The following is a 66,569-nucleotide window of genomic DNA, read 5'->3' as shown; positions in this document are numbered from 1 at the left end:
AAAGGGCCGGCTCCTCCAGGGTCAGAGGGCAGGTAGGACGGGGCTCAGGCTGGACTACGTCCACAGTGCTGGTGGTGATGCTCACAGGACAGGTAGGCCGGGACTCAAGAATAACGGGACACACAGGATTACTGGGCTTCACTTTTCTCCTAGTGGTCCGTCGAGTGTTGCTAGGCCTCCCCTCAGGTCTGGAAGGCTGTATCTCATGCTGGACCAGGCCAACGGGGCTAACAGGCCGTCTAGTGTGTTGCTGAGGGTTGCTAGGCCTCCCCTCAGGTCTGGATGGCTGTACATCAGGTTGGACCAGGCCAACTGGGCTAACAGGCCGTCTATTGGTGGGCCGAGGGTTGCTAGGCCTCCCCTCAGGTCTAGTGATGCTGACAGGGATTCTAGGTATCATTGTCTCAGGCTGGTACAGGCTCTCTGGGCTGCTGGGCCGGGAATCGGGTAGAAGCTTGTAGTTCTTCAGAACCTCAGTGAAGGACAGCTCCTTGTTGCGCCTGCGTCTGTTGGTTTTGGCAGGTAGCTGGGAGTTGCTGCTGTTAAACCAACCCGGAGACTCACGACATCCATCCTGGACAGGGACTGGAGGTCTCTCCTCTTTCTGTGGGCAGCTGTGGGCCTCTTGGGACAGATTTCATTTGGAGGGGGAGCACGAGGTACAACATGCAGGGAGGGGAACGCTGAGGGCCTGAAAGAGGAGGCCATCACTGGGGCCTGGCTGACCTCTTCTCTCTCCAGCAGCACTCTGTTAGGACAGAGCAGCGGAACATAATGGGGAACGCAGCCTCCTGCCCATCAGGAGCTCGGCAGGCGATAGCCCATGATGCAGTGGTGTAATGTGGTTGAGCTGCTGATGTGGTTTTGGGTGTCTTTGCTATTTCAATGTGTCTTGAGTAGTAATCTACCACTAGCAGATAAGTGTCATTTTTCCAATAGAACATATCCGCCCCTACCTTTTGCCATGGCCGTTTTGGCAGCTCCGTTGCCATCATTGGCTCCCGATGACCAGGTTGACATTTTGTACAGACGTCACACTTGGCCACCAGCTTGGCAATCTGAGTACTCAGACCAAGCCCCTGTTGAGGCCTCAGTCTGCATTTGGTTATCCCCATGTGTCCATCATGCACTCTGTCTAGCATTTCTGGTTGTAGAGTCTCTGGGATAACTATCCGTTGTCCTTTCATGAGAAGGTCTCCATTGCAGTGGAAGTCATGTTGGGGCACCCAATAGGGCTTCAGCAGCTGAGGCAGTTCCTCCTGCCCGGGCCATCCCATTGTTGCTCCTCTGCAATCTGCTGCAGTTTGGCCTGAGATGCAGGTAGGCTGTACCTCACCCTCTAGACATGGCTCCTCCTCTGATAATGGACGTTTTAATTGGGGCCCTGGAGAGTGCATCTGCTGTGATCAGTGCCTTCCCTGGCACATACACCATCTTGTAGGTGAACCTCGGTAATCTGAGGCGGAGAAGCGCAGAACTCTGGGAGGCAAGTCGTCCATTGCTTTTGTCCCTAACAGAGCCAACAGTGGTTTGTGGTCAGTCTCTGCTGTAAACTGCAGACCAATAAGGTATTGGCTGAGCCTTTCACTCTCTATTTTAGACACCGCCCCAATTTCTTCCATCCTCCCCAACTCTTCCTTTACTCTGGCCAATAAAGGGATAGGCACCTGGCGGGGGGGTGGTAAGGGCACAGGGGACAGCATCCTCTTTCAGGCAGATTTTCTAGTCACCTTCTATCCTTCCTAGACCAGACAACACTTTTAGGAATTTATTTTTGAAAACCTCACCTGGGTCCTCCAGTTCGCTCACTCTCTCAATGAGTTGCAATACTTCAGCCCCAGCAACGGTCTGGCCAGAGAGTCAATGACGAAGATGGGCTGGACGGCACCAACTGCCCTTCCACTGCTAATATCTTATTACTGGGCCCGTACAGTTGTTTGTTTGTAGAGAGCAAAGGGCCATCGCTACTATAGCTATACAGTCTAGTGGGGATAGCTGTCACTGCTGCCCCAGTGTCTAGTTTAAATGACACAACCTCCCCATTGAGTTTAATGTCTGAATGCCGGCCTCATTGTTTTCCTTTACTTCTCCCAGAAAGATGCTGTCCTGCTGTACCTCCTCTGAGACCTCATGCATTTGCTTTAATTGACAGACCGCTGAAAGGTGTCCTCTCCTGTGACATTTCCTGCATGCCCAGCAAAGGATGGGGAAATCTTTCCATCTGTGGAAAGGGGGTTTCCCACATTTGCGACAAACACTTGAACTAGCTACGGGTGCTGTCTGTGATTGTTTTCTCCACGTCTGTCTCTGTTCTGTGTTCCCCTCCCATTTTTTTTAGCTTGGTATGATAATGCATTTATTTCCTATTTCCAGCAGCTCCGTCTTGCAGCATCATCTGCTGTTGTCACGTCCTGACCTTAGTGAGCCTTTTTATGTCTCAATTTTGGTTTGTTCAGGGTGTGATATGGGTGGGAATTCTGTTCTTTATTTCTAGGTTTTGTGTTTCTTTTTTTCTGGCCAACTTTAGTTCCCAATCAAAGGCAGCTGTCTATTGTTGTCTCTGATTGGGAATCATACTTAGGCAGCCCTTTTCCCTCCTTCTGTGTGGGATCTTGTTCTTTGTTTGTGTGCAGGTAGTTTGCACGACGAAGTTGTTCGGTCGTTGTATTCTTTATTGTTTTGTTTGTTCTAAAGTTTAACTTCGTTAATAAAATATGTGGAACTCAAAGAACTCTGCTCCTTGGTCTCATCCTTCCGACGACACGGCTGTCTTTTTACTGTCTCACTCTGCCTAACCTGGTTTACAGCTTTGGACAAGGTAAGCTGGGAATCCAACTGTCACTTTTCAGAAAGTGATATTTATTATTCCCACTACAATCTGATCTCGGATCAGCTCTTCCCTGAGCTTACCAAACTGACAATGTTCTGCTAGTTTGTGAACAGCTGTGATAAAACTGTTGGTGGTTTCACCCTGCTCCTGTTTGCGCATATTAAACCTAGCTTTCTCAAATATAATGGTGTCTCCCTGCAAAATACGTTTCAAAACAGTCTTCAACAGCACTGTAGTTATCCTCTGGTATCATTGGGACGCTAGTGTCCCACCTCGACAACAGCCAGTGAAATCGCAGGGCGCCAAATTCAAAGAACAGAAATCCCATAATTAAAATTCCTCAAACAAACAAGTATTACACACCATTTTAAAGAAACCTCATGTTAATCCAACCACAGTGTCCGATTTCAAAAAGGCTTTACGGCGAAAGCACTTCATGCGATTATGTTAGGTCAGCACCTAGCCACAAGAAACCATACAGACATTTTCCAGCCATGGAGAGGACTCACAAGTCAGACATAGCGATTAAATTAATCACTAACCTTTGATCTTCATCTGGTGGCACTCCCAAGACTCCCATGTTACACAATAAATGTTTGTTTTGTTCGATAATGTCCCTCTTTATGTCCAAAAACCTCCGTTTTGTTGGTGTGTTTAGTTCAGTAATCCAAAGGCACAAAGCGTGCTCTCAACATCCAGACAAAAAGTCAAAAAAGTACAATAAAAGTTTGTAGAAACATGTCAAACGATGTTTAAAATCAATCCTCAGGTTGTTTGTCATAAATAATAATATTTCAACCGGACAAAAGCTTCGCCAATAGAAAAGGAGAAACAAGAAAGGCGCGTTGCCGATCACGCGCTGGACTCATGTCTGGAAATTTCCACTGTTTCAGAGTAAAAGCCTGAAACAATGCCTAAAGACTGGCCACATGTAGAAGAAGCCATAGAGATTGTGAACTGGGTCCTAAGTCTTTGTATGGTGGATAGGCTTTCAATGGGAAAAAAGCCTTTCAAAATAATAGTACTCCCTGGATGGATTTTCCGCAGGTTTTTGCCTGCCATATCAGTTCTGTTATACTCAGACATTATTTTAACAGTTTTGGAAACTTTTTAGTGTTTCCTATCCAAATCTACCAATTATGTGCATATCCTAGCTTCTGGGCCTGAGTAGCAGGCAGTTTAATTTGGGCACGCTTTTCATCCAAAATTCCGAATGCTGCCCCTTACCCTAGTGAAGTAAAGTTTATCTTCCTCAGTCAACGTTGAAGCATTTTAATATATCCTCTGCTTCATCGCCCATAGAGTAGATCTGTGTATTAACTTGAAATGCCTAATTTGTCATGTTTAAGCCTGATGCTACCCTCTATGGAAATGTCCATAGAGCTCCGAAACAGGATTGTGTCAAGGCACAGAGCTGGGTAAGGGTACCAATTTTTATTTGCAGCATTGAAGTTCCCAAAGAACACAGTGGCCTCCATCATTTTTAAATGGAAGAATTTTAGAACCACCAAGACTCTTCCCAGAGCTGTCTGCCAGGACAAACTGAGCAATCGGGGTAGAAAGGCCTTGGTCAGTGAGGTGACCAAGAACCGATGGTCACTCTGACGGCGCTCCAGAGTTCCTCTGTGGAGATGGTAGAACCTTCCAGAAAGAGAACCATCTCTGCAGCCCTCCACTAATCAGGCTTTTATGGTAAAGTGGGCAGACAGAAGCTAATCCTTTGTGAAAGGCACGACAGCCTGCTTGGAGTTTGCCAAAAGGCACCTAAAGACTCTCAGACCATGAGAAACAAGATTCTCTGGTCTGATGAAACCAAGATTGAACATGGTGGTGGCAGCATCATGCTGTAGGGATGTTTTTCAGCGGCAGGGACTGTGAAACTAGTTAGAATCGAGGGAAAGATAAACAGAGCAAAGTACAGAGAGATACTTGATGAAAACCTGCTCCAGATCGCTCAGGACCTCAGACTGGGTCGAAGGAAAACCTTCCAATAGGACAATGAACCTAATCACACAGCCAAGACAGTGGATTCGGGACTTGTCTCTGAATGTCCTTGTGTCCTTTGCCTTGATGACAGCTCTGCACACTCTTGGCATTCTCTCAACCAGCTTCATCAGGTAGTCAACTGGAATGCATTTCAATTAAGAGGTGTGCCTTGATAAAAGTACATTTTATGGAATTTCTTTCCTTAATGCGTTTGAGCCAATTGGTTGTGTTGTGACAAGGTAGGGATGGTATACAGACGATAGCCCTATTTGGTAAAAGAACAAAGAAGTCCATATTATGTCAAGAACAGCTCAAAAAAGCAAAGAGAAATGACAGTCCATCATTACTTTAAGACATGAAGGTCAGTCAATACGGAACATTTCAAGAACTTTGAAAGTTTCTTCAAGTGCAGTGGCAAAAACCATCAAGCGCTATGATGAAACTGTCTCTCATGAGGACCGCCACAGGAAAGGAAGACCCTGAGTTACCTCTGGTGCAGAGGTTCATTTCATTAGAGTTACCAGCCTCAGAAATCGGCAATCAACTGCACCTCAGATTGCAGCACGAATAAATGCTTCACAGGGTTCAAGTAACACACATCTCAACATCAACTCTTCAGAGGAGACTGCATGAATCAGGCCTTCATGGTCAAATTGCTGCATAGAAACCACTACTAAAGGACACCAATAAGAAGGGACTTGCTTGGACCAAGAAACACGAGCAATGGACATTAGACCGGTCTCTCACTTCCTCACCTGTCTCACTGCCTCCTTCGCCTGTCTCAAGACCTTGTCGCTGGTCTTCCGATGACAGACAGCTACCTAGCCTACACCACGCCCCCCTCTGAGTCGGAATCTCCCTGGAATGTTCCAGAATGCCTGAACTTAGCATATTTGCTGCTGTTTGCCTTATCTTTATCAATCAAAATGACTACATGACTTAAGTTATGATATTGATCATTTGTGGAAAAGGAATAAGCTGTTGACTGACTCCATGTTTGATGACTTTACAATCACAGAGAGCTGTTGACTGACTCCATGTTTGATGACTTTACAATCACAGAGAGCTGTTGACTGACTCCATGCTTGATGACTTTACAATCACAGAGAGCTGTTGACTGACTCCATGTTTGATGACTTTACAATCACAGAGAGCTGTTGACTGACTCCATGTTTGATGACTTTACAATCACAGAGAGCTGTTGACTGACTCCATGTTTGATGACTTTACAATCACAGAGAGCTGTTGACTGACTCCATGCTTGGTGACTTTACAATCACAGAGAGCTGTTGACTGACTCCATGTTTGATGTCTTTACAATCACAGAGAGCTGTTGACTGACTCCATGTTTGATGTCTTTACAATCACAGAGAGCTGTTGACTGACTCCATGTTTGATGACTTTACAATCACAGAGAGCTGTTGACTGACTCCATGTTTGATGACTTTACAATCACAGAGAGCTGTTGACTGACTCCATGTTTGATGTCTTTACAATCACAGAGAGCTGTTGACTGACTCCATGTTTGATGACTTTACAATCACAGAGAGCTGTTGACTGACTCCATGTTTGATGTCTTTACAATCACAGAGAGCTGTTGACTGACTCCATGTTTGATGTCTTTACAATCACAGAGAGCTGTTGACTGACTCCATGTTTGATGTCTTTACAATCACAGAGAGCTGTTGACTGACTCCATGTTTAATGACTACAATCACAGAGAGCTGTTGACTGACTTCATGTTTAATGACTACAATCACAGAGAGCTGTTGACTGACTTCATGTTTAATGACTACAATCACAGAGAGCTGTTGACTGACTCCATGTTTGATGACTTTACAAACACAGAGAGCTGTTGACTGACTCCATGTTTAATGACTACAATCACAGAGAGCTGTTGACTGACTCCATGTTTAATGACTACAATCACAGAGAGCTGTTGACTGACTCCATGTTTGATGACTACAATCACAGAGAGCTGTTGACTGACTCCATGTTTGATGACTTTACAACCACAGAGAGCTGTTGACTGACTCCATGTTTGATGTCTTTACAATCACAGAGAGCTGTTGACTGACTCCATGTTTGATGACTTTACAATCACAGAGAGCTGTTGACTTCAGATGTTTGATGTCTTTACAATCACAGAGAGCTGTTGACTGACTCCATGTTTAATGACTTTACAATCACAGAGAGCTGTTGACTGACTCCATGTTTGATGACTTTACAATCACAGAGAGCTGTTGACTGACTCCATGCTTGGTGACTTTACAATCACAGAGAGCTGTTGACTGACTCCATGTTTGATGTCTTTACAATCACAGAGAGCTGTTGACTGACTCCATGTTTAATGACTACAATCACAGAGAGCTGTTGACTGACTCCATGTTTGATGACTACAATCACAGAGAGCTGTTGACTGACTCCATGTTTGATGACTTTACAAACACAGAGAGCTGTTGACTGACTCCATGTTTAATGACTACAATCACAGAGAGCTGTTGACTGACTCCATGTTTAATGACTACAATCACAGAGAGCTGTTGACTGACTCCATGTTTGATGACTACAATCACAGAGAGCTGTTGACTGACTCCATGTTTGATGACTTTACAAACACAGAGAGCTGTTGACTGACTCCATGTTTAATGACTACAATCACAGAGAGCTGTTGACTGACTCCATGTTTAATGACTACAATCACAGAGAGCTGTTGACTGACTCCATGTTTGATGACTACAATCACAGAGAGCTGTTGACTGACTCCATGTTTGATGACTTTACAACCACAGAGAGCTGTTGACTGACTCCATGTTTGATGTCTTTACAATCACAGAGAGCTGTTGACTGACTCCATGTTTGATGACTTTACAATCACAGAGAGCTGTTGACTTCAGATGTTTGATGTCTTTACAATCACAGAGAGCTGTTGACTGACTCCATGTTTAATGTCTTTACAATCACAGAGAGCTGTTGACTGACTCCATGTTTAATGACTACAATCACAGAGAGCTGTTGACTGACTCCATGTTTAATGTCTTTACAATCACAGAGAGCTGTTGACTGACTCCATGTTTGATGACTACAATCACAGAGAGCTGTTGACTGACTCCATGTTTGATTTCTTTACAATCACAGAGAGCTGTTGACTGACTCCATGTTTGATGACTTTACAATCACAGAGAGCTGTTGACTGACTCCTTGTTTGATGTCTTTACAATCACAGAGAGCTGTTGACTGACTCCATGTTTGATGACTACAATCACAGAGAGCTGTTGACTGACTCCCTGTTTGATGACTACAATCACAGAGAGCTGTTGACTGACTCCATGTTTGATGACTACAATCACAGAGAGCTGTTGACTGACTCCATGTTTGATGACTACAATCACAGAGAGCTGTTGACTGACTCCATGTTTGATGACTACAATCACAGAGAGCTGTTGACTGACTCCATGTTTGATGACTACAATCACAGAGAGCTGTTGACTGACTCCATGTTTGATGACTACAATCACAGAGAGCTGTTGACTTCAGATGCTTGATGTCTTTCAAACACCAAAGTTGTTCTTCTTTGGACAACCGTTCTAAAACCATGAAAGGGCTTTTTGGTTTCTTCTTCTTCAGTGTCTGATAAGAGAACATTGGTTGAAGGAACAACGTTACAATGTGATGGACTACTAGGTGGAACAGTCATTCTGTTAGAAGGAACAACGTTACAATGTGATGGACTACTAGGTGGAACAGCCATTCTGTTAGAAGGAACAACGTTACAATGTGATGGACTACTAGGTGGAACAGTCCTTCTGTTAGAAGGAACAACGTTACAATGTGTTGGACTACTAGGTGGAACAGTCATTCTGTTAGAAGGAACAACGTTACAATGTGATGGACTACTAGGTGGAACAGCCATTCTGTTAGAAGGAACAACGTTACAATGTGTTGGACTACTAGGTGGAACAACCATTCTGTTAGAAGGAACAACGTTACAATGTGATGGACTACTAGGTGGAACAGCCATTCTGTTAGAAGGAACAACGTTACAATGTGATGGACTACTAGGTGGAACAGTCATTCTGTTAGAAGGAACAACGTTACAATGTGATGGACTACTAGGTGGAACAGCCATTCTGTTAGAAGGAACAACGTTACAATGTGATGGATTACTAGGTGGAACAGTCATTCTGTTAGAAGGAACAACGTTACAATGTGATGGACTACTAGGTGGAACAACGTTACAATGTGATGGACTACTAGGTGGAACAACGTTACAATGTGATGGACTACTAGGTGGAACAACGTTACAATGTGATGGACTACTAGGTGGAACAGCCATTCTGTTAGAAGGAACAACGTTACAATGTGATGGACTACTAGGTGGAACAGCCATTCTGTTAGAAGGAACAACGTTACAATGTGATGGACTACTAGGTGAAACAGTCATTCTGTTAGAAGGAACAACGTTACAATGTGATGGACTACTAGGTGGAACAGCCATTCTGTTAGAAGGAACAACGTTACAATGTGATGGACTACTAGGTGAAACAGTCATTCTGTTAGAAGGAACAACGTTACAATGTGATGGACTACTAGGTGGAACAGCCATTCTGTTAGAAGGAACAACGTTACAATGTGATGGACTACTAGGTGGAACAGTCATTCTGTTAGAAGGAACAACGTTACAATGTGATGGACTACTAGGTGAAACAGTCATTCTGTTAGAAGGAACAACGTTACAATGTGATGGACTACTAGGTGGAACAGTCATTCTGTTATTTTATTTATTTATTTTACCTTTATTTAACCAGGTAGGCAAGTTGAGAACAAGTTCTCATTTACAATTGCGACCTGGCCAAGATAAAGCAAAGCAGTTCGACACATACAACGACACAGAGTTACACATGGAGTAAAACAAACATACAGTCAATAATACAGTATAAACAAGTCTATATACGATGTGAGCAAATGAGGTGAGATAAGGGAGGTAAAGGCAAAAAAGGCCATGGTGGCAAAGTAAATACAATATAGCAAGTAAAACACTGGAATGGTAGATTTGCAATGGGAGAATGTGCAAAGTAGAAATAAAAATAATGAGGTGCAAAGGAGCAAAATAAATAAATTAAATACAGTAGGGAAAGAGGTAGTTGTTTGGGCTAAATTATAGGTGGGCTATGTACAGGTGCACTAATCTGTGAGCTGCTCTGACAGTTGGTGCTTAAAGCTAGTGAGGGAGGTAAGTGTTTCCAGTTTCAGAGATTTTTGTAGTTCGTTCCAGTCATTGGCAGCAGAGAACTGGAAGGAGAGGCGGCCAAAGAAAGAATTGGTTTTGGGGGTGACTAGAGAGATATACCTGCTAGAGCGTGTGCTACAGGTGGGAGATGCTATGGTGACCAGCGAGCTGAGATAAGGGGGGACTTTACCTAGCATGGTCTTGTAGATGACATGGAGCCAGTGGGTTTGGCGACGAGTATGAAGCGAGGGCCAGCCAACGAAAGCGTACAGGTCGCAATGGTGGGTAGTATATGGGGCTTTGGTGACAAAACGGATTGCACTGTGATAGACTGCATCCAATTTGTTGAGTAGGGTATTGGAGGCTATTTTGTAAATGACATCGCCGAAGTTGAGGATTGGTAGGATGGTCAGTTTTACAAGGGTATGTTTGGCAGCATGAGTGAAGGATGCTTTGTTGCGAAATAGGAAGCCAATTCTAGATTTAACTTTGGATTGGAGATGTTTGATATGAGTCTGGAAGGAGAGTTTACAGTCTAACCAGACACCTAAGTATTTGTAGTTGTCCACGTATTCTAAGTCAGAGCCGTCCAGAGTAGTGATGTTGGACAGGCGGGTAGGTGCAGGTAGCAATCGGTTGAAGAGCATGCATTTAGTTTTACTTGTATTTAAGAGCAATTGGAGGCCACGGAAGGAGAGTTGTATGGCATTGAAGCTTGCCTGGAGGGTTGTTAACACAGTGTCCAAAGAAGGGCCAGAAGTATACAGAATGGTGTCGTCTGCGTAGAGGTGGATCAGAGACTCACCAGCAGCAAGAGCGACCTCATTGATGTATACAGAGAAGAGAGTCGGTCCAAGAATTGAACCCTGTGGCACCCCCATAGAGACTGCCAGAGGTCCGGACAGCAGACCCTCCGATTTGACACACTGAACTCTATCAGAGAAGTAGTTGGTGAACCAGGCGAGGCAATCATTTGAGAAACCAAGGCTGTCAAGTCTGCCGATGAGGATGTGGTGATTGACAGAGTCAAAAGCCTTGGCCAGATCAATGAATACGGCTGCACAGTAATGTTTCTTATCGATGGCGGTTAAGATATCGTTTAGGACCTTGAGCGTGGCTGAGGTGCACCCATGACCAGCTCTGAAACCAGATTGCATAGCAGAGAAGGTATGGTGAGATTCGAAATGGTCGGTAATCTGTTTGTTGACTTGGCTTTCGAAGACCTTAGAAAGGCATGGTAGGATAGATATAGGTCTGTAGCAGTTTGGGTCAAGAGTGTCCCCCCCTTTGAAGAGGGGGATGACCGCAGCTGCTTTCCAATCTTTGGGAATATCAGACGACACGAGAGGTTGAACAGGCTAGCTAGTAATAGGGGAGGAAACAATTTCGGCAGATAATTTTAGAAAGAAAGGGTCCAGATTGTCTAGCCCGGCTGATTTGTAGGGGTCCAGATTTTGCAGCTCATTCAGAACATCAGCTGAACGGATTTGGGAGAAGGAGAAATGGGGAAGGCTTGGGCGAGTTGCTGTGGGGGGTGCAGTGCTGTTGACCGGGGTAGGAGTAGCCAGGTGGAAAGTATGGCCAGCCGTAGAAAAATGCTTATTGAAATTCTCAATTATGGTGGATTTATCAGTGGTGACAGTGTTTCCTATCTTCAGTTTAGTGGGCAGCTGGGAGGAGGTGGTGTTATTCTCCATGGACTTTACAGTGTCCCAGAACATTTTTGAGTTAGTGTTGCAGGAAGGAATGTGATGGACTACTAGGTGAAACAGCCATTCTGTTAGAAGGAACAACGTTACAATGTGATGGACTACTAGGTGGAACAGTCATTCTGTTAGAAGGAACAACGTTACAATGTGATGGACTACTAGGTGGAACAACGTTACAATGTGATGGACTACTAGGTGGAACAGCCATTCTGTTAGAAGGAACAACGTTACAATGTGTTGGACTACTAGGTGGAACAGTCATTCTGTTAGAAGGAACAACGTTACAATGTGATGGACTACTAGGTGGAACAGCCATTCTGTTAGAAGGAACAACGTTACAATGTGATGGACTACTAGGTGGAACAACCATTCTGTTAGAAGGAACAACGTTACAATGTGATGGACTACTAGGTGGAACAGCCATTCTGTTAGAAGGAACAACGTTACAATGTGATGGACTACTAGGTGGAACAGCCATTCTGTTAGAAGGAACAACGTTACAATGTGATGGACTACTAGGTGGAACAGCCATTCTGTTAGAAGGAACAACGTTACAATGTGATGGACTACTAGGTGGAACAGCCATTCTGTTAGAAGGAACAACGTTACAATGTGATGGACTACTAGGTGGAACAGCCATTCTGTTAGAAGGAACAACGTTACAATGTGATGGACTACTAGGTGGAACAGCCATTCTGTTAGAAGGAACAACGTTACAATGTGATGGACTACTAGGTGGAACAGCCATTCTGTTAGAAGGAACAACGTTACAATGTGATGGACTACTAGGTGGAACAGCCATTCTGTTAGAAGGAACAACGTTACAATGTGATGGACTACTAGGTGGAACAGCCATTCTGTTAGAAGGAACAACGTTACAATGTGATGGACTACTAGGTGAAACAGCCATTCTGTTAGAAGGAACAACGTTACAATGTGATGGACTACTAGGTGGAACAGCCATTCTGTTAGAAGGAACAACGTTACAATGTGATGGACTACTAGGTGAAACAGTCATTCTGTTAGAAGGAACAACGTTACAATGTGATGGACTACTAGGTGGAACAGCCATTCTGTTAGAAGGAACAACGTTACAATGTGATGGACTACTAGGTGAAACAGCCTCTCAAAACTCCAAAGATTGTATTTTCTTCAACACTTTGTTTTTATTCCTGTAATGATTCAGGGAAATGTAAAGACAAGGTCCTGGACAGTAACAGGATTGTTGTCTTTCTGTCTGAGACTCTGTCAGGGTTGGGGTCAATTTCTTTACATTTCAGGAAGTAAACTGAAAGTCCAATTCCAATTTTCCTCAATGCCACTATGAGAAAATGTCAGTTTACTTCCTGAATTGACTGTATTGACATTGAACTGACCCCAACACTGATCTAGAGATAAGAGACTGTAGTTCTCGAGGGGGAGAAGAGGTGAGGGGAGGCAGGGTGAAGGGGTCCTCTTGGGTGAGTAGTGGTGAGGGGAGGGGAGATAGAGGACAGTCCAGTCTGGTGTATCAGAGATGAGGGGAGACAGAGGACAGTCCAGCCTGATGTATCAGAGATGAGGGGAGACAGAGGACAGTCCAGCCTGGTGTATCAGAGATGAGGGGAGACAGAGGACAGTCCAGTCTGATCACTGGAGGTTCTCTTGCTACAGAGATGGTCTATAGAAGTCTTTTAGTAGCTGACATTCCTAACCTCAACTGAGAGGGTCTCAGTCCCTCTGATGGCCCTGTTGTTGTCCACTCTGTCTCTCTGTGTGTGTCCTGTTCTTTGCTGTCAGGGACAAAGGGGGGATGTTGTGGATATTGAGGGGGGTGGAGTTAGTAGTCTTTTGGCAGCATGACCCTGCGGCCCCCCATGAAATAACACAAGGTGATCTTCCTTCTGAAAGGAATGTTGTCCAGGTCCTCCACTGACACCCTCTTGTTGCCCCTGACGCTGCTCTCCTCCTGGTCGTACATGGGGCACATGTAGGCGGTTCGCCTCAGGGCGTAGATGTCCACCTCGTCCTCGTCGTCCCACGGCTGGTAGGGCTGCTGGGAGGGAACGGCCGACTTGGCCAGACGGGGTCTCATCATGGCCAGCTCTAGGTCACGGGGGATATGCCTCAGACCCAGGCTAGACCTCTGGACTCTGACTCCTTTAAATTACATTACATTAGGTTACATTCATTTATTAGTAATTCATTTATGAATGTTTAAAAACATTAAAATCATCTTCCTGGTTGTACATCAGCAAACAACATACATTATACAATATTGACAAAATGTGTCATTGCACAAAGAGAAGTGCTGACCTTTCTTTCTCTTCTTCTTGGGCTTTTCATCCCAGGCGTTGGCACTGACAAGGGACACGTTGCCCTGGCCCAGGGAGGGCAGCAGTTTGGGCCGGGGGGCCACCGGGGGTTTGGGGACCTTCTTTGGAGGAGGAGCATCCCTCTGGGCTCTCCTGGCCAGCAGGGGTCCTGTCTGGACGAAGGCCTCGGGCCTGATGATGTCCCTGGGTGGGCTGCTGCTCCCTCTGGCAGCCTCCTCTGGCTGGGCAGCTTTCGGCATGGAGAGAACAAACACATTGTTGCTGAATCTGCATGACTCTGAAAGGGCCGGCTCCTCCAGGGTCAGAGGGCAGGTAGGACGGGACTCAGGCTGGACCAGACTCACTGCTGGACAGGTTGGACGGGACTCAAACTGGACTACGTCCACAGGACTGGTAGGCCGGGACTCAAGAATAACGGGACAAACGCGATTACTGGGCCTCACTTTTCTCCTAGTGGTGTTCCGAGGGTTGCTAGGCCTCCCCTCAGGTCTGGAAGGCTTTTTATCAGGCTGGACCAGGCCAATGAGGCTAACAGGCCGTCTATTGGGGCCCACAGGGTTGCTAGGCCTCCCCTCAGGTCTGGAAGGCTGTACATCAGGCTGGACCAGGCCCACTGGTCTAACAGGCCGTCTAGTGGGGCCCAGAGGGTTGCTAGGCCTCCCCTCAGGTCTGGAAGGCTGTACATCAGGCTGGACCAGGCCCACTGGTCTAACAGGCCGTCTAGTGGGGCCCAGAGGGTTGCTAGGCCTCCCCTCAGGTCTGGAAGGCTGTACATCAGGCTGGACCAGGCCCACTGGTCTAACAGGCCGTCTAGTGGGTTGCCGAGGGTTGCTAGGCCTCCCCTCAGGTCTAGTGATGCTGACAGGGATTCTAGGTATCATCATCTCATTCTGGTACAGGCTCTCTGGGCTGCTGGGCCGGGAATCAGGCAGAAGCTTGTAGTTCTTCAGAACCTCAGTGAAGGAAAGCTCCTTGTTGCGCCTGCGTCTGTTGGTTTTGGCAGGTAGCTGGGAGCTGCTGCTGTTAAACCAACCGGGAGACTCACGACATCCAGCCTGGACAGGAACCAGGGACTGGAGGTCTCTCCTCTTTCTGTGGGCAGCTGTGGGCCTCTTGGGCCTGATTTCGTCAGGAGGGGGAGCACGAGGTACAACATGCAGGGAGGGGAACGCTGAGGGCCTGAAAGAGGATGCCATCACTGGGGCCTGGCTGACCTCTTCTCTCTCCAGCAGCATAGAAGGACAGAGTAGCGGAACACCGATGGACCTTGGTCCTCCAGACCCATTCAGGTTGGGCCTCCTATTCATCATTCACTGGTCTGCAGGATTCTAATCAGAATGCTCCTTCTAGTCTTGAATACTTGGAATAGGAAGTGGCTTTCAGCACCATTAAACTCTATAAAGAGAGAGTCACAGAAACAACTTTGTTTAGTATTTGGGGAAATGTTTTTCATGTTATTAAAGTCTCTTGTCTAATATCATCAAATTCAGTTCTGAGTTGAAATAATTATTTGGGACAAGATATATTCATTAAAATTTAACAACTTTGTTCAATTCATTTCTAAAAGCCTAGCTATATCTGGCGCTCAATAAATCTGTTGTCTATCCCCTCATTTATCCGATAAACAGGCGGACGGGCGTACTTACCGTTCACCTTGCAGTTCAATCAGCTAATGATCCTCATTTCACCAGTTGCAGCTTGGTGTTTGATCATTACGTCATCAGAGGCATTTTATATTGTGACGCAACAATGCCAAGCATCAACCTTCCTGTCATGGCTGCCCCTGTAGTTTAATATGTCAACGAAGTGTATTAATCAATCAGACAATCAAACCATCAATGAATGACTGAATTAGTGAAGCAATTTCTAATAAATCAGCTTAAGTGTACTGACATCATTTATGGACGAGACTAACAATTACGAAAACGCATCAAATCAATGATGCGTAAAAGTAGATTCGCTCCCACATAGTAAAGTTCGACAACGAACCACTTTAGTGGGTCAATAAACTATCCAAGACTTTGGACGAGGTATATTTGTCCCTATACTGTAGGACAGGCTACTTATATATGAGGAACCTGCGACCAGAAAGACTGTTCTGCCGTTTTATATAAAATAATCCAACAGGCCATCTTCTTCTGCATACTCGTCTTACTCTTTCCTGTGTTCATCTCCCTCGAGTAGATATATCTATTCTGTGGCCACCACACGTTTTATATGTCATGTTTGTCTTGTAGCTGACAGTGGGGTGAAGACAGGAGCGCAGTTCAGCTGACACGAAGGCGCGGACTGGAGGAATCCGACATGGAGACCTGACGCCACTTTCTGATTGGCCTACTTTAAAATGAATATAAATATTATCGTAACATACTGGAGGTTGGGCTCAGTGTTCAAGTGTTGGTTTTACACATGTTGATATAGAGAAATATAGTCTAATAGTGGATCGTCCTTCTGCAGTGTTGGTGGGGTAAATACAACTGCTGATGTGCTTTGGCCTCTATTTTTGCACGTTGTTATTTTTTAAATCTTTCGGGAATTCCTTCTCATATATTAACCAATTACTTTTTCAATAATTAGTGTGTTTATTTAGCTTATCTTGTTAACATGTAATACCCTATGGCCTGAACATAGAAATAAGAATGAATAGAACAGACATGGAAGCTCTAACCCTGGCAATTGACTGGTATTTATATTTATTTAGGATCCACATCCATTCTTGCCAAGGCAGCAGCTACTCTTCCTGGGGTCCAGCAACATTGAGGCAGATACGTGCATTTGGAAAGTATTCAGACCCCTTGACTTTTTCAACATTTTGTTACGTTACAGCCTCATTCTAAAACGGATGAAAAACGTTTTAGCAGCATTGAAGGTGCCAAAGAACACAGTGGCCTCCATCATTCTTAAATGGAAACATTTTAGAACCTTCCTAGAGCTGGCTGCCAGGACAAACTGAGCAATCGGGGGAGAAAGGACTTGGTCAGTCACCAAGATCAGATGGTTACACTGACTGCGCTCCAGAGTTCCTCTCTGCAGATGGGAAAACCTTCCAGAAAGAGAACCATATCTTCAGCACTCCACTAATCAGGCTTTTATAGTGGAGCTGGCAGACGGAAGCCACTCCTTTGTAAAAGGCACATGACAGCCCGCTTGGAGTTTGCCAAAAGGCACCTAAAGACTCTCAGATCATGACAAGATTCCCTGGTCTGATGAAACCAAGATTGAACATGGTGGTGGCAGCATCATACTGTGGGGATGTTTTCAGCAACAGGGCCTGGGAGACTAGTTAGAATCAAGGGAAAGATGAACAGAGCAAAGTACAGAGACACAATCTATTTTACAATAGTTATATTTAGTTTGTTTTTAGTTCTTCCTCTATTTCTGATGTCCATCCAGTTTGATTTCTATTTGTAACTGTGCTATTTCACAACATTTCTGAACCTTTATACATTTTACAGACCCGTATGTTTTACATTGGTTATCTTGTTATTAGTCCCACCCTTCAGCTCCATCCAACCCCTCCCAACACCTCTCAACACCATCCATTTTGGATTTCTATTTGCCATATATTTTTCACCTGTGCTCCTTTCTATTCTCATAGCTTCTACAGATTGTAAATTAAATATGTTGCTAAAATAATTATTATATTATTGATTGATTGACTATGGCTTTTCAAATCACCCAGTATTACAGTTTGTTGGTCCTTCAATTAAATTGGTAAATGTTTTTATTTATCACACTTTTCTTTAACCATTTACGTTCTTTAATACAGGGCCGACATACAAGTTCCTTACTTTCCCCCCTTCTACTTGCCTCTTCCATTTTTGTGGTAATGCTGCAATTAGTTGGTTGTAATTTTGGGTAGAGCAGACATTTCCATATGTCTGTGTTAGCTGCATGTGTGACACAACTCCACCAGTCCTATTTATGATGTCATTCACTGAAATTATACCTTTTTTAAATATTTATTCGAAAAAATGTTTTTTTAATAAATTAGTATTGTATTATATGTTCTGTCTTTTCAGGTGGATTAAACTGAAATTACAACCAATTTTCTAAGGCTTGTTTAAAAAAAGAACGATATTTTGGAGATTATTTCCTTTTCAAACAACTGAAAGTGAGCAGGTGTAATCTGAATAAAGGGGAAAAGGCCATTCTTGAACATAGGATGAGACATTCCTACCAATTTACTAGAGAACCAGTTTGGATTTAAGTATAACTTTTGTATGACTGATGCCTTTAGTGAGAGGTCCAATGCTCTAATATTGTAATGACCTGACTAGATCATAAAGGAACAATTGTCCAGACAGAGGGTTGAGTTTAAGAATTTACGGTTTATTAACCCAACTCCCCACAGGCTACTGTTTGGCCGTAGCCCACGACAAATAAATGAAGGATACCCTATAAACCAACCGTGACCTTCTCTTGTGAAAGCCAGACATAAGAGAGAGAACAACGTCTAAACCTGGTCTTAACTTCCAATGCTCCCTGCCCAACCCCCCTCCACGCCTCTCCACCAACCACCAGGAAGCCCGGCATCAGAACGTTCCAGGCATTCCTGTGATTGGCAGATAGCAGGTTGATTGGCATGTCGAACCCCGCGAACACTGGGTACTGGTAAGTACAACACAACCAACTAATAGCCTGACACATAACACACAGCTGTCTGTCTGGTTCGCTACAATATTTAATAATTTCTGTCCTCCGAATTCATATTCGTTATACACTATAAAAAATGACCCACGGGTTTAGTAAATATTGCAAAAGAAAATCAAGTGATTTTTTTACTAAAAATAATAGGTTTCTGCTTTTGAACACATTTTCGATTAGAGTCCTTAATTTATATGTGTTGAAAAAGAATCCATGGTGATATGCTGCTAAATTTTAAACGAATATTTCTAAGTAACAACCAACAACTTAAAAATATGATGTTGAAATGATCATTATTGTGTTGGACTGACATGCCAGATCTAGTTATGAACGTCAGTTGTGCTTGGAACGTTTCAACAGACGTCGTCTTGATCTTTCTCCTCTGGAAAGGCCATGTTGCAGGTAACGACCAAACTATCACTTGGAATGTAGTTTGGATTTATTTACACAAATTTTCAACGAAATGTCAAAAAATATTCCTTAAATAATATTCTTCAAGTACGAAAAGCCTTTAGTTAGTTATATTGTCAGAGTAAGTTATATATTTGCACGTTGATAAACTAGCTAATTGACTTCCATGATGTCTGTATAGTTAACTAGTGGTGGGCATGCTACTAACTAGTTGACTTCCATGATGTCTGTATAGTTAGCTAGTGGTGGGCATGCTACTAGCTAGTTGACTTCCATGATGTCTGTATAGTTAACTAGTGGTGGGCATGCTACTAACTAGTTGACTTCCATGATGTCTGTATAGTTAGCTACTGGTGGGCATGCTACTAGCTAGTTGACTTCCATGATGTCTGTATAGTTAACTAGTGGTGGGCATGCTACTAACTAGTAAGTTAGCAGTGCATTTACTTGCCTCAGTGCTGTTTATAACTTTTGTCATTTTTGTGTATGTTTTATATGAACCGAAATAGTTATGTAACATATTAGCTACCTAGCTTACAAAAAATGCATCGTCAACAACATTACAGTAGAGCTGAACACATGTGCCCCTGCAAGGTAATGTTTGCCTGCTAGGCAAGCTAATGTAAACTCACCCCATTCCGTACAAACTTGCGCAACCGCGACATTCAAACGAAGCTAGAAAGAAAACTAAGTCAAAATCGGACTAGGTTTCTATTCATGCGTTGATCAACATCGTAATGGCTCTCTAGTATTGGAGAAAAGTTGAAAAAAATGGACCCTCTGTTACATCTTGATCTGTCATGTCATAACGTACAGCATGCATAAATCAACAATTTCTGTCTTACCATCTCTCTCCACCAGGTGTAGCACTTCTATCATCCTTTAAAAACAAGAAAGTGGTGGGGGATACCTAGTCATTTTTTTCGTCATCATTGCATGCGATCTTCATTCTCAAATCCGCTGTTTACTTCTAAGATCACTTTAGCACCGCCCTAAAAATCCAATTAAAATTCGACACAAACCTTCAAATAGGTATGTAATGACACATTATATAAACTCTTTATAGTGTTTTATTTACATTTTAGAGGCGATAAGGTAATAAGTTGGACAGATCGAGTGGAGAAAAAAGCAATTTTCCCACACTTCTCCTCTTCTTCTCACGCATTAGTTTCTCTTCCCCACCCGCCATTTTGAAAAAGACCTGACGGGGCTCATTGCCTGCTTGAATTATGCAGAAACGGGCAGCGTTTAGGTCGTGTCATTTATTCTGTTGGAAAGGGGAGAAATTGTGCTTTACAATGGTATTGACATAACAGTTGATCTGGAAGTATTGCGTTTTTGGGGCGCTAAAATAAGGGCAATTGTACGAACCAAGGCGATGTACGAGTTTACGTGAGTTTACGTTAGCTATCTAAAGCTGAAGTCATTTGAGTGTTATTTTCCTGACATTGTCATAGGTTTTAATACAACTTCTCTTCTTTAGGTATAGGTGTTCAGACGTTCCTGAGTACTGGACAGACCATATTTTCCAGAATACATTGACAAGGTATGTCAATATATTGAAATGTCTGTGTGTTTTCTTTGTAACTCACATAAGGGCTTGTAGGGCCCCATGATTTCCCCAATGAGGAAAACTCAGACGGAATCCTATGGAATCCAGAAATTTAAACAGAATACAGGTTCCCCTCAGACAGGATACACAGGATATTTTTATTAGATTGGCTATGTGCAGTGATCTGTGAGCTGCTCTGACAGCTGGTGCTTAAAACTAGTAAGGGAGATATGAGTCTCCAGCTTCAGTGATTTTTGCAGTTCCTTCCAGTCATTGGCAGCAGAGAACTGGAAGGAAAGGCGGCCAAAGGATGACTTGGCTTTGGTGATGACCAGTGAAATATACCTGTTGGAGCGCGTGCTACGGGTGGATGTTGCTATGATGACCAGTGAGATATACCTGCTGGAGCGCGTGCTACGGGTGGGTGCTGCTATGGTGACCAGTGAGCTGAGATAAGGTGGGGCTTGACCTAGCAGAGACTTGTAGATGACCTGGAGCCAGTGGGTTTGGCGACGAGAGTGAAGCGAGGGACAGCCAACGAGAGCATACAGGTCGAGGTGGTGGGTAGGGTGGGGCTTTGGTGACAAAACGGATGGCACTGTGATAGACCGCCTCCAATTTGTTGAGTAGAGGGTTGGAGGCTATTTTATAAATGACATCGCCGAAGTCGAGGATCGGTTGGATGGTCAGTTTTACGAGGGTATGTTTGGCAGCATGAGTGAAGGATGCTTTGTTGCGAAATAGGAAGCCGATTCTAGATTTAATTTTGGATTGGAGATGCTTAATGTGAGTCTGGAAGGAGAGTTTACAGTCTAACCAGACACCTAGGTATTTGTAGTTATCCACATATTCTAAGTCAGAGCCGTCCAGAGTAGTGATGCTAGAGGGTTATTTTATATACTGTATTTTAAAATCAACCAAATGGATTGAACACGTTATTAACCCACTGTTCCTAACTTGCCTAGTTAAATGAAGGATAAACAACAAAACAAACTATTATAGTTTTCACAATTATTTAATGTGATGGGAGGACCAAGAAGAAGAAAGGTTAGCACTTCTCCTTGTGTAATAACACGTTTTCATTATACCACTGGCTGTAACTGTGTGATAACGATTGATTTCAGGAAAACGCCAAGGAGTGTGGAGATGCATCGCAGATCTACCTGTCTGTTTCTCTCTTCTTCACCTGTCTCACTGCCTCCTTCACCTGTCTCAAGGCCTCCACGCTGGTCTTCCGATGACAGACAGATACCTAGCCTAAACCCCGCCCCCTCTGAATCGGAATCTCCCTGGAATGTTCCAGAATGCCTGAACTTAGCATGCCTGCTGCTGTTTGTGTTAACTTAAGTCATATTGATTGATAAAGATATGATATTGATCATTTTGGCTGTTGGACTGAGAGGAATATGCTGTTGACTGACTCCATGTTTGATGACTACAATCACAGAGAGCTGTTGACTGACTCCATGTTTGATGACTTTACAATCACAGAGAGCTGTTGACTGACTCCATGTTTGATGACTACAATCACAGAGAGCTGTTGACTGACTCCATGTTTGATGACTTTACAATCACAGAGAGCTGTTGACTGACTCCATGTTTGATGACTACAATCACAGAGAGCTGTTGACTGACTCCATGTTTGATGACTACAATCACAGAGAGCTGTTGACTGACTCCATGTTTGATGACTACAATCACAGAGAGCTGTTGACTGACTCCATGTTTGATGACTACAATCACAGAGAGCTGTTGACTGACTCCATGTTTGATGACTACAATCACAGAGAGCTGTTGACTGACTCCATGTTTGATGACTACAATCACAGAGAGCTGTTGACTGACTCCATGTTTGATGACTACAATCACAGAGAGCTGTTGACTGACTCCATGTTTGATGACTACAATCACAGAGAGCTGTTGACTGACTCCATGTTTGATGACTACAATCACAGAGAGCTGTTGACTGACTCCATTTTGATGAATACAATCACAGAGAGCTGTTGACTGACTCCATGTTTGATGACTACAATCACAGAGAGCTGTTGACTGACTCCATGTTTGATGACTTTACAATCACAGAGAGATGTTGACTGACTCCATGTTTGATGACTACAATCACAGAGAGCTGTTGACTGACTCCATGTTTGATGACTACAATCACAGAGAGCTGTTGACTGACTCCATGTTTGATGACTACAATCACAGAGAGCTGTTGACTGACTCCATGTTTGATGACTACAATCACAGAGAGCTGTTGACTGACTCCATGTTTGATGACTACAATCAGAGAGCTGTTGACTGACTCCATGTTTGATGTCTTTACAATCACAGAGAGCTGTTGACTGACTCCATGTTTGATGACTACAATCACAGAGAGCTGTTGACTGACTCCATGTTTGATGACTACAATCACAGAGAGCTGTTGACTGACTCCATGTTTGATGACTACAATCACAGAGAGCTGTTGACTGACTCCATGTTTGATGACTTTACAATCACAGAGAGCTGTTGACTGACTTCATGTTTGATGACTTTACAATCACAGAGAGCTGTTGACTGACTCCATGTTTGATGACTACAATCACAGAGAGCTGTTGACTGACTCCATGTTTGATGACTACAATCACAGAGAGCTGTTGACTGACTCCATGTTTGATGACTTTACAATCACAGAGAGCTGTTGACTGACTCCATGTTTGATGACTACAATCACAGAGAGCTGTTGACTGACTCCATGTTTGATGACTACATTTACAGAGAGCTGTTGACTGACTCCATGTTTGATGACTTTACAATCACAGAGAGCTGTTGACTGACTCCATGTTTGATGACTACAATCACAGAGAGCTGTTGACTGACTCCATGTTTGATGACTTTACAATCACAGAGAGCTGTTGACTGACTCCATGTTTGATGACTTTACAATCACAGAGAGCTGTTGACTGACTCCATGTTTGATGACTTTACAATCACAGAGAGCTGTTGACTGACTCCATGTTTGATGTCTTTACAACCACAGAGAGCTGTTGACTGACTCCATGTTTGATGACTTTACAATCACAGAGAGCTGTTGACTGACTCCATGTTTGATGACTACAATCACAGAGAGCTGTTGACTGACTCCATGTTTGATGACTACAACCACAGAGAGCTGTTGACTGACTCCATGTTTAATGACTACAATCACAGAGAGCTGTTGACTGACTCCATGTCTGATGACTACAATCACAGAGAGCTTGACTTTGCAATAAGACCATGGAAGACTATCAGTCTGTGGATGATGTGTTTTATAAATGGTTTTGATAAAATAATACTCTGGATTCATGCATGTGTTGTCTGTTTACCTTAAGCCATGAAATGAAGGAAGAACCTTGGATAAGGCAGAGGCATCTTTGAACAGTGATACAATTCAGATAGTGGAATCAGTGACCCCTGCTGGTTGAAATATGACATTGCAGGATGGTGATGAATCAACTGGAGGCTGGCTGGCTGCTGAAGGATGGATGAACACAATGGACTCAACTTCCACATTGTTCTGTTCATAACTCATCAGTCTTTGGTCTACGCACCACAAACACATCAAGTATCTACTATTAAATGTGGGCTGGGTTTTCACTGTTGGAAACGGATGGACTGCTTCAGGAAAAACCTTCAAGTCACATATCATATATGCAATCTAAGACTTACTAAACCAGTTGACTTAGTTGGCTTACTGCAACACAAGAACCATTACTGACCACCTACTTCTGTGTTGGACTACTAGGTGGAACAGTCATCCTGTTAGAAGGAACAACGTTACAATGTGATGGACTACTAGGTGGAACAGCCATTCTGTTAGAAGGAACAACGTTACAATGTGTTGATATCAGGATCTCCAAGGTGTCTTTCATCTGAGTTTTACTGTTTGACTCCAAAGACTCTTATGATGGTTTATAGCTTTCAGCTAAATTCATACATTCAATTATTATATTTTTCACGACATAATCTGTTCTTTCAAATTCAAATGACTTGAATGAAATGATTATAAAATGCATCATTGAGAATAATAGGATGGGATACTACTAATATTGCTGCTGGACATTAAACACTACTGTCAGATGTTACTGTCTAGTGATTTTCTAAGTGGTGTTTTTTATCAGTCTGTCCCTTTCACTTTGACAGTGATGCTCTAATGATGTCATATCATCATGTGGTAACTGTCCTCATGATGCAGTATTGTTGATAAAAGATGCTGTTGCCCATGTGTATGTATGTAATGTGATGTCCTGAGTCCTGTGTGTCTTCTGTGTGTCTGGCTTGGCTCGTGTCCCACGTGGCACCCTTTAACCCTATGTAGTGCACTACTTTTGACCAGGGCCCATAGGGAATAGGGTACCATTTGGAAAACAGGCCTGAGAGTCTAGGAGGCAATATGATTCTCACAGCACAGTTTGATTGACATGTAGGATAATCTGCAATGGATCAGTAATAATACAATGAATAAACTTCCCCTTTATTTTAAAGTTGTTCTCAGTTTTGATGGTTGAATTTTATCCATGTAATTTATCCTGTCAGTTATGACATGTTGTTTATCCTGTATCATCGTCTAATTAACATATTCATCAGTGTCTCTACTCAAAACTCACTCAAAACACTCAAAGATTGTATTTTCTTCAGTGGTTTGTTTTTATTTCTGTAATGCTTCAGGGAAGGGTAAAGGTGTAACGATGTACACTGAGAGTCAGGAAGAAAGTTCTGGAAGGGAATACATTCAATAAATAAACACAACAAGACACACGAACAGCCCACCAAGATGACACGGATACAGAGGGGAGTGAGGGGAGGCAGGGGGCAGCGGTACTCTAGGGGGAGTAGTGGGGAGGGGAGGCAGGGTGCAGCGGTACTCTAGGGGGAGTAGTGGGGAGGGGAGGCAGGGTGCAGCGGTACCCTAGGGGGAGTAGTGGGGAGGGGAGACAGGGTGCAGCGGTACCCTAGGGGGAGTAGTGGGGAGGGGAGGGGAGGCAGGGTGCACCGGTACTCTAGGGGGAGTAGTGGGGAGGGGAGGCAGGGTGCAGCGGTACTCTAGGGAGAGTAGTGGGGAGGGGAGGCAGGGTGCAGCGGTACTCTAGGGAGAGTAGTGGGGAGGGGAGGCAGGGGGCAGCGGTACTCTAGGGGGAGTAGTGGGGAGGGGAGGCAGGGTGCAGCGGTACTCTAGGGGGAGTAGTGGGGAGGGGAGGCAGGGTGCAGCGGTACTCTAGGGGGAGTAGTGGGGAGGGGAGGCAGGGTGCAGCGGTACTCTAGGGGGAGTAGTGGGGAGGGGAGACAGGGTGCAGCGGTACTCTAGGGGGAGTAGTGGGGAGGGGAGGCAGGGGGCAGCGGTACTCTAGGGGGAGTAGTGGGGAGGGGAGACAGGGTGCAGCGGTACTCTAGGGGGAGTAGTGGGGAGGGGAGGCAGGGTGCAGCGGTACTCTAGGGGGAGTAGTGGGGAGGGGAGACAGGGTGCAGCGGTACTCTAGGGGGAGTAGTGGGGAGGGGAGGCAGGGTGCAGCGGTACTCTAGGGGGAGTAGTGGGGAGGGGAGGCAGGGTGCAGCGGTACTCTAGGGGGAGTAGTGGGGAGGGGAGGCAGGGTGCAGCGGTACTCTAGGGGGAGTAGAGGGGAGGGGAGGCAGGGTGCAGCGGTACTCTAGGGGGAGTAGTGGGGAGGGGAGGCAGGGTGCAGCGGTACTCTAGGGGGAGTAGTGGGGAGGGGAGGCAGGGGGCAGCGGTACTCTAGGGGGAGTAGTGGGGAGGGGAGGCAGGGTGCAGCGGTACTCTAGGGGGAGTAGTGGGGAGGGGAGGGGAGACAGGGTGCAGCGGTACTCTAGGGGGAGTAGTGGGGAGGGGAGGCAGGGTGCAGCGGTACTCTAGGGGGAGTAGTGGGGAGGGGAGGGGAGGCAGGGTGCAGCGGTACTCTAGGGGGAGTAGTGGGGAGGGGAGGCAGGGTGCAGCGGTACTCTAGGGGGAGTAGTGGGGAGGGGAGGCAGGGTGCAGTGGTACTCTAGGGGGAGTAGTGGGGAGGGGAGGCAGGGTGCAGCGGTACTCTAGGGGGAGTAGTGGGGAGGGGAGGGGAGGCAGGGTGCAGCGGTACTCTAGGGGGAGTAGTGGGGAGGGGAGGCAGGGTGCAGCGGTACTCTAGGGGGAGTAGTGGGGAGGGGAGGCAGGGTGCAGCGGTACTCTAGGGGGAGTAGTGGGGAGGGGAGGCAGGGTGCAGCGGTACTCTAGGGGGAGTAGTGAGGAGGGGAGGCAGGGTGCAGCGGTACTCTAGGGGGAGTAGTGGGGAGGGGAGACAGCGTGCAGCGGTACTCTAGGGGGAGTAGTGAGGAGGGGAGGCAGGGTGCAGCGGTACTCTAGGGGGAGTAGTGGGGAGGGGAGGCAGGGTGCAGCGGTACTCTAGGGGGAGTAGTGGGGAGGGGAGGCAGGGTGCAGCGGTACTCTAGGGGGAGTAGTGGGGAGGGGAGACAGGGTGCAGCGGTACTCTAGGGGGAGTAGTGGGGAGGGGAGGCAGGGTGCAGCGGTACTCTAGGGGGAGTAGTGGGGAGGGGAGGCAGGGTGCAGCGGTACTCTAGGGGGAGTAGTGAGGAGGGGAGGCAGGGGGCAGCGGTACTCTAGGGGGAGTAGTGGGGAGGGGAGGCAGGGTGCAGTGGTACTCTAGGGGGAGTAGTGGGGAGGGGAGACAGGGTGCAGCGGTACTCTAGGGGGAGTAGTGGGGAGGGGAGGCAGGGTGCAGCGGTACTCTAGGGGGAGTAGTGAGGAGGGGAGGCAGGGTGCAGCGGTACTCTAGGGGGAGTAGTGGGGAGGGGAGGCAGGGTGCAGCGGTACTCTAGGGGGAGTAGTGGGGAGGGGAGGCAGGGTGCAGCGGTACTCTAGGGGGAGTAGTGGGGAGGGGAGGCAGGGTGCAGCGGTACTCTAGGGGGAGTAGTGGGGAGGGGAGGGGAGGCAGGGTGCAGCGGTACTCTAGGGGGAGTAGTGGGGAGGGAAGGGGAGGCAGGGTGCAGCGGTACTCTAGGGGGAGTAGTGGGGAGGGAAGGCAGGGGGCAGCGGTACTCTAGGGGGAGTAGTGGGGAGGGAAGGCAGGGTGCAGCGGTACTCTAGGGGGAGTCCCCTGGGGAGGGGAGGTAGGGGGCAGCGGTACTCTAGGGGGAGTAGTGGGGAGGGGAGGCAGGGGGCAGCGGTACTCTAGGGGGAGTAGTGGGGAGGGAAGGCAGGGTGCAGCGGTACTCTAGGGGGAGTAGTGGGGAGGGGAGGCAGGGGGCAGCGGTACTCTAGGGGGAGTAGTGGGGAGGGGAGGCAGAGTGCAGCGGTACTCTAGGGGGAGTAGTGGGGAGGGGAGGCAGGGTGCAGCGGTACTCTAGGGGGAGTAGTGGGGAGGGGAGGGGAGGCAGGGTGCAGCGGTACTCTAGGGGGAGTAGTGGGGAGGGAAGGCAGGGGGCAGCGGTACTCTAGGGGGAGTAGTGGGGAGGGAAGGCAGGGGGCAGCGGTACTCTAGGGGGAGTAGTGGGGAGACAGGGTGCAGCGGTACTCTAGGGGGAGTAGTGAGGAGGGGAGGCAGGGTGCAGCGGTACTCTAGGGGGAGTAGTGGGGAGACAGGGTGCAGCGGTACTCTAGGGGGAGTAGTGGGGAGGGGAGGCAGGGGGCAGCGGTACTCTAGGGGGAGTAGTGGGGAGGGGAGGCAGGGTGCAGCGGTACTCTAGGGGGAGTAGTGGGGAGGGGAGGCAGGGGGCAGCGGTACTCTTGGGGGAGTAGTGGGGAGGGGAGGCAGGGTGCAGCGGTACTCTAGGGGGAGTAGTGGGGAGGGGAGGCAGGGTGCAGCGGTACTCTAGGGGGAGTAGTGGGGAGGGGAGGCAGGGTGCAGCGGTACTCTAGGGGGAGTAGTGGGGAGGGGAGGCAGGGTGCAGCGGTACTCTTGGGGGAGTAGTGGGGAGGGGAGACAGGGTGCAGCGGTACTCTAGGGGGAGTAGTGGGGAGGGGAGGCAGGGTGCAGCGGTACTCTAGGGGGAGTAGTGGGGAGGGGAGGCAGGGGGCAGCGGTACTATAGGGGGAGTAGTGGGGAGGGGAGGCAGGGTGCAGCGGTACTCTAGGGGGAGTAGTGGGGAGGGGAGGCAGGGTGCAGCGGTATTCTAGGGGGAGTAGTGGGGAGGGGAGGCAGGGTGCAGCGGTACTCTAGGGGGAGTAGTGGGGAGGGGAGGCAGGGGGCAGCGATACTCTAGGGGGAGTAGTGGGGAGGGGAGGCAGGGTGCAGCGGTACTCTAGGGGGAGTAGTGGGGAGGGGAGGCAGGGTGCAGCGGTACTCTAGGGGGAGTAGTGGGGAGGGGAGGCAGGGTGCAGCGGTACTCTAGGGGGAGTAGTGGGGAGGGGAGGCAGGGGGCAGCGGTACTCTAGGGGGAGTAGTGGGGAGGGGAGGCAGGGTGCAGCGGTACTCTAGGGGGAGTAGTGGGGAGGGGAGGCAGGGGGCAGCGGTACTCTTGGGGGAGTAGTGGGGAGGGGAGGCAGGGTGCAGCGGTACTCTAGGGGGAGTAGTGGGGAGGGGAGGCAGGGTGCAGCGGTACTCTAGGGGGAGTAGTGGGGAGGGGAGGCAGGGTGCAGCGGTACTCTAGGGGGAGTAGTGGGGAGGGGAGGCAGGGTGCAGCGGTACTCTTGGGGGAGTAGTGGGGAGGGGAGACAGGGTGCAGCGGTACTCTAGGGGGAGTAGTGGGGAGGGGAGGCAGGGTGCAGCGGTACTCTAGGGGAGTTGTGGGGAGGGGAGGCAGGGGGCAGCGGTACTCTAGGGGGAGTAGTGGGGAGGGGAGGCAGGGTGCAGCGGTACTCTAGGGGGAGTAGTGGGGAGGGGAGGCAGGGTGCAGCGGTATTCTAGGGGGAGTAGTGGGGAGGGGAGGCAGGGTGCAGCGGTACTCTAGGGGGAGTAGTGGGGAGGGGAGGCAGGGTGCAGCGGTATTCTAGGGGGAGTAGTGGGGAGGGGAGGCAGGGTGCAGCGGTACTCTAGGGGGAGTAGTGGGGAGGGGAGGCAGGGGGCAGCGATACTCTAGGGGGAGTAGTGGGGAGGGGAGGCAGGGTGCAGCGGTACTCTAGGGGGAGTAGTGGGGAGGGGAGGCAGGGTGCAGCGGTACTCTAGGGGGAGTAGTGGGGAGGGGAGGCAGGGTGCAGCGGTACTCTAGGGGGAGTAGTGAGGAGGGGAGGCAGGGTGCAGCGGTACTCTAGGCGGAGTAGTGGGGAGGGGAGGCAGGGTGCAGCGGTACTCTAGGGGGAGTAGTGGGGAGGGGAGGCAGGGTGCAGCGGTACTCTAGGGGGAGTAGTGAGGAGGGGAGGCAGGGTGCAGCGGTACTCTAGGCGGAGTAGTGGGGAGGGGAGGCAGGGTGCAGCGGTACTCTAGGGGGAGTAGTGGGGAGGGGAGGCAGGGTGCAGCGGTACTCTTGGGGGAGTAGTGAGGAGGGGAGGCAGGGTGCACCGGTACTCTAGGGGGAGTAGTGAGGAGGGGAGGCAGGGTGCAGCGGTACTCTAGGGGGAGTAGTGGGGAGGGGAGGCAGGGTGCAGCGGTACTCTAGGGGGAGTAGTGGGGAGGGGAGGCAGGGTGCAGCGGTACTCTAGGGGGAGTAGTGGGGAGGGGAGGCAGGGTGCAGCGGTACTCTAGGGGGAGTAGAGGGGAGGGGAGGCAGGGTGCAGCGGTACTCTAGGGGGAGTAGTGGGGAGGGGAGGCAGGGTGCAGCGGTACTCTAGGGGGAGTAGTGGGGAGGGGAGGCAGGGGGCAGCGGTACTCTAGGGGGAGTAGTGGGGAGGGGAGGCAGGGTGCAGCGGTACTCTAGGGGGAGTAGTGGGGAGGGGAGGGGAGACAGGGTGCAGCGGTACTCTAGGGGGAGTAGTGGGGAGGGGAGGCAGGGTGCAGCGGTACTCTAGGGGGAGTAGTGGGGAGGGGAGGGGAGGCAGGGTGCAGCGGTACTCTAGGGGGAGTAGTGGGGAGGGGAGGCAGGGTGCAGCGGTACTCTAGGGGGAGTAGTGGGGAGGGGAGGCAGGGTGCAGTGGTACTCTAGGGGGAGTAGTGGGGAGGGGAGGCAGGGTGCAGCGGTACTCTAGGGGGAGTAGTGGGGAGGGGAGGGGAGGCAGGGTGCAGCGGTACTCTAGGGGGAGTAGTGGGGAGGGGAGGCAGGGTGCAGCGGTACTCTAGGGGGAGTAGTGGGGAGGGGAGGCAGGGTGCAGCGGTACTCTAGGGGGAGTAGTGGGGAGGGGAGGCAGGGTGCAGCGGTACTCTAGGGGGAGTAGTGAGGAGGGGAGGCAGGGTGCAGCGGTACTCTAGGGGGAGTAGTGGGGAGGGGAGACAGGGTGCAGCGGTACTCTAGGGGGAGTAGTGAGGAGGGGAGGCAGGGTGCAGCGGTACTCTAGGGGGAGTAGTGGGGAGGGGAGGCAGGGTGCAGCGGTACTCTAGGGGGAGTAGTGGGGAGGGGAGGCAGGGTGCAGCGGTACTCTAGGGGGAGTAGTGGGGAGGGGAGACAGGGTGCAGCGGTACTCTAGGGGGAGTAGTGGGGAGGGGAGGCAGGGTGCAGCGGTACTCTAGGGGGAGTAGTGGGGAGGGGAGGCAGGGTGCAGCGGTACTCTAGGGGGAGTAGTGAGGAGGGGAGGCAGGGGGCAGCGGTACTCTAGGGGGAGTAGTGGGGAGGGGAGGCAGGGTGCAGCGGTACTCTAGGGGGAGTAGTGGGGAGGGGAGACAGGGTGCAGCGGTACTCTAGGGGGAGTAGTGGGGAGGGGAGGCAGGGTGCAGCGGTACTCTAGGGGGAGTAGTGAGGAGGGGAGGCAGGGTGCAGCGGTACTCTAGGGGGAGTAGTGGGGAGGGGAGGCAGGGTGCAGCGGTACTCTAGGGGGAGTAGTGGGGAGGGGAGGCAGGGTGCAGCGGTACTCTAGGGGGAGTAGTGGGGAGGGGAGGCAGGGTGCAGCGGTACTCTAGGGGGAGTAGTGGGGAGGGAAGGGGAGGCAGGGTGCAGCGGTACTCTAGGGGGAGTAGTGGGGAGGGAAGGCAGGGGGCAGCGGTACTCTAGGGGGAGTAGTGGGGAGGGAAGGCAGGGTGCAGCGGTACTCTAGGGGGAGTCCCCTGGGGAGGGGAGGTAGGGGGCAGCGGTACTCTAGGGGGAGTAGTGGGGAGGGAAGGCAGGGGGCAGCGGTACTCTAGGGGGAGTAGTGGGGAGGGAAGGCAGGGTGCAGCGGTACTCTAGGGGGAGTAGTGGGGAGGGGAGGCAGGGGGCAGCGGTACTCTAGGGGGAGTAGTGGGGAGGGGAGGCAGGGTGCAGCGGTACTCTAGGGGGAGTAGTGGGGAGGGGAGGGGAGGCAGGGTGCAGCGGTACTCTAGGGGGAGTAGTGGGGAGGGAAGGCAGGGGGCAGCGGTACTCTAGGGGGAGTAGTGGGGAGGGAAGGCAGGGGGCAGCGGTACTCTAGGGGGAGTAGTGGGGAGACAGGGTGCAGCGGTACTCTAGGGGGAGTAGTGAGGAGGGGAGGCAGGGTGCAGCGGTACTCTAGGGGGAGTAGTGGGGAGACAGGGTGCAGCGGTACTCTAGGGGGAGTAGTGGGGAGGGGAGGCAGGGGGCAGCGGTACTCTAGGGGGAGTAGTGGGGAGGGGAGGCAGGGTGCAGCGGTACTCTAGGGGGAGTAGTGGGGAGGGGAGGCAGGGTGCAGCGGTACTCTAGGGGGAGTAGTGGGGAGGGGAGGCAGGGGGCAGCGGTACTCTAGGGGGAGTAGTGGGGAGGGGAGGCAGGGTGCAGCGGTACTCTAGGGGGAGTAGTGGGGAGGGGAGGCAGGGTGCAGCGGTATTCTAGGGGGAGTAGTGGGGAGGGGAGGCAGGGTGCAGCGGTACTCTAGGGGGAGTAGTGGGGAGGGGAGGCAGGGGGCAGCGATACTCTAGGGGGAGTAGTGGGGAGGGGAGGCAGGGTGCAGCGGTACTCTAGGGGGAGTAGTGGGGAGGGGAGGCAGGGTGCAGCGGTACTCTAGGGGGAGTAGTGGGGAGGGGAGGCAGGGTGCAGCGGTACTCTAGGGGGAGTAGTGAGGAGGGGAGGCAGGGTGCAGCGGTACTCTAGGCGGAGTAGTGGGGAGGGGAGGCAGGGTGCAGCGGTACTCTAGGGGGAGTAGTGGGGAGGGGAGGCAGGGTGCAGCGGTACTCTAGGGGGAGTAGTGAGGAGGGGAGGCAGGGTGCAGCGGTACTCTAGGCGGAGTAGTGGGGAGGGGAGGCAGGGTGCAGCGGTACTCTAGGGGGAGTAGTGGGGAGGGGAGGCAGGGTGCAGCGGTACTCTTGGGGGAGTAGTGAGGAGGGGAGGCAGGGTGCACCGGTACTCTAGGGGGAGTAGTGAGGAGGGGAGGCAGGGTGCAGCGGTACTCTAGGCGGAGTAGTGGGGAGGGGAGGCAGGGTGCAGCGGTACTCTAGGGGGAGTAGTGGGGAGGGGAGGCAGGGTGCAGCGGTACTCTAGGGGGAGTAGTGGGGAGGGGAGGCAGGGTGCAGCGGTACTCTAGGGGGAGTAGTGAGGAGGGGAGGCAGGGTGCAGCGGTACTCTAGGGGGAGTAGTGGGGAGGGGAGACAGGGTGCAGCGGTACTCTAGGGGGAGTAGTGAGGAGGGGAGGCAGGGTGCAGCGGTACTCTAGGGGGAGTAGTGGGGAGGGGAGGCAGGGTGCAGCGGTACTCTAGGGGGAGTAGTGGGGAGGGGAGGCAGGGTGCAGCGGTACTCTAGGGGGAGTAGTGGGGAGGGGAGACAGGGTGCAGCGGTACTCTAGGGGGAGTAGTGGGGAGGGGAGGCAGGGTGCAGCGGTACTCTAGGGGGAGTAGTGGGGAGGGGAGGCAGGGTGCAGCGGTACTCTAGGGGGAGTAGTGAGGAGGGGAGGCAGGGGGCAGCGGTACTCTAGGGGGAGTAGTGGGGAGGGGAGGCAGGGTGCAGTGGTACTCTAGGGGGAGTAGTGGGGAGGGGAGACAGGGTGCAGCGGTACTCTAGGGGGAGTAGTGGGGAGGGGAGGCAGGGTGCAGCGGTACTCTAGGGGGAGTAGTGAGGAGGGGAGACAGGGTGCAGCGGTACTCTAGGGGGAGTAGTGGGGAGGGGAGGCAGGGTGCAGCGGTACTCTAGGGGGAGTAGTGGGGAGGGGAGGCAGGGTGCAGCGGTACTCTAGGGGGAGTAGTGAGGAGGGGAGGCAGGGGGCAGCGGTACTCTAGGGGGAGTAGTGGGGAGGGGAGGGAGGGTGCAGTGGTACTCTAGGGGGAGTAGTGGGGAGGGGAGACAGGGTGCAGCGGTACTCTAGGGGGAGTAGTGGGGAGGGGAGGCAGGGTGCAGCGGTACTCTAGGGGGAGTAGTGAGGAGGGGAGGCAGGGTGCAGCGGTACTCTAGGGGGAGTAGTGGGGAGGGGAGGCAGGGTGCAGCGGTACTCTAGGGGGAGTAGTGGGGAGGGGAGGCAGGGTGCAGCGGTACTCTAGGGGGAGTAGTGGGGAGGGGAGGCAGGGTGCAGCGGTACTCTAGGGGGAGTAGTGGGGAGGGGAGGGGAGGCAGGGTGCAGCGGTACTCTAGGGGGAGTAGTGGGGAGGGAAGGGGAGGCAGGGTGCAGCGGTACTCTAGGGGGAGTAGTGGGGAGGGAAGGCAGGGGGCAGCGGTACTCTAGGGGGAGTAGTGGGGAGGGAAGGCAGGGTGCAGCGGTACTCTAGGGGGAGTCCCCTGGGGAGGGGAGGTAGGGGGCAGCGGTACTCTAGGGGAGTAGTGGGGAGGGAAGGCAGGGGGCAGCGGTACTCTAGGGGGAGTAGTGGGGAGGGAAGGCAGGGTGCAGCGGTACTCTAGGGGGAGTAGTGGGGAGGGGAGGCAGGGGGCAGCGGTACTCTAGGGGGAGTAGTGGGGAGGGGAGGCAGGGTGCAGCGGTACTCTAGGGGGAGTAGTGGGGAGGGGAGGGGAGGCAGGGTGCAGCGGTACTCTAGGGGGAGTAGTGGGGAGGGAAGGCAGGGGGCAGCGGTACTCTAGGGGGAGTAGTGGGGAGGGAAGGCAGGGGGCAGCGGTACTCTAGGGGGAGTAGTGGGGAGACAGGGTGCAGCGGTACTCTAGGGGGAGTAGTGAGGAGGGGAGGCAGGGTGCAGCGGTACTCTAGGGGGAGTAGTGGGGAGACAGGGTGCAGCGGTACTCTAGGGGGAGTAGTGGGGAGGGGAGGCAGGGGGCAGCGGTACTCTAGGGGGAGTAGTGGGGAGGGGAGGCAGGGTGCAGCGGTACTCTAGGGGGAGTAGTGGGGAGGGGAGGCAGGGGGCAGCGGTACTCTTGGGGGAGTAGTGGGGAGGGGAGGCAGGGTGCAGCGGTACTCTAGGGGGAGTAGTGGGGAGGGGAGGCAGGGTGCAGCGGTACTCTAGGGGGAGTAGTGGGGAGGGGAGGCAGGGTGCAGCGGTACTCTAGGGGGAGTAGTGGGGAGGGGAGGCAGGGTGCAGCGGTACTCTTGGGGGAGTAGTGGGGAGGGGAGACAGGGTGCAGCGGTACTCTAGGGGGAGTAGTGGGGAGGGGAGGCAGGGTGCAGCGGTACTCTAGGGGGAGTAGTGGGGAGGGGAGGCAGGGGGCAGCGGTACTCTAGGGGGAGTAGTGGGGAGGGGAGGCAGGGTGCAGCGGTACTCTAGGGGGAGTAGTGGGGAGGGGAGGCAGGGTGCAGCGGTATTCTAGGGGGAGTAGTGGGGAGGGGAGGCAGGGTGCAGCGGTACTCTAGGGGGAGTAGTGGGGAGGGGAGGCAGGGGGCAGCGATACTCTAGGGGGAGTAGTGGGGAGGGGAGGCAGGGTGCAGCGGTACTCTAGGGGGAGTAGTGGGGAGGGGAGGCAGGGTGCAGCGGTACTCTAGGGGGAGTAGTGGGGAGGGGAGGCAGGGTGCAGCGGTACTCTAGGGGGAGTAGTGAGGAGGGGAGGCAGGGTGCAGCGGTACTCTAGGCGGAGTAGTGGGGAGGGGAGGCAGGGTGCAGCGGTACTCTAGGGGGAGTAGTGGGGAGGGGAGGCAGGGTGCAGCGGTACTCTAGGGGGAGTAGTGAGGAGGGGAGGCAGGGTGCAGCGGTACTCTAGGCGGAGTAGTGGGGAGGGGAGGCAGGGTGCAGCGGTACTCTAGGGGGAGTAGTGGGGAGGGGAGGCAGGGTGCAGCGGTACTCTTGGGGGAGTAGTGAGGAGGGGAGGCAGGGTGCACCGGTACTCTAGGGGGAGTAGTGAGGAGGGGAGGCAGGGTGCAGCGGTACTCTAGGGGGAGTAGTGGGGAGGGGAGACAGGGTGCAGCGGTACTCTAGGCGGAGTAGTGGGGAGGGGAGGCAGGGTGCAGCGGTACTCTAGGGGGAGTAGTGGGGAGGGGAGGCAGGGTGCAGCGGTACTCTAGGGGGAGTAGTGGGGAGGGGAGGCAGGGTGCAGCGGTACTCTTGGGGGAGTAGTGGGGAGGGGAGGCAGGGTGCAGCGGTACTCTTGGGGGAGTAGTGGGGAGGGGAGGCAGGGTGCAGCGGTACTCTAGGGGGAGTAGTGGGGAGGGGAGGCAGGGTGCAGCGGTACTCTTGGGGGAGTAGTGGGGAGGGGAGGCAGGGTGCAGCGGTACTCTAGGGGGAGTAGAGGGGAGGGGAGGCAGGGTGCAGCGGTACTCTAGGGGGAGTAGTGGGGAGGGGAGGCAGGGTGCAGCGGTACTCTAGGGGGAGTAGTGGGGAGGGGAGGCAGGGTGCAGCGGTACTCTAGGGGGAGTAGTGAGGAGGGGAGGCAGGGAGCAGCGGTACTCTAGGGGGAGTAGTGGGGAGACAGGGTGCAGCGGTACTCTAGGGGGAGTAGTGGGGAGGGGAGGCAGGGTGCAGCGGTACTCTAGGGGGAGTAGTGGGGAGGGGAGGCAGGGTGCAGCGGTACTCTAGGGGGAGTAGTGGGGAGGGGAAGCAGGGTGCAGCGGTACTCTAGGGGGAGTAGTGGGGAGGGGAGGCAGGGTGCAGCGGTACTCTAGGGGGAGTATTGGGGAGGGGAGGCAGGGTGCACCGGTACTCTAGGGGGAGTAGTGGGGAGGGGAGGCAGGGTGCACCGGTACTCTAGGGGGAGTAGTGGGGAGGGGAGGCAGGGGGCAGCGGTACTCTAGGGGGAGTAGTGGGGAGGGTGGCAGAGGACAGCCCAGTCTGGTGTATCAGAGATGAGGGGAGACAGAGGACAGCCCAGTCTGGTGTATCAGAGATGAGGGGAGACAGAGGACAGTCCAGCCTGGTGTATCAGAGATGAGGAGAGGCAGAGGACAGCCCAGTCTGGTGTATCAGAGATGAGGAGAGACAGAGGACAGCCCAGTCTGGTGTATCAGAGATGAGGGGAGACAGAGGACATTCCAGTCTGGTGTATCAGAGATGAGGGGAGACAGAGGACAGTCCAGCCTGGTGTATCAGAGATGAGGGGAGACAGAGGACAGCCCAGTCTGGTGTATCAGAGATGAGGGGAGACAGAGGACAGTCCAGCCTGGTGTATCAGAGATGAGGGGAGACAGAGGACAGTCCAGTCTGGTGTATCAGAGATGAGGGGAGACAGAGGACAGTCCAGCCTGGTGTATCAGAGATGAGGGGAGACAGAGGACAGCCCAGTCTGGTGTATAAGGGGTGAGGGGAGACAGAGGACAGTCCAGTCTGGTGTATAAGGGGTGAGGGGAGACAGAGGACAGCCCAGTCTGGTCACTGGAGGTTCTCTTGCTACAGAGATGGTCTATAGAAGTCTTTTAGTAGCTGACATTCCTAACCTCAACTGTGAAGGTCTCAGTCCCTCTGATGGCCCTGTTGGTGTCCACTCTGTCTCTGTGTGTGTCCTGTTCTTCGCTGTCAGGGACAAAGGGGGGTTGTTGTGGAAATTGAGGGGGGTGGAGTTAGTAGTCTTTTGGCAGCATGACCCTGCGACCCCCCATGAAATAACACAAGGTGATCTTCCTTCTGAAAGGAATGTTGTCCAGGTCCTCCACTGACACCCTCTTGTTGCCCCTGACGCTGCTCTCCTCCTGGTCGTACATGGGGCACATGTAGGCGGTTCGCCTCAGGGCGTAGATGTCCACCTCGTCCTCGTCGTCCCACGGCTGGTAGGGCTGCTGGGAGGGAACGGCTGACTTGACCAGACGGGGTCTCATCATGGCCAGCTCTAGGTCACGGGGGATATGCCTCAGACCCAGGCTAGACCTCTGGACTCTGACTCCTTTAAATTACATTACATTAGGTTACATTCATTTATTAATAATTCATTTATGAATGTTTAAAAACATTAAAATCACCTTCCTGGTCGTACATCAGCAAACAACATATACAATATTGACAATATAATCAATAGACAGAATGTGTCATTGCACAAAGAGAAGTGCTGACCTTTCTTTCTCTTCTTCTTGGTCCTTTCATCCCAGGCGTTGGCACTGACAAGGGACACGTTGCCCTGGCCCAGGGAGGGTAGTAGTTTGGGCCGGGGGGCCACCGGGGGTTGGGGAACCTTTGGAGGAGGAGCATCCCTCTGGGCTCTCCTGGCCAGCAGGGGTCCTGTCTGGATGAAGGTCTCAGGCCTGATGATGTCCCTGGGTGGGCTGCTGCTCCCTCTGGCAGCCTCCTCTGGCTGGGCAGCTTTCGGCATGGAGAGAACAAACACATTGTTGCTGAATCTGCATGACTCTGAAAGGGCCGGCTCCTCCAGGGTCAGAGGGCAGGTAGGACGGGGCTCAAGCTGGACCAAGTCCACAGTGCTGGTAGTGATGCTCACAGGACAGGTAGGACGGGACTCAAGAATAACGGGACACACAGGATTACTGGGCTTCACTTTTCTCCTAGTGGTCCGTCGAGTGTTGCTAGGCCTTCCCTCAGGTCTGGAAGGCTGAACATCATGCTGGACCAGGCCAGTTGGTCTAACAGGAGGCCGTCTAGTGGGGCCCAGAGGGTTGCTAGGCCTCCCCTCAGGTTTGGAAGGCTGTACATCATGCTGGACCAGGCCAGTTGGTCTAACAAGCCGTCTATTGGGGCGTTGAGGGTTGCTAGGCCTCCCCTCAGGTCTGGATGGCTGTACATCAGGTTGGACCAGGCCAACTGGGCTAACAGGCCGTCTATTGGTGGGCCGAGGGTTGCTAGGCCTCCCCTCAGGTCTGGATGGCTGTACATCAGGTTGGACCAGGCCAACTGGGCTAACAGGCCGTCTAGTGGGGCGTCGAGGGTTGCTAGGCTTCACATCAGGTCTAGTGATGCTGACAGGGATTCTAGGTATCATTGTCTCAGGCTGGTACAGGCTCTCTGGGCTGTTGGGCCGGGAATCAGGCAGAAGCTTGTAGTTCTTCAGAACCTCAGTGAAGGAGAGCTCCTTGTTGCGCCTGCGTCTGTTGGTTTTGGCAGGTAGCTGGGAGTTGCTGCTGTTAAACCAACCGGGAGACTCATGACATCCATCCTGGACAGGTACCAGGGACTGGAGGTCTCTCCTCTTTCTGTGGGCAGCTGTGGGCCTCTTGGGCCTGATTTCGTCAGGAGGGGGAGCACGAGGTACAACATGCAGGGAGGGGAACGCTGAGGGCCTGAAAGAGGAGGCCATCACTGGGGCCTGGCTGACCTCTTCTCTCTCCAGCAGCACTCTGTTAGAAGGACAGAGTAGCGGAACACCGATGGACCTTGGTCCTCCAGACCCATTCAGGTTGGGCCTCCTATTCATCATTCACTGGTCTGCAGGATTCTAATCAGAATGCTCCTTCTAGTCTTGAATACTTGGAATAGGAAGTGGCTTTCAGCACCATTAAACTCTATAAAAAGAGAGTCAAAGAAACATCTTTGTTTAGTATTTGGGGAAATTTTTAAAAAGATTTTAATGTCTCATCTAATTTCATCACTTTCAGTTCTGAGTTGAAATAATTATTTGGGACAAGATATATTCATTAAAATGTAACAAGTTTGTTCAATTCATTTCTAATAGCCTAGATATAACTGGTGCTCAATAAAACTATCCCCTCATTTATCTGATAAACAGACAGACGGGCGTACTTACCGTTCACCTTGCAGTTCAATCAGCTAATGATCCTCATTTCACCAGTGGCAGCTTGGTGTTTGAACATTACGTCATCAGAGGCATGTTATATTGTGACGCAACAATGCCAAGCATCAACCTTTCCTGTCATGGCTGCCCCTGTAGTTTAATATGTCAACGAAGTGTATTAATCAATCAGACAATCAAACCATCAATGAATGACTGAATTAGTGAAGCAATTTCTAATAAATCAGCTTAAGTGTACTGACATCATTTATGGACGAGACTAACAATTACGAAAACGCATCAAATCAATGATGCGTAAAAGTTCGTAAACAAACCATTTTAGTGAGTCAATAAACTATCCAAGACTTTGGACGAGGTATATTTGTCCCAATACTGTAGAGCAGGTTACTTCTATATGAGGAACCTGCGACCAGAAAGACTGTTCTGCCGTTTTATAGAAAATAATCCAACAGCCATCTTCTGCATAAGCGTTTTACTCTTTCCTGTGTTCATCTCCCTCGACTAGATATATCTATTCTGTGGCCACCACACGTTTTATATGTCATGTTTGTCTTGTAGCTGACAGTGGGGTGAAGACAGGAGCGCAGTTCAGCTGACACGAAGGCGCGGACTGGAGGAATCCGACATGGAGACCTGACGCCACTTTCTGATTGGCCTACTTTAAAATGAACATAAATATTATCGTAACATACTGGAGGTTGGGCTCAGTGTTCAAGTGTTGGTTTTACACATGTTGATATAGAGAAATATAGTCTAATAGTGGATCGTCCTTCTGCAGTGTTGGTTTTACACATGTTGATATCGAGAAATATAGTCTAATAGTGGATCGGCCTTCTGCAGTGTTGGTTTTACACATGTTGATATCGAGAAATATAGTCTAATAGTGGATCGGCCTTCTGCAGTGTTGGTGGTGTAAATACAACTGCTGATGTGTTTTGGCCTGTATTATTTTTATTTTTTTAAATATTTCGGGAATTCCTTCTCATTTATTAACCAATGACTTATTCAATAATTCGTATATTTATTTAGCTTATCTTGTTTACCTATGGCCTGACCATAGAAATAAGAATGAATAGAACAGACATGGAAGCTCTAACCCTGGCAATTGACTGGTATTTATATTTATTTAGGATCCACATCCATTCTTGCCAAGGCTGCAGCTACTCTTCCTGGAGTCCAGCAACATTAAGGCAGTTACGGTGCATTCGGAAAGTTTTCAGATCCCTTGACTTTTCTACATTTTGTTACGTTACAGCCTTAATCTAAAATAGATATTTTTTAACCTCGTTGTTTCCCTAATCAATATACACACAATACTCCATAATGACAACGTAAAAACACGTTAGACATTTTTTCACATTCATAAACTTTATTTAATAAAAGTATTTAGACTCTTTACTATGAGACTCGAAACTGAGCTCAGGTGGATCGTGTTTCCATTGATCATCCTAGAGATGTTTCTACAACTTGATTGGAGTCCACCTGTGTTAATTCAATTGATTGGACATGATTTTGGAAAGGCACACACCTGTCTTTATAAGCTCCCACAGTTATCAGTGCATGTCAGAGAAAAAACCAAGCCATGAGGTTGAAGGAATAGTCCATAGAGCTCCGAGACAGGATTATATGGGCAGACGGAAACCACTCCTCAGTAAAAGACACATGACAGCCCGCTTGGAATTTGCCAAAAGGCACCTAAAGAGTCTCAGACCATGAGAAACAAGACTGGGGCGAAGGTACACTTTCCAACGGGACAATGAACCTAATCACACAGCCAAGACAACACAGGAGTGGCATCGGGACTTGAATCTGAATGTCCTCGAGTGTCCTTTGCCTTGATGACAGCTTGCACACTTAAAAAAAAACGTGGATCAGCTTAATATTGCGATAAGATTGTTGCTTCCATCATTGTCATTGTCTGCATCATTTCCAATCCCCCATATATTTTTGGGGGGTAAAAATATATATCCATATACACATATTCATACCTATATAGATATACTTTTGAAAATAATATACCTTATTTATTCCCCCCAAACCCTACCACCCTTCCCCCCAATTGGAGTAAACTAATAAACTATAACACTTAGGCTTCTACCTTCAGTTTATACATCTTATACACATTTTACAGACACAATCTATTTTACAATAGTTATATTTAGTTTGTTTTTAGTTCTATTTCTGATGTCCATCCAGTTTGATTTCTATTTGTAACTGTGCTATTTCACAACATTTCTGAACCTTTCTACATTTTAATGACCCGTATATTTTACATTGGTTATCTTGTTATTAGTCCCACCCTTCAGCTCCATCCAACCCCTCCCATCGATCTCTCAACACCATCCATTTTGGATTTCTATTTGCCATATCACACATCACATATCAACTGTGATGTGATGCTTCACAAAAGTTCTGAAACCTTTCTATTCTCATAGCTTCTACAGATTATAAAAATAAAATAAAAACATTTTTGCTAAATTAATTATATTATTGATTGATTATGGCTTTTGAAATCACCCAGTATTGCTCTCTGCAGCGTTAGTTCAAGGCAAATGTTGCAATTATTCAGCCTTCCTGGACCTGGATCAAAATAAATGATCTAATGACTGCCTCCTCACAGTAAAATCTGCAGAGCTGGGAAGACTGTATCCCCCCATATATATATATATATAACATTTGATCGGTTGCGAGAATTTTGTATAGTAATTTAAACTGAAAAATTCGAAGTTTTGAATCCGCGGTTGTTTTGCATATCAATTCATAAACCATGTGCCATGGAATGGGTTCATCGAAAATCTCTTCCCAACTATTTTGCCATTTATATGGCACAGCTGTCAGTTTTTTGGTCCTTCAATTAAATTGGTAAATGTTTTTATTTATCACACTTTTCTTTAACCATTTACGTTCTTTAATACAGGGCCGACATACAAGTTCCTTACTTTCCCCCCTTCTACTTGCCTCTTCCATTTTTGTGGTAATGCTGCAATTAGTTGGTTGTAATTTTGGGTAGAGCAGACATTTCCATATGTCTGTGTTAGATGCATGTGTGACACAACTCCACCAGTCCTATTTATGATATCATTCACTGAAATTATACCTTTTTTAAATATTTATTCGAAAAAATGTTTTTTTAATCAATTAGTATTGTATTATTTGTTCTGTCTTTTCAAGTGGATTAAACTGAAATTACAACCAATTTTCTAAGGCTTGTTTAAAAAAAGAACGATATTTAGGAGATTATTTCCTTTTCAAACAACCGAAAGTGAGCAGGTGTAATCTGAATAAAGGGGAAAAGGCCATTCTCGAACATAGGATGAGACATTCCTACCAATTTACTAGAGAACCAGTTTGGATTTAAGTATAACTTTTGTATGAGTGATGCCTTTAGTGAGAGGTCTAATGCTCTAATATTGTAATGACCTGACTAGATCATAAAGGAACAATTGTCCAGACAGAGGGTTGAGTTTAAGAATTTACGGTTTATTAACCCAACTTCACACAGGCTACTGTTTGGCCGCAGCCCACGACAAATAAATGAAGGATACCCTATAAACCAACCGTGACCTTCTCTTGTGAAAGACAGACATAAGAGAGAGAGAACAACGTCTAAACCTGGTCTTAACTTCCAATGCTCCCTGCCCAACCCCCCTCCACGCCTCTCCACCAACCACCAGGAAGCCCGGCATCAGAACGCTCCAGGCATTCCTGTGATTGGCAGATAGCAGGTTGATTGGCATGTCGAACCCCGCGAACACTGGCTACTGGTAAGTACAACACAACCAACTAATAGACTAACACATAACACACAGCTGTCTGTCTGGGTCGCTATAATATTTAATAATATCTGTCCTCCGAATTCATATTTGTTATATACTATAAAAAATGACCCACGGGTTTAGTAAATATTGCAAAAGAAAATCTATGATTTTTACTAAAAACGTTTCAACAGACGTCGTCTTGATCTTTCTCCTCTGGAAAGGCCATGTGGCAGGTAACGACCAAACTATCACTTGGAATGTAGTTTGGATTTCTTTACACATATTTTCAACGAAATGTCAAAAAATATTCGTTAAATAATATTCTTCAAGTACGAAAAGCCTTTAGTTAATTATATCGCCAGAGTAAGTTATATATTTGCACGTTGATAAACTACCTAGTTAACTAGTGGTGGGCATGCTACTAACTAGTAAGTTAGCAGGTCATTTACTTGCCTCAGTGCTGTTTATAACTTTTGTCATTTTTGTGTACGTTTCATATGAACAGAAATAGCATTGTAACATATTAGCTACCTAGCTTACCAAAAAATGCATCGTCAGCAACATTACAGTAGAGCTGAACACATGTGCCCCTGCAAGGTAATGTTTGCCTGCTATAGGCAAGCTACCCAGGAAGAGACAGGTAGGAACAATATGTAGCTAGATGGCTAACTACACCTAGCTATCTAACTACACCTAGCTAGCTAACTACACCTAGCTAGCTAACTACACCTAGCTATCTAACTACACCTAGCTATCTAACTACACCTAGCTAGCTAACTACACCTAGCTATCTAACTACACCTGTCCTGGCAGAAACCTTCTTGTTGTTCACGTATTCACAACATGTTCAAGGCAGCACTGCCAACGTTGACCTTGTGCAGTAGTTATCTAGTCAAAATCTAACAGCCAAACTAGCTAAATGAAATCATTGGTCTGGCTAGTAAGATAGATAACAAGCAGCTCTTCCAAGTCAGTGTGGATTTCTGTTTTCTAGCTAGCTATCTAAAGCATAAGTCCTTTGAGTGTTATTTTCCTGACATTGTCATAGGTTTTAATACAACTTCTCTTCTTTAGGTATAGGTGTTCAGACGTTCCTGAGTACTGGACAGACCATATTTTCCAGAATACATTGAAAAGGTATGTCAATATATTAAAATGTCTGTGTTTTCATTGTAACTCACATAAGGGCTTGTAGGGCCCCATTATTTCCGCAATGTTGAAAACTCAAGACGGAATCCAGAAATTGACACAGAATACAGGTTCCCCTCGGACAGGATACACAGGATATTTTTTTTATTTTACAGTAACTTAACATTAGTGTGAATAATAGGTATTAGATATATATATTTTTTATTTTGCCTTTATTTAACCAGGTAGGCCAGTTGAGAACACCTTTATTTAACCAGGTAGGCTAGTTGAGAACAAGTTCTCATTTTTCAACTGCGACCTGGCCAAGATAAAGCAAAGCAGTTCGACACAGACAACAACACAGAGTTACACATGGAATAAACACACAGTCAATATTACAGTAGAAAAGGAAAACAAATTCTATATACAGTGAGTGTAAATGAGGTAAGATAAGGCAGTAAATAGGCCATGGTGGTGAAGTAATTACAATATAGCAATTAAACACTGGACTGTTAGATGTGCAGAAGATGAATGTGCAAGTAGAGATGCTTGCACAGGAGCAAAATAATTACAGTATGGGGATGAGGTAGATGGATGGGCTGTTTACAGATTTGTTATGTACAGGTGCAGTGATCTGTGAGCTGCTCTGACAGCTGGTGCTTAAAGCTAGTGAGGGAGATATGAGTCTCCAGCTTCAGTGATTTTTGCAGTTCGTTCCAGTCATTGGCAGCAGAGACCTGGAAGGAAAGGATGAATTGGCTTTGGGGGTGACCAGAGAGATATACCTGCTGGAGCGCGTGCTACAGGTGGGTGCTGCTATGGTGACCAGTGAGCTGAGATAAGGTGGGGCTTGACCTAGCAGAGACTTGTAGATGACCTGGAGCCAGTGGGTTTGGCGACGAGAGTGAAGCGAGGGCCAGCCAACGAGAGCATACAGGTCGCAGTGGTGGATAGTATATGGGGCTTTGGTGACAAAACGGATGGCACTGTGATAGACCGCATCCAATTTGTTGAGTAGAGGGTTGGAGGCTATTTTATAAATTACATCGCCAAAGTCGAGGATCGGTTGGATGGTCAGTTTTACGAGGGTATGTTTGGCAGCATGAGTGAAGGATGCTTTGTTGCGAACTAGGAAGCCGATTCTAGATTTAAATTTTGGATTGGAGATGCTTAATGTGAGTCTGGAAGGAGAGTTTACAGTCTAACCAGACACCTAGGTATTTGTAGTTATCCACATATTCTAAGTCAGAGCCGTCCAGAGTAGTGATGCTGGAGGGGTATTTTATATACTGTATTTTAAATCAACCAAATGGATTGAACACGTTATTAACCCACTGTTCCTGACTTGCCTAGTTAAATGAAGGATAAACAACAAAACAAACTATTATAGTTTTCACAATTATTTCATGTGATGGGAGGACCAAGAAGAAGAAAGGTTAGCACTTCTCCTTGTGTAATAACACGTTTTCATTATACCACTGGCTGTAACTGTGTGATAACGATTGATTTCAGGAAAACGCCAAGGAGTGTGGAGATGCATCGCAGATCTACCTGTCTGTTTCTCTCTTCCTCACCTGTCTCACTGCCTCCTTCACCTGTCTCAAGACCTCCACGCTGGTCTTCCGATGACAGACAGACAGCTACCTAGCCTAAACCCCGCCCCCTCTGAATCGGTATCTCCCTGGAATGTTCCAGAATGCCTGATCTTGGCATGCCTGCTGCTGTTTGCGTTATCCTTATCAATCAATATGACTATATGATTTAAGTTATGATATTGATCATTTGGGCTGTTGGACTGAGAGGAATAAGCTGTTGACTGACTCCATGTTTGATGACTTTACAATCACATAGAGCTGTTGACTGACTCCATGTTTGATGACTACAATCACAGAGAGCTGTTGACTGACTCCATGTTTGATGACTACAATCACATAGAGCTGTTGACTGACTCCATGTTTGATGACTACAATCACAGAGAGCTGTTGACTGACTCCATGTTTGATGACTACAATCACATAGAGCTGTTGACTGACTCCATGTTTGATGACTACAATCACAGAGAGATGTTGACTGACTCCATGTTTGATGACTACAATCACAGAGCTGTTGACTGACTCCATGTTTGATGACTACAATCACAGAGAGCTGTTGACTGACTCCATGTTTGATGACTACAATCACAGAGAGCTGTTGACTGACTCCATGTTTGATGATTAAATCTACGCACCACAAACACATCAAGTATCTACTATTAAATGTGGGCTGGGTTTTCACTGTTGGAAATGGATGGACTGCTTCAGGAAAAACCTTCAAGTCACATATCATATATGCAATCTAAGACTTACTAAACCAGTTGACTTAGTTGGCTTACTGCAACACAAGAACCATTACTGACCACCTACTTCTGTGATGGACTACTAGGTGAAACAGCCATTCTGTTAGAAGGAACAACGTTACAATGTGATGGACTACTAGGTGAAACAGTCATTCTGTTAGAAGGAACAACGTTACAATGTGATGGACTACTAGGTGGAACAGCCATTCTGTTAGAAGGAACAACGTTACAATGTGATGGACTACTAGGTGGAACAGCCATTCTGTTAGAAGGAACAACGTTACAATGTGATGGACTACTAGGTGAAACAGTCATTCTGTTAGAAGGAACAACGTTACAATGTGATGGACTACTAGGTGAAACAGTCATTCTGTTAGAAGGAACAACGTTACAATGTGATGGACTACTAGGTGAAACAGCCTCTCAAAACTCCAAAGATTGTATTTTCTTCAACACTTTGTTTTTATTCCTGTAATGCTTCAGGGAAATGTAAAGACAAGGTCCTGGACAGTAACAGGATTGTTGTCTTTCTGTCTGAGACTCTGTCATCATAGAGATCTAGTAGTTTATTTAGATCAGGGTTGGGGTCAATTCCTTTACATTTCAGGAAGTAAACTGAAAGTCCAATTCCAATTTTCCTCAATGCCACTATGAGAAAATGTCAGTTTACTTCCTGAATTGACTGTATTGACATTGAACTGACCCCAACACTGATCTAGAGATAAGAGACTGTAGTCCTCGAGGGGGAGAAGAGGTAAGGGGAGGCAGGGAGCAGCGTTCCTCTTGGGGGAGTAGTGGGGATGGGAGGCAGAGTGCAGGGGTCCTCTTGGGTGAGTAGTGGTGAGGGGAGACCGAGGACAGCCCAGCCTGGTGTATCAGAGATGAGGGGAGACAGAGGACAGCCCAGTCTGATCACTGGAGGTTGTCTTGCTACAGAGATGGTCTATAGAAAGCCTTTTAGTAGCTGACATTCCTAACCTCAACTGAGAGGGTCTCTGTTCCTCTGATGGCCCTGTTGGTGTCCACTCTGTCTCTCTGTGTGTGTCCTGTTCTTCGCTGTCAGGGACAAAGGGGGGTTGTTGTGGAAATTGAGGGGGGTGGAGTTAGTAGTCTTTTGGCAGCATGACCCTGCGACCCCCCATGAAATAACACAAGGTGATCTTCCTTCTGAAAGGAATGTTGTCCAGGTCCTCCACTGCCACCCTCTTGTTGCCCCTGACGCTGCTCTCCTCCTGGTCGTACATGGGGCACATGTAGGCTGTTCGCCTCAGGGCGTAGATGTCCACCTCGTCCTCGTCGTCCCACGGCTGGTAGGGCTGCTGGGAGGGAACGGCTGACTTGACCAGACGGGGTCTCATCATGGCCAGCTCTAGGTCACGGGGGATATGCCTCAGACCCAGGCTAGACCTCTGGACTCTGACTCCTTTAAATTACATTACATGAGGTTACATTCATTTATTAATAATTCATTTATGAATGTATTAAAACATAACAATCATCTTCCTGGTCGTACATCAGCAAACAACATACATTATACAATATTAACAATATATTCATAGACAGAATGTGTCATTGCACAAAGAGAAGTGCTGACCTTTCTTTCTCTTCTTCTTGGGCTTTTCATCCCAGGCGTTGGCACTGACAAGGGACACGTTGCCCTGGCCCAGGGAGGGCAGCAGTTTGGGCCGGGGGGCCACCGGGGGTTTGGGGACCTTCTTTGGAGGAGGAGCATCCCTCTGGGCTCTCCTGGCCAGCAGGGGTCCTGTCTGGACGAAGTCCTCGGGCCTGATGATGTCCCTGGGTGGGCTGCTGCTCCCTCTGGCAGCCTCCTCTGGCTGGGCAGCTTTCGGCATGGAGAGAACAAACACATTGTTGCTGAATCTGCATGACTCTGAAAGGGCCGGCTCCTCCAGGGTCAGAGGGCAGGTAGGACGGGACTCAGGCTGGACCAGGTCCACAGTGCGGGTAGTGATGCTCACAGGACAGGTAGGACGGGACTCAAGAATAACGGGACACACAGGATTACTGGGCTTCACTTTTCTCCTAGTGGTCCGTCGAGTGTTGCTAGGCCTTCCCTCAGGTCTGGAAGGCTGAACGTCATGCTGGACCAGGCCAGTTGGTCTAACAGGAGGCCGTCTAGTAGGGCCCACAGGGTTGCTAGGCCTCCCCTCAGGTTTGGAAGGCTGTACATCATGCTGGACCAGGCCGACTGGGCTAACAGGCCGTCTAGTGGGGCCCAGAGTGTTGCTAGGCCTCCCCTCAGGTCTGGAAGGCTGAATATCATGCTGGACCAGGCCGACTGGTCTAACAGGCCGTCTAGTGGGGCCCAGAGTGTTGCTAGGCCTCCCCTCAGGTCTGGAAGGCTGAATATCATGCTGGACCAGGCCAACTGGTCTAACAGGCCGTCTAGTGGGGCCCACAGGGTTGCTAGGCCTCCCCTCAGGTTTGGAAGGCTGTACATCATGCTGGACCAGGCCAACTGGGCTAACAGGCCGTCTATTGGTGGGCCGAGGGTTGCTAGGCCTCCCCTCAGGTCTGGATGGCTGTACATCAGGTTGGACCAGGCCAACTGGGCTAACAGGCCGTCTATTGGTGGGCCGAGGGTTGCTAGGCCTCCCCTCAGGTCTGGAAGGCTGTTCATCAGGCTGGACCAGGCCAGTTGGTCTAACAGGCCGTCTAGTGGGGCGTTGAGGGTTGCTAGGCCTCCCCTCAGGTCTGGAAGGCTGTTCATCAGGCTGGACCAGGCCAGTTGGTCTAACAGGCCGTCTAGTGGGGCCCAGAGTGTTGCTAGGCCTCCCCTCAGGTCTGGAAGGCTGTTCATCAGGCTGGACCAGGCCAGTTGGTCTAACAGGCCGTCTAGTGGGGCGTCGAGGGTTGCTAGGCCTCACATCAGGTCTACTGATGCTGACAGGGATTCTAGGTATCATTGTCTCAGGCTGGTACAGGCTCTCTGGGCTGTTGGGCCGGGAATCAGGCAGAAGCTTGTAGTTCTTCAGAACCTCAGTGAAGGAGAGCGCCTTGTTGCGCCTGCGTCTGTTGGTTTTGGCAGGTAGCTGGGAGTTGCTGCTGTTAAACCAACCGGGAGACTCATGACATCCATCCTGGACAGGTACCAGGGACTGGAGGTCTCTCCTCTCTCTGTGGGCAGCTGTGGGCCTCTTGGGCCTGATTTCGTCAGGATGGGGAGCACGAGGTACAACATGCAGGGAGGGGAACGCTGAGGGCCTGAAAGAGGAGGCCATCACTGGGGCCTGGCTGACCTCTTCTCTCTCCAGCAGCACTCTGTTAGAAGGACAGAGTAGCGGAACACCGATGGACCTTGGTCCTCCAGACCCATTCAGGTTGGGCCTCCTATTCATTATTCACTGGTCTGCAGGATTCTAATCAGAATGCTCCTTCTAGTCTTGTATACTTGGAATAGGAAGTGGCTTTCAGAACAATTAAACTCTCTAAAAAAGAGAGCCACAGAAACATCTTTGTTTAGTATTTGGGGAAATTTTTAAAAATATTTTAATGTCTCATCTAATTTCATCACTTTCAGTTCTGAGTTGAAATAATTATTTGGGACAAGATATATTCATTAAAATGTAACAAGTTTGTTCAATTCATTTCTAATAGCTTAGATATAACTGGTGCTCAATAAAACTGTCTATCCCCTCATTTATCTGATAAACAGACAGACAGGTGTACTTACCGTTCACCTTGCAGTTCAATCAGCTAATGATCCTCATTTCACCAGTGGCAGCTTGGTGTTTGATCATTACGTCATCAGAGGCATTTTATATTGTGACGCAACAATGCCAAGCATCAACCTTCCTGTCATGGCTGCCCCTGTAGTTTAATATGTCAACGAAGTGTATTAATCAATCAGACAATCAAACCATCAATGAATGACTGAATTAGTGAAGCAATTTCTAATAAATCAGCTTAAGTGTACTGACATCATTTATGGACGAGACTAACAATTACGAAAACGCATCAAATCAATGATGCGTAAAAGTAGATTCGCTCCCACATAGTAAAGTTTGACAACGAACCACTTTAGTGAGTCAATAAACTATCCAACACTTTGGACGAGGTATATTTGTCCCAATACTGTAGAGAAGGTTACTTCTATATGAGGAACCTGCGACCATAAAGACTGTTTTGCCGTTTTATATAAAATAATCCAACAGCCATCTTCTGCATACGCGTCTTACTCTTTCCTGTGTTCATCTCCCTCGACTAGATATATCTATTCTGTGGGCACCACACGTTTTATATGTCATGTTTGTCTTGTAGCTGACAGTGGGGTGAAGACAGGAGCGCAGTTCAGCTGACACGAAGGCGCGGACTGGAGGAATCCGACATGGAGACCTGACGCCACTTTCGGATTGGCCTACTTTAAAATGAATATAAATATTATCGTAACATACTGGAGGTTGGGCTCAGTGTTCAAGTGTTGGATTTACACATGTTGATATAGAGAAATATAGTCTAATAGTGGATCGGCCTTCTGCAGTGTTGGTGGGGTAAATACAACTGCTGATGTGCTTTGGCCTGTATTCTTTTTGCATGTTGTTATTTTTTAAATATTTCGGGAATTCCTTCTCATTTATTAACCAATTCCTTATTCAATAATTATTTGATTTATTTAGCTTATCTTGTTTAAATGTAATACCCTATGGCCTGACCATAAGAATGAATAGAACAGACATGGAAGCTCTAACCCTGGCAAATAACTGGTACTTGTTTTTCTATTTAGGATCCCCGTTCATTTCTGCCAAGGCTGCAGCTACTCTTCCTGGGGTCCAGCAACATTAAGGCAGTTACGGTGCATTCGGGAACGTATTCATTCATATATAATATTTTTTTAAATTATTTATTTATTATTATTTACGTAAGTATTCAGACTCTTTGCTATGAGACTCGAAATTGAACTCGGGTGCATCCTGTTTCCATCGCTCCTGAGTTAATCTGTGGAGATGGTAGAACCTTCCAGAAAGAGAACCATATTTGCAGCACTCCGACTAATAAAGGGTTTTATGGTAGAGTGGGTAGACGGAAGCCACTCCTCAATAAAATATACATTTTATTTTACCTTTATTTAACCAGGTAGGCAAGTTCTCATTTGCAATTGCGACCTGGCCAAGATAAAGCAAAGCAGTTCGACACATACAACGACACAGAGTTACACATGGAGTAAAACAAACATACAGTCAATAATACAGTATAAACAAGTCTATATACAATGTGAGCAAATGAGGTGAGATAAGGGAGGTAAAGGCAAAAAAAAGGCCATGGTGGCAAAGTAAATACAATTTAGCAAGTAAAACACTGGAATGGTAGATTTGCAGTGGAAGAATGTGCAAAGTAGAGATAGAAATAATGTGGTGCAAAGGAGCTAAATAAATTAATTAAATACAGTAAGGAAAGAGGTAGTTGTTTGGGCTAAATTATAGGTGGGCTATGTACAGGTGCAGTAATCTGTGAGCTGCTCTGACAGTTGGTGCTTAAAGCTAGTGAGGGAGATAAGTGTTTCCAGTTTCAGAGATTTTTGTAGTTCGTTCCAGTCATTGGCAGCAGAGAACTGGAAGGAGAGGCGGCCAAAGAAAGAATTGGTTTTGGGGGTGACCAGAGAGATATACCTGCTGGAGCGCGTGCTACAGGTGGGTGACACTATGGTGACCAGTGAGCTGAGATAAGGGGGGACTTTACCTAGCAGGGTCTTGTAGATGACATGGAGCCAGTGGGTTTGGCGACGAGTATGAAGCGAGGGCCAGCCAACGAGAGCGTACAGGTCGCAATGGTGGGTAGTATATGGGGCTTTGGTGACAAAACGGATTGCACTGTGATAGACTGCATCCAATTTGTTGAGTAGGGTATTGGAGACTATTTTGTAAATGACATCGCCGAAGTTGAGGATTGGTAGGATGGTCAGTTTTACAAGGGTATGTTTGGCAGCATGAGTCAAGGATGCTTTGTTGCGAAATAGGAAGCCAATTATAGATTTAACTTTGGATTGGAGATGTTTGATGTGGGTCTGGAAGGAGAGTTTACAGTCTAACCAGACACCTAGGTATTTGTAGTTGTCCACGTATTCTAAGTCAGAGCCGTCCAGAGTAGTGATGTTGGACAGGCGGGCAGGTGCAGGCAGCGATCGGTTGAAGAGCATGCATTTAGTTTTACTTGTATTTAAGAGCAATTGGAGGCCACGGAAGGAGAGTTGTATGGCATTGAAGCTTGCCTGGAGGGTTGTTAACACAGTGTCCAAAGAAGGGACAGAAGTATACAGAATGATGTCGTCTGCGTAGAGGTGGATCAGAGACTCACCAGCAGCAAGAGCGACATCATTGATGTATACAGAGAAGAGAGTCGGTCCAAGAATTGAACCCTGTGGCACCCCCATAGAGACTCTAATAGAGACACATGACATACCGCTTGGAGTTTGCCAAAAGGCACCTAAAGACTCTCAGACCATGAGAAACAAGATTCTCTGGTCTGATGAAACCAAGATTGAACATGATGGTGGCAACATCATGCTGTTGGGATGTTTTTCAGGGGCAGGGCCTGTGAGACTAGTTAGAATCGAGGGAAAGATGAACAGAGCAAAGTACAGAAAGATCCTTGATGAAAACCTGCTCCAGATCGCTCAGGACCTCAGACTGGGGCGAAGGAACACCTTCCAACAGGACAATGAACCTAATCACACAGCCAAAACAAAGCAGGAGTGGCTTCGGGACTTGTCTCTGAATGTCCTTGTGTCCTTTGCCTTGATGACAGCTTTGCACACTCTTTAAAAAACTTTTTTTTTTAAGCGGGACGATCAGCTTATTATTGTGGAGAGATTGTTGCTTCCATCAATGTAATTGTCTGCATCATTTCCAATCCCCCATATATTTTGGGGGTAAATATATATATATATATAAACATACACATATTCATACCTATATAGATATACATACTTTTTTATTATATACCTTTATTATTCTCCCCAAACCCTACCACCCTTCCCCCAATTGGAGTAAACTAATAAACAATAACACTTAGGCTTCTACCTTCAGTTTATACATCTTACACACATTTTACAGACACAATCTATTTTACAATAGTTATATTTAGTTTGTTTTTAGTTCTTCCTCTATTTCTGATGTCCATCCTGTTTGATTTCTATTTGTAACTGTGCTATTTCACAACATTTCTGAACCTTTATACATTTTACAGACCCGTATGTTTTACATTGGTTATCTTGTTATTAGTCCCACCCTTCAGCTCCATCCAACCCCTCCCATCGATCTCTCAACACCATCCATTTTGGATTTCTATTTGCCATATATTTTTCAACTGTGCTGTGATGCTTCACAAAAGTACTGAACCTTTCTATTCTCATAGCTTCTACAGATTGTAAATTAAAAATAAACATTTTTGGTAAAATAATTATTATATTATTGATTGATTGACTATGGCTTTTCAAATCACCCAGTATTGTTTAGCTATCTGTAGCGTTAGTTCTAGGCAAATGTTGCAATTCTTCAGACATTCCTGGACCTGTGACCAAAAACGAGCTACATATAGACAATACCAAAATAAATGATATAATGACTGCCTCCTCACAGCAGAATCTGCAGAGCTGGGAAGACTGTATCCCCCCATATATATAACATCCGATTGGCTGCAAGAATTTTGTATAATAATTGAAATTGAAAAATTCGAAGTTTTGAATCCGCGGTTGTTTTGCGCATCAATTCATAAACCATGTGCCATGGAATGGGTTCATCGAAAATCTCTTCCCAACTATTTTGCCATTTATATGGCACAGCTGTCAGTTTTTTGGTCCTTCAATTAAATTGGTAAATGTTTTTATTTATCACACGTTTATTTAACCATTTACGTTCTTTAATACAGGTCCGACATACAAGTTCCTTACTTTTTCACCTTCTACTTGCCTCTTCCATTTTTGTGGTAATGCTGCAATTAGTTGGTTGTAATTTTGGGTAGAGCAGACATTTCCATATGTCTGTGTTAGATGCATGTGTGACACAACTCCACCAGTCCTATTTATGATATCATTCACTAAAAGTATACCTTTTCTAAATATTTATTCGATTTTTTTTTTTTTTTTATCAATTAGTATTGTATTATATGTTCTGTCTTTTCAGGTGGATTAAACTGAAATTACAACCAATTTTCTAAGGCTTGTTTAAAAAAAGAACGATATTTTGAAGATTATTTCCTTTTCAAACAACCGAAAGTGAGCAGGTGTAATCTGAATAAAGGGGAAAAGGCCATTCTTGAACATAGGATGAGACATTCCTACCAATTTACTAGAGAACCAGTTTGGATTTAAGTATAACTTTTGTATGACTGATGACTTTAGTGAGCGGTCTAATGCTTTAATATTGTAATGACTTGACTAGATCATAAAGGAACAATTGTCCAGACAGAGGGTTGAGTTTAAGAATTTACGGTTTATTAACCCAACTCCCCACAGGCTACTGTTTGGCCGCAGCCCACGACAAATAAATGAAGGATACCCTATAAACCAACCGTGACCTTCTCTTGTGAAAGCCAGACATAAGAGAGAGAACAACGTCTAAACCTGGTCTTATCTTCCAATGCTCCCTGCCCAACCCCCCTCCACGCCTCTCCACCAACCACCAGGAAGCCCGGCATCAGAATGTTCCAGGCATTCTCGTGATTGGCAGATAGCAGGTTGATTGGCATGTCGAACCCCGCGAACACTGGGTACTGGTATGTACAACCCAACCAACTAATAGACTAACACATAACACACAGCTGTCTGTCTGGGTCGCTACAATATTTAATAATATCTGTCCTCCGAATTCATATTCGTTATATACTATAAAAAATGACCCACGGGTTTAGTAAATATTGCAAAAGAAAATCAATGATTTTTACTAAAAACGTTTCAACAGACGTCGTCTTGATCTTTCTCCTCTGGAAAGGCCATGTGGCAGGTAACGACCAAACTATCACTTGGAATGTAGTTTGGATTTATTTACACATGTTTTCAACGAAATGTCAAAAAATATTCCTTAAATAATATTCTTCAAGTACGAAAAGCCTTTAGTTAGTTATATCGCCAGAGTAAGTTATATATTTGCACGTTGATAAACTAGCTAGTTAACTAGTGGTGGGCATGCTACTAACTAGTAAGTTAGCAGTGCATTTACTTGCCTCAGTGCTGTTTATAACTTTTGTCATTTTTGTGTAGGTTTTATATGAACCGAAATAGCATTGTAACATATTAGCTACCTAGCTTACCAAAATGCATCGTCAGCAACATTACAGTAGAGCTGAACACATGTGCCCCTGCAAGGTAATGTTTGCCTGCTAGGCAAGCTACCCAGGAAGAGACAGGTAGGAACAATATGTAGCTAGATGGCTAACTACACCTAGCTATCTAACTACACCTGTCCTGGCAGAAACCTTCTTGTTGTTCACGTATTCACAACCATGTTCAAGGCAGCACTGCCAACGTTGACCTTGTGCAGTAGTTATCTAGTCAAAATCTAACAGCCAAACTAGCTAAATGAAATCATTGGTCTGGCTAGTAAGATAGATAACAAGCAGCTCTTCCAAGTCAGTGTGGATTTCTGTTTTCTAGCTAGCTATCTAAAGCATAAGTCCTTTGAGTGTTATTTTCCTGACATTGTCATAGGTTTTAATACAACTTCTCTTCTTTAGGTATAGGTGTTCAGACGTTCCTGAGTACTGGACAGACCATATTTTCCAGAATACATTTAAAAGGTATGTCAATATATTCAAATGTCTGTGTTTTCATTGTAACTCACATAAGGGATTGTGGGGCCCCATGATTTCCGCAATGTTGAAAACTCAAGACGGAATCCAGAAATTGAAACAGAATACAGGTTCCCCTCGGACAGGATACACAGGATATTTTTTTTATTTTACAGTAACTTAACATTAGTGTGAATAATAGGTATTAGATATATATATTTTTTATTTTGCCTTTATTTAACCAGGTAGGCTAGTTGAGAACAAGTTCTCATAGTTCAACTGTGACCTGGCCAAGATAAAGCAAAGCAGTTCGACACATACAACAACACAGAGTTACACATGGAATAAACAAACATACAGTCAATATTACAGTAGAAAAGGAAAACAAATTCTATATACAGTGAGTGTAAATGAGGTAAGATAAGGCAGTAAATAGGCCATGGTGGCGAAGTAATTACAATATAGCAATTAAACACTGGACTGGTAGATGTGCAGAAGATGAATGTGCAAGTAGAGATGCTTGCACAGGAGCAAAATAATTACAGTATGGGGATGAGGTAGATGGATGGGCTGTTTACAGATTTGTTATGTACAGGTGCAGTGATCTGTGAGCTGCTCTGACAGCTGGTGCTTAAAGCTAGTGAGGGAGATATGAGTCTCCAGCTTCAGTGATTTTTGCAGTTCGTTCCAGTCATTGGCAGCAGAGACCTGGAAGGAAAGGATGAATTGGCTTTGGGGGTGACCAGAGAGATATACCTGCTGGAGCGCGTGCTACAGGTGGGTGCTGCTATGGTGACCAGTGAGCTGAGATAAGGTGGGGCTTGACCTAGCAGAGACTTGTAGATGACCTGGAGCCAGTGGGTTTGGCGACGAGAGTGAAGCGAGGGCCAGCCAACGAGAGCATACAGGTCGCAGTGGTGGATAGTATATGGGGCTTTGGTGACAAAACGGATGGCACTGTGATAGACCGCATCCAATTTGTTGAGTAGAGGGTTGGAGGCTATTTTATAAATGACATCGCCAAAGTCGAGGATCGGTTGGATGGTCAGTTTTACGAGGGTATGTTTGGCAGCATGAGTGAAGGATGCTTTGTTGCGAACTAGGAAGCCGATTCTAGATTTACATTTTGGATTGGAGATGCTTCATGTGAGTCTGGAAGGAGAGTTTACAGTCTAACCAGACACCTAGGTATTTGTAGTTATCCACATATTCTAAGTCAGAGCCGTCCAGAGTAGTGATGCTGGAGGGGTATTTTATAAACTGTATTTTTAAATCAACCAAATGGATTGAACACGTTATTAACCCACTGTTCCTAGGCCGTCATTGAAAATCAGAATTTGTTCTTAACTGACTTGCCTAGTTAAATGAAGGATAAACAACAACAAAAATCATAGTTTTCACAATTATTTAATGTGATGGGAGGACCAAGAAGAAGAAAGGTTAGCACTTCTCCTTGTGTAATAACACTTTTCATTATACCACTGGCTGTAACTGTGTTAATGATTGATTTCAGGAAAACGCCAAGGAGTGTGGAGATGCATCTCAGATCTACCTGTCTGTTTCTCTCTTCCTCACCTGTCTCACTGCCTCCTTCACCTGTCTCAAGGCCTCCACGCTGGTCTTCCGATGACAGACAGCTACCTAGCCTAAACCCCGCCCCCCCCTTCTGAATCGGTATCTCCCTGGAATGTTCCAGAATGCCTGATCTTAGCATGCCTGCTGCTGTTTGCGTCATCTTTATCAATCAATATGACTATATGACTTAAGTTATGATATTGATCATTTTGGCTGATGGACTGAGAGGAATAAGCTGTTGACTGACTCCATGTTTGATGTCTTTACAATCACAGAGAGATGTTGACTGACTCCATGTTTGATGTCTTTACAATCACAGAGAGCTGTTGACTGACTCCATGTTTGATGTCTTTACAATCACAGAGAGCTGTTGACTGACTCCATGTTTGATGTCTTTACAATCACAGAGAGCTGTTGACTTCAGATGTTTGATGTCTTTACAATCACAGAGAGCTGTTGACTGACACCATGTTTGATGACTTTACAATCAGAGAGAGCTGTTGACTGACTTCATGTTTGATGACTTTACAATCACAGAGAGATGTTGACTGACTCCATGTCTGATGACTTTACAATCACAGAGAGCTGTTGACTGACTTCATGTTTAATGACTTTACAATCACAGAGAGCTGTTGACTGACTCCATGTTTGATGTCTTTACAATCACAGAGAGCTGTTGACTGACTCCATGTTTGATGTCTTTACAATCACAGAGAGCTGTTGACTGACTTCATGTTTAATGACTTTACAATCACAGAGAGCTGTTGACTGACTCCATGTTTGATGACTTTACAATCACAGAGAGCTGTTGACTGACTCCATGTTTGATGTCTTTACAATCACAGAGAGCTGTTGACTGACTCCATGTCTGATGACTTTACAATCACAGAGAGCTGTTGACTGACTCCATGTTTGATGACTACAACCACAGAGAGCTGTTGACTGACTCCATGTTTGATGACTACAATCACAGAGAGCTGTTGACTTCAGATGTTTGATGACTTTACAATCACAGAGAGCTGTTGACTTCAGATGTTTGTCTTTCAACCACCAAACTTCTTCTTTGGACAACCGTTCTAAAACCATGAAAGGGCTTTTTGGTTTCTTCTTCTTCAGTGTCTGATAAGAGAACATTCTAGTGTTTCTATGCAAAAGGAAACATGCTTTATTTGACCGTGGAAAGATCCAGTATCTCCAATACGATTCTAAAGGACTTGACTTTACAATAAGACCATGGAAGACTATCAGTCTGTGGATGATGTGTTTTATAAATGGTTTTGATAAAATAATACTCTGGATTCATGCATGTGTTGTCTGTTTACCTTAAGCCATGAAATGGAGGAAGAACCTTGAATAAGGCAGAGGCATCTTTGAACAGTGATACAATTCAGATAGTAGAATCAGTGACCCCTGCTGGTTGAAATATGACATTGCAGGATGGTGATGAATCAACTGGAGGCTGGCTGGCTGCTGAAGGATGGATGAACACAATGAACTCAACTTCCACATTGTTCTGTTCATAACTCATCAGTCTTTGGTCTACGCACCACAAACACATCAAGTATCTACTATTAAATGTGGGCTGGGTTTTCACTGTTGGAAATGGATGTTTCAGGAAAAACCTTCAAGTCACGTATCATATATGCAATCTAAGACTTACTAAACCAGTTGACTTAGTTGGCTTACTGCAACACAAGAACCATTACTGACCACCTACTTCTGTGATGGACTACTAGGTGGAACAGCCATTCTGTTAGAAGGAACAACGTTACAATGTGATGGACTACTAGGTGGAACAACGTTACAATGTGATGGACTACTAGGTGGAACAGCCATTCTGTTAGAAGGAACAACGTTACAATGTGATGGACTACTAGGTGGAACAGTCATTCTGTTAGAAGGAACAACGTTACAATGTGATGGACTACTAGGTGAAACAGTCATTCTGTTAGAAGGAACAACGTTACAATGTGTTGATATCAGGATCTCCAAGGTGTCTTTCATCTGAGTTTTACTGTTTGACTCCAAAGACTCTTATGATGGTTTATAGTTTTTAGCTAAATTCATGCATTCAATTATTATATTTTTCACGACAATCTCTTCTTTCTAATTCAAATGCCTTTAGTGATGAATGAAATTAGTATAAAATGCATCATTGAGAATAATAGGATGGGATACTACTAGTATTGCTGCTGGACATTAAACACTACTGTCAGATGTTACTGTCTAGTGATTTTCTAAGTGGTGTTTTTTATCAGTCTGTCCCTTTCACTTTGACAGTGATGCTCTAATGATGTCATATCATCATGTGGTAACTGTCCTCATGATGCAGTATTGTTGATAAAAGATGCTGTTGCCCATGTGTATGTATGTAATGTGATGTCCTGAGTGTCTTGCTTGGCTTGTGTCCCACATGGCACCCTTTAACCCTATGTAGTGCACTACTTTTAACCAGGGCCCATAGGGAATAGGGAACCATTTGGAACACAGGCCTGAGAGTCTAGGAGGCAATATGATTCACACAGCACAGTTTGATTGACATGTAGGATAATCTGCAATGGATCAGTAATAATACAATGAATAAACCTCCCCTTTATTTTAAAGCTGTTCTCAGTTTTGATGGTTGAATTTTATCCATGTAATTTATCCTGTCAGTTATGACATGTTATTTATCCTGTATCATCGTCTAATTAACATATTCATCAGTGTCTCTACTCAAAACTCACTCAAAACACTCAAAGATTGTATTTTCTTCAGTGGTTTGTTTTTATTTCTGTAATGCTTCAGGGAAGGGTAAAGGTGTAACGATGTACACTGAGAGTCAGGAAGAAAGTTCTGGAAGGGAATACATGCAATAAATAAACACAACAAGACACACGAACAGCCCACCAAGATGACACGGATACAGAGGGGAGTGACGGGAGGCAGGGGGCAGCGGTACTCTAGGGGGAGTAGTGGGGAGGGGAGGCAGGGTGCAGCGGTACTCTAGGGGGAGTAGTGGGGAGGGGAGGCAGGGTGCAGCGGTACTCTAGGGGGAGTAGTGGGGAGGGAAGGCAGGGTGCAGCGGTACTCTAGGGGGAGTAGTGGGGAGGGGAGGCAGGAGTCAGGGAGCAGGGGTCCTCTTGGAGAAGAGGTGAGTGTGGCAGAGGACAGTCCAGCCTGGTGTATCAGAGATGAAGGGAGACAGAGGACAGTCCAGCCTGGTGTATCAGAGATGAAGGGAGACAGAGGACAGTCCAGCCTGGTGTATCAGAGATGAGGGGAGACAGAGGACAGTCCAGCCTGGTGTATCAGAGATGAGGGGAGACAGAGGACAGCCCAGTCTGGTGTATCAGAGATGAAGGGAGACAGAGGACAGTCCAGCCTGGTGTATCAGAGATGAAGGGAGACAGAGGACAGTCCAGCCTGGTGTATCAGAGATGAAGGGAGACAGAGGACAGCCCAGTCTGGTGTATCAGAGATGAAGGGAATACAGAGGACAGTCCAGCCTGGTGTATCAGAGATGAAGGGAATACAGAGGACAGCCCAGTCTGGTGTATCAGAGATGAGGGGAGACAGAGGACAGCCCAGTCTGGTGTAGCAGAGATGAGGGGAGACAGAGGACAATCCAGCCTGGTGTATCAGAGATGATGGGAGACAGAGGACAGCCCAGCCTGGTGTATCAGAGATGAGGGGAGACAGAGGACAGTCCAGTCTGGTGTATCAGAGATGAGGGGAGACAGAGGACAGTCCAGTCTGGTGTATCAGAGATGAGGGGAGACAGAGGACAGTCCAGTCTGGTGTATCAGAGATGAGGGGAGACAGAGGACAGTCCAGTCTGATCACTGGAGGTTCTCTTGCTACAGAGATGGTCTATAGAAGCCTTTTGTAGCTGACGTTCCTAACCTCAACTGAGAGGGTCTCAGTCCCTCTGATGGCCCTGTTGGTGTCCACTCTGTCTCTCTGTGTGTGTCCTGTTCTTCGCTGTCAGGGACAAAGGGGGGTTGTTGTGGAAATTGAGGGGGGTGGAGTTAGTAGTCTTTTGGCAGCATGACCCTGCGACCCCCCATGAAATAACACAAGGTGATCTTCCTTCTGAAAGGAATGTTGTCCAGGTCCTCCACTGACACCCTCTTGTTGCCCCTGACGCTGCTCTCCTCCTGGTCGTACATGGGGCACATGTAGGCGGTTCGCCTCAGGGCGTAGATGTCCACCTCGTCCTCGTCGTCCCACGGCTGGAAGGGCTGCTGGGAGGGAACGGCTGACTTGACCAGACGGGGTCTCATCATGGCCAGCTCTAGGTCACGGGGGACATGCCTCAGACCCAGGCTAGACCTCTGGACTCTGGCTCCTTTAAATTACATTACATTAGGTTACATTCATTTATTAATAATTCATTTATGAATGTTTAAAAACATGAAAATCATCTTCCTGGTTGTACATCAGCAAACAACATACATTATACAATATTGACAATATAATCAATAGACAAAATGTGTCATTGCCCAAAGAGAAGTGCTGACCTTTCTTTCTCTTCTTCTTGGTCCTTTCATCCCAGGCGTTGGCACTGACAAGGGACACGTTGCCCTGGCCCAGGGAGGGTAGTAGTTTGGGCCGGGGGGCCACCGGGGGTTGGGGAACCTTTGGAGGAGGAGCATCCCTCTGGGCTCTCCTGGCCAGCAGGGGTCCTGTCTGGACGAAGGCCTCGGGCCTGATGATGTCCCTGGGTGGGCTGCTGCTCCCTCTGGCAGCCTCCTCTGGCTGGGCAGCTTTCGGCACGGAGAGAACAAACACATTGTTGCTGAATCTGCATGACTCTGAAAGGGCCGGCTCCTCCAGGGTCAGAGGGCAGGTAGGACGGGGCTCAAGCTGGACCAGGTCCACAGTGCTGGTAGTGATGCTCACAGGACAGGTAGGACGGGACTCAAAAATAACGGGACACACAGGATTACTGGGCTTCACTTTTCTCCTAGTGGTCCGTCGAGTGTTGCTAGGCCTTCCCTCAGGTCTGGAAGGCTGAACATCATGCTGGACCAGGCCAGTTGGTCTAACAGGAGGCCGTCTAGTGGGGCCCAGAGGGTTGCTAGGCCTCCCCTCAGGTTTGGAAGGCTGTACATCATGCTGGACCAGGCCAGTTGGTCTAACAAGCCGTCTATTGGGGCGTTGAGGGTTGCTAGGCCTCCCCTCAGGTCTGGATGGCTGTACATCAGGTTGGACCAGGCCAACTGGGCTAACAGGCCGTCTATTGGTGGGCCGAGGGTTGCTAGGCCTCCCCTCAGGTCTGGATGGCTGTACATCAGGTTGGACCAGGCCAACTGGGCTAACAGGCCGTCTAGTGGGGCGTCGAGGGTTGCTAGGCCTCACATCAGGTCTAGTGATGCTGACAGGGATTCTAGGTATCATTGTCTCAGGCTGGTACAGGCTCTCTGGGCTGTTGGGCCGGGAATCAGGCAGAAGCTTGTAGTTCTTCAGAACCTCAGTGAAGGAGAGCTCCTTGTTGCGCCTGCGTCTGTTGGTTTTGGCAGGTAGCTGGGAGTTGCTGCTGTTAAACCAACCGGGAGACTCACGACATCCATCCTGGACAGGAACCAGGGACTGGAGGTCTCTCCTCTTTCTGTGGGCAGCTGTGGGCCTCTTGGGCCTGATTTCGTCAGGAGGGGGAGCACGGGGTACAACATGCAGGGAGGGGAACGCTGAGGGCCTGAAAGAGGAGGCCATCACTGGGGCCTGGCTGACCTCTTCTCTCTCCAGCAGCACTCTGTTAGAAGGACAGAGCAGCGGAACACCGATGGACCTTGGTCCTCCAGACCCATTCAGGTTGGGCCTCCTATTTATCATTCACTGGTCTGCAGGATTCTAATCAGAATGCTCCTTCTAGTCTTGAATACTTGGAATAGGAAGTGGCTTTCAGCACCATTAAACTCTATAAAGAGAGAGTCACAGAAACATCTTTGTTTAGGAAATTTAAAAAAATGTTTTACTGTCTCATCTAATTTCATCACATTCAGTTCTGAGTTTAAATAATTATTTGGGAGAAGATATATTCATTAAAATGTAACAAGTTTGTTCAATTCATTTCTAATAGCTTAGATATAACTGGTGCTCAATAAAACTGTCTATCCCCTCATTTATCTGATAAACAGACACAGGTGTGCTTACCGTTCACCTTGTAGTTCAATCAGCTAATGATCCTCATTTCACCAGTGGCAGCTTGGTGTTTGATCATTACGTCATCAGAGGCATTTTATATTGTGACGCAACAATGCCAAGCATCAACCTTCCTGTCATGGCTGCCCCTGTAGTTTAATATGTCAACGAAGTGTATTAATCAATCAGACAATCAAACCATCAATGAATGACTGAATTAATGAAGCAATTTCTAATAAATCAGCTTAAGTGTACTGACATAATTACTGGACGAGACTAACAATTACGAAAACGCATCAAATCAATGATGCGTAAAAGTAGATTCGCTCCCACATAGTAAAGTTTGACAACGAACCACTTTAGTGAGTCAATAAACTAGCCAAGACTTTGGACGAGGTATATTTGTCCCTATACTGTAGAGAAGGTTACTTCTATATGAGGAACCTGCGACCAGAAAGACTGTTCTGCCGTTTTATATAAAATAATCCAATAGACCATCTTCTTCTGCATACGCGTTTTACTCTTTCCTGTGTTCATCTCCCTCGACTAGATATATCTATTCTGTGGCCACCACACGTTTTATATGTCATGTTTGTCTTGTATCTGACAGTGGGGTGAAGACAGGAGCGCATTTCAGCTGACACGAAGGCGCGGACTGGAGGAATCCGACATGGAGACCTGACGCCACTTTTACGCGCACATTCGGATTGGTCTACTTTAAAATGAACATAAATATTATCGTAACATACTGGAGGTTGGGCTAAGTGTTCAAGTGTTGGTTTTACACATTTTGATATAGAGAAATATAGTCTAATAGTGGATCGGCCTTCTGCAGTGTTGGTGGGGTAAATACAACTGCTGATGTGCTTTGGCCTGTATTTTTGCATGTTATTATTTTTTAATATTTCGGGAATTCCTTCTCATTTATTAACCAATTCCTTATTCAATAATTATTTGTTTATTTAGCTTATCTTGTTTACATGTAATACCCTATGGCCTGACCATAGAAATAAGAATGAATAGAACAGACATGGAAGCTCTAACCCTGGCAATTGACTGGTATTTATATTTATTTAGAATCCACATCCATTTCTGCCAAGGCAGCAGCTACTCTTCCTGGGGTCCAGCAACATTAAGGCAGTTACGGTGCATTCGGAAAGTTTTCAGACCCCTTGACTTTTTCAACATTTTGTTACGTTACAGCCTCATTCTAAAATAGATTTTTTTAACCCCGTTGTTTCCCTAATCAATATACACACAATACTCCATAATGACAAAGTAAAAACACGTTAGACATTTTTTCACATTCATAAACTTTATTTAATAAAAGTATTTAGACTCTTTGCTATGAGACTCGAAATTAAGCTCAGGTGCATCGTGTTTCAATTGATCATCCTTGAGATGTTTCTACAACTTGATTTGAGTCCACCTGTGGTAAATTCAATTGATTGGACATGATTTTGGAAAGGCACACACCTGTCTATATAAGCTCCCACAGTTGACAGTGCATGTCAGAGCAAAAACCAAGCCATGAGGTCGAAGGAAGTGTCCGTAAAGCTCTGAGACCGGATTTTGTCGAGGCACAGATCTGGGGAAGGGTACCAAAAAATGTCTGCAGCATTGAAGGTCCCCAAGAACACAGTGGCCTCCATCATTCTTAAATGGAAGAAGTTTCAGAACCAGCAAGACTCTTACAAGAGCTGGCCATCCGGACAAACTTAGTAATCGGGGGAGAAGGTCCTTGGTCAGGGAGGTGACCATGAACCCAATGGTCACTCTGTCAGAGCTCCAGAGTACCTCTGTGGCGATGGGAGAACCTTCCAGAAGGAGATCCATTTCGGCAGCACTTCACCAATCAGGCTTTTATGGTGGAGTGGGCAGACGGAAGCCACTCCTCGGTAAAAGACACATGACATACCGCTTGGAGTTTTCCAAAAGGCACCTAAAGATTCTCAGACCATGAGAAACAAGATTCTCTGGTCTGATGAAACCAATATTGAACATGGTGGTGGCAACATCATGCTGTGGGGATGTTTGTCATCGGCAGAGACTGGGAGACTAGTCTGGATCGAGGGAAAGATGTACAGAAAGATCCAGAAAGATCCTTGATGAAAACCTGCTCCAGATCGCTCAGGACCTCCTGACTGCAGGGTACTGAGTTCAAGCCCTTGGTGGTGGGGATCCTGACGGCTGTCGTATCAGAATTCTTTGGGTAACATTTATAAATAAGATGTTTTATTCATTTTATTGCATGCTT

The 66,569-nt window shown here is 47.6% G+C and overlaps 1 protein-coding gene, 1 long non-coding RNA gene and 2 pseudogenes across 2 annotated transcripts; all 4 read left to right on the top strand.

Moving 5' to 3' along the window:
* Positions 1-14,100: 14,100 nt before the first annotated feature.
* Positions 14,101-15,012, top strand: LOC149970083 (uncharacterized). Its single transcript, XM_090228646.1, has one exon. It carries the CDS (start codon positions 14,245-14,247, stop codon positions 15,010-15,012), a length of 768 nt encoding a protein of 255 aa, XP_090084772.1. The 5' UTR covers positions 14,101-14,244.
* Positions 15,013-38,192: 23,180 nt separating this feature from the next.
* LOC149970082 (uncharacterized) lies at positions 38,193-38,942 on the top strand (annotated as a pseudogene).
* A 5,537-nt stretch (positions 38,943-44,479) lies between these two features.
* LOC149970081 (uncharacterized) lies at positions 44,480-46,252 on the top strand. Its single transcript, XR_016493787.1, has 2 exons — positions 44,480-44,544; positions 46,048-46,252. It is a non-coding gene; the product is annotated as an uncharacterized LOC149970081 (long non-coding RNA).
* A 16,575-nt stretch (positions 46,253-62,827) lies between these two features.
* Positions 62,828-63,629, top strand: LOC149970080 (uncharacterized; annotated as a pseudogene).
* Positions 63,630-66,569: the final 2,940 nt, after the last annotated feature.

This window comes from Oncorhynchus mykiss, unplaced genomic scaffold (genome assembly GCF_057628025.1).
Source record: "Oncorhynchus mykiss isolate SJ-2025 unplaced genomic scaffold, ASM5762802v1 scaffold96, whole genome shotgun sequence".
In the NCBI taxonomy this organism is placed as follows: Eukaryota; Metazoa; Chordata; class Actinopteri; order Salmoniformes; family Salmonidae; genus Oncorhynchus; species Oncorhynchus mykiss.
Note: the sequence above shows the minus strand (reverse complement) of the source record. Positions and strands in the feature narration are given on the sequence as shown.

Coding starts and splice junctions, on each gene's coding strand:
- LOC149970083 (XM_090228646.1), top strand. CDS start 14,245: ATGATGTCCCTGGGTGGGCTGCTGCTCCCTCTGGCAGCCTCCTCTGGC.